General features: G+C 36.7%; 2 protein-coding genes across 16 annotated transcripts; one reads left to right on the top strand and one right to left on the bottom strand.

Moving 5' to 3' along the window:
• Nucleotides 1-14,581: 14,581 nt before the first annotated feature.
• LOC115220345 (U11/U12 small nuclear ribonucleoprotein 35 kDa protein-like) lies at nt 14,582-31,469 on the bottom strand. Of its 11 annotated transcripts, none has more exons than XM_036509849.1 (4): nt 31,356-31,469; nt 29,166-29,358; nt 20,034-20,111; nt 14,582-16,410 (listed from the first exon to the last, which is right to left on the bottom strand). In XM_036509849.1, exon 4 carries the CDS (start codon nt 16,404-16,406, stop codon nt 15,630-15,632), a length of 777 nt encoding a protein of 258 aa, XP_036365742.1. In that variant the 5' UTR covers nt 16,407-16,410; nt 20,034-20,111; nt 29,166-29,358; nt 31,356-31,469; the 3' UTR covers nt 14,582-15,629. The 11 variants fall into 11 exon arrangements, with proteins under 11 accessions (XP_036365742.1, XP_036365741.1, XP_029646311.1 ...); XM_036509848.1 differs by lacking the exon at nt 31,356-31,469 and adding an exon at nt 29,668-29,706; XM_029790451.2 differs by lacking the exon at nt 31,356-31,469 and adding an exon at nt 29,668-29,706 and having other exon boundaries at nt 29,171-29,358.
• LOC115220344 (peptidyl-prolyl cis-trans isomerase FKBP8) lies at nt 28,008-65,982 on the top strand. Of its 5 annotated transcripts, none has more exons than XM_036509846.1 (12): nt 28,008-28,159; nt 36,933-37,739; nt 43,197-43,344; nt 45,071-45,158; nt 46,190-46,300; nt 47,466-47,540; nt 49,607-49,718; nt 53,594-53,683; nt 55,657-55,734; nt 58,973-59,002; nt 64,100-64,225; nt 65,744-65,982. In XM_036509846.1, exons 2-12 carry the CDS (start codon nt 36,951-36,953, stop codon nt 65,816-65,818), a joined length of 1,722 nt encoding a protein of 573 aa, XP_036365739.1. In that variant the 5' UTR covers nt 28,008-28,159; nt 36,933-36,950; the 3' UTR covers nt 65,819-65,982. The 5 variants fall into 5 exon arrangements, with proteins under 5 accessions (XP_036365739.1, XP_036365738.1, XP_029646309.1 ...); XM_036509845.1 differs by lacking the exon at nt 28,008-28,159 and adding an exon at nt 29,706-29,844 and having other exon boundaries at nt 65,744-65,961; XM_036509844.1 differs by lacking the exon at nt 28,008-28,159 and adding an exon at nt 30,042-30,214.
• Nucleotides 65,983-72,089: the final 6,107 nt, after the last annotated feature.

The raw sequence follows: 72,089 nt of genomic DNA, 5'->3' as shown, positions 1-72,089 counted from the left end.
AGCTTGGGGTTCATAGTTTTGCAAGCTGCATAGCAACCTTACTGGTGCTGATGGTACAAAAAATAGCACCCAGTACATGATGTAAAGTGGTTGGCATTAGGAAGGGCATGAAGTCATAGAAACCATTCTAAAATGGACACTAGAGCTTGATGAAGTCCTTGGGCCAATCAGATCTTGTCAGACTGACCAGCCCACAAAAATATGGAAGGAATATGGACATTAAATGACAATGGTGACAACGACAACAACAACAACAATGATAATAATATGTATGTGCTGATTTCAGTCAATGGGCTACAGCCATTCTTGGGCACTGCCTGGAGGGGTTCAGTTGATAACATTAGTTCTAACATTTACTTCAATTGTGGAGATGTACTTGCATAGCAAGTGACTTGATCTGAGATCATGTACTGAAACAAAAGCAACTGCAGCAACGAAGGTGTTTATAAGATATTTAAAAACACATAAAAACCATTAGATTCACTTCAACATTTAAAACACGAAATTATGTCAGTGAACAGGTGGCGATTTCAAAGCGATGAAAATATTTTGACAAATTAAATTTAAATGTCGAAGTGAATCTAACAGTTTTTGTGTGTTTTTAAATGGCTTATAAACACCTTCCACACAGCAATTGTTTACTTCAGTTGGATATTATTTTATCCATCTATATTTACTGGACAGCTAAGTTATGCTTTTTAATGCAACACTAGTTTTAAACTTAATCAGATACACACACAAACACATGACCAGGTTACTTCTGAATTCCACTCACAAGGAACTGGTTAGTCTGACATTGCTGTAGAAGATAGCTGAACAGGATACTACAAAGCGAAACCAAACCCAGAATCTCATGCTTGCAAAGCAAACTTGTTAAAAGCATAACCATAATTCTGATCATGAATTCTTTCCAGTTTCTGCATTATCTATAAACATACTTTGGTGACTCATGAAGAATTCTTCATGCAACACATCTGGAGACAATAAGTCTGCCAGGTTACATCCTTCTCCAAGTTGTATCCGTATATGATGTAAAACTCAGCACTGTCAGTAAACATACAAACCTATCAGTTTCCCCGGCTCTGCCACTACTGCTACTGCTAACAGGACTGAGTTGGCCCTGTTCTATGTGACTTAGGTTTTTTATTGTATGGTAATTCAATGACTAAAAATTACACCCACCATCAGTGCTATCTTAAGGTCTTTAGTTGACCAAATTGACCCCAGGACTTATTCTTTGTAAGCCTAGTACTTATTCTATTGGTCTCTTTTGCCGAACCACTAAGTTACAGGGATGTAAACACAGCAGCATCGGTTGTCAAGCGATGGTGGGAGGGACAAACACAGGACGAGGTGGTCAAGCATGACCTTCGTACATTGAGCCTCACAGAGGCTATGACGAAAGAGCTTTCTTCAGCAAAACATAGTCTTTACCTGTATGTGCCAGTCTATAAGATGACTGGGGAACACTGATAAGGGAAATTTTTAAGAAGTAATATGTACTAGCTTTTAAATGATATCTCAATCTGCAAGAAATCCCAGCAAAATCTCCCTGAAAATTAAATCCTGACATCTTCAGAAATAATAAACAAAAGAAAGGACATCCTGGATAGTGTAGGTCCAGAACCTCGTAAAAGAAATGGAATGGTCATAGTTGGAATGTTTTGATCAAAAGTTTACCCAATCAAGGTTAACCTGAGGTTAAGTAACCACAACAAAAACTAGATTTTAGTGAACCATTTCTGAGTTGAGCAGTGTCTTGGTCTCAGACACACTGCAGTTCTAATGACATGGCAGTAACTGTACCCTCTTGTTTGGCTATTTCTACATCTTTGTCAATTCTCATTAACAGAATTTACAGTCAGAAACAGGCGGTGAGCTGGCAGAAACGTTAGCACACTGGGCGAAATGCTTAGCGGTATTTCGTCTGCCATTGCGTTCTGAGTTCAAATTCTGCCGAGGTCGACTTTGCCTTTCATCCTTTCAGGGTTGATAAATTAAGTACCAGTTACACACTGGGGTCGATGTAATCGACTTAATCCCTTTGTCTGTCCTTGTTTGTCCCCTCTATGTTTAGCCCCTTGTGGGCAATAAAGAAATAAGAATTTACAGTCAGATAATCAATCAAATAAACAGCAAATTGGCAAAGTTGTTAAAGTAATAGATTGGATGCCTTGCTGTTTATTCTGACCCCCTGTGCTCTGAGTTCAAATCTCACCAAGGTCAACTTTACCTTTCCTTCTCTTTCAGGATTGATAAATAAAGTAACAATCTAGGGCAATGGATTGGCAGAATAATTGAAGAAAATCCCTCACATGACATGTCTTGCAGCGCTGTTTCCAGCTCTTTGCTGTCCCCTGTGTATCTTTCTCCCACTCCCTACTATCTTTCATTCCTTCTCCTTTCTTCTCACTCCCTTTGTTTCTTTCCCTCATCTTATCTCTTGTCCTCCTTCTCCTGTTTCCACGTGACTACAGTTCAATTTTTATAAACTAGCATCAACCTCTTGATTTCAGGAAAGGAGCTTTCAGGACCCAATTAACTGTGATAGGCCTTTGATGTCCGATGGAGAGACATGTTGATTGGAGCACCACTGATGTGCATGAATGTAAAAACGAATGCCCCCTGCATTGAAGTGGTATACAAACTAGAACAGAAAAACTGTAGGAGACACATGACACCTAGTTTAACTTACTGCTCCCTACACACCCTTGTTGTTACAGTTGTTTAGTCTCAAATAATCCTTGATGAAACAGATCTGGAATCAAATGTAATTCAGTCAATGTTCAGCCTTTTTTTTCTGTATTGGTGCACAGAAATTCACTTTGTGTGCAAATTTTGTATTTTATTACAGAGTATGTGTGTATTCATGTGAGTAATTTCTGCTCAAATTTCTTCAATTAAAAATATATGATTTCATCATTAAAACCTTCTGTGCACACATTTTTTCCATTTCCTTGTCACAAAACATCTGTGTAAGCACATATGTGCACAGCTTAGAGGGAACACTGATTCTAACCATGGCTATCCTGTCTTCCTTTTTTTTTTTTTTTGCAGAGAGATTGTATGCTGGATTGCACACTCAAACATTATCAAGGAAACTTGGCTGTTGTCTTTGTGCTATAAGCACAAGGCCTGAAGGTGAGGGAGGGGAGGCAGTCGATTACATTGACCCCAGAGCTCAACTCTTCCGCCTTTTATCAACCCTGGAAAAATGAAAGGCAAAGCTTGACCTTGGTAGAATATGAATTGAGAATGTTAAGAGCCAGAGAAATATTACTGAGCATTTTGTTTGACATGCAAACTCTTCTGTCAGCTCACCACATTCTTGGCTGTTATTTCTAACAAGTTTAATAATAATATTGTGAAGGCACATGGCTTAGTGGTTAGGGCATTCAACTCATGATTGTAAGGTCATGAGTTCAATTCCCAGCGATGCGTTGTGTCCTTGAGCAAGACATTTTATTTCACGTTGCTCCAGTCCACTCAGCTGGCAAAAATGAATTGTACCTGTATTTCAAAGGGCCGGCCCTGTCACACTGTGTCACACTGATTCTCCCTGAGAACTACGTTTGTGGATTGCTCAGTCAATTGCACATTAATTTCACGAGCAAACTGTTCCGTTGATCATATCAGCTGGGACCCTTGTTGTCGTAACCGACGGAGTGCTCCTAAAAATATCATAAGTACTCTCTCGATGTTCCATGCTACTAAGTAGAGTATCCACACTATTTCCTATGCTTCTGTTTCTGTACCAGTGGTTCTTCATTGTTATTGCCTTCTCTTTGAGCTGATTGTAGGGGAAAGATCATGCTAAATGCAGTGCAGCTACAACCCCCACCACAACATATACATATGCACACAACACTAATCCTTATTCAGGATTGTAGCAAAGATTGTCCCTATAATCAAGGCAACATTTTTCATTATGTTTTACATTCGAAAGTCTTACAAATACATGAGACACGGTAGTTGTTGATAATCTAAAGCAGTGCTACTCAAAGTGGTGGTCCATGGACCGGTGCCACTCTGCAAGCCATCAGCTGCTGGTACGCAGTGAGCTTCCAGAAAAGAAAGAAACATTATAAAATACTTATAAAATGCTTATGTAATATTGTATTATTTGTTTACAAAATGAATACAAGATTTTAAAAATTATCAACTCTTATTATTATATTCATTATATATATATACATTGTTTCCAGTATAAATTAATATTACCAGTCCCTGGCACATTGGAAAACAAGAAAAAACTGCTGGTACACCACATCAGATAGTTTGAGAGGCACTGATCTAAAGAACATGTCTGTTCTACTGTGGTTAACACCATCCATTCATTAGACCAGTGGTTTTCAACCAGGATCCACATGGCTCTTGGGATCCATATGGCCCTTGGGATCCACATGGCTCTTGGGATCCACATGGCTCTTGGGATCCACATGGCTCTTGGGATCCACATGGCTCTTGCGATCCACATGGCCCTTGGGATCCACATGGCTCTTGGGATCCACATGGCTCTTGGGATCCACATGGCTCTTGGGATCCACATGGCTCTTGGGATCCACATGGCTCTTGGGATCCACATGGCTCTTGGGATCCACATGGCTCTTGGGATCCACATGGCTCTTGGGATCCATATGGCCCTTGGGATCCACATGGCTCTTGGGATCCATATGGCCCTTGGGATCCACATGGCTCTTGGGATCCACATGGCCCTTGGGGGTTCATGCCAGATTTTATTGTTAAAATTTATGTGCAGCAAATTGGTCATACTTCTACAATACACAAAATATCTTAATTCTTCTTTTTTTGATACAATTTCTAATAATATTTAATTATAAAAATATAACTCTTTTTTGCTTTTTTACTTGTTTCAGTCATTTGACTGTGGCCATGCTGGAGCACCGCCTTTAGTCGAGCAACTTGACCCCGGGACTTATTCTTTTTGTAAGCCCAGTACTTATTCTATCGGTCTCTTTTTGCCGAACCGCTAAGTGACGGGGACGTAAACACACCAGCATCGGTTGTCAAGCAATGCTAGGGGAACAAACACAGACACACAAACACATACATATATATATATACATATATACGACAGGCTTCTTTCAGTTTCCGTCTACCAAATCCACTCACAAGGCATTGGTCGGCCCGGGGCTATAGCAGAAGACACTTGCCCAAGATGCCACGCAGTGGGACTGAACCCGGAACCATGTGATTGGTAAGCAAGCTACTTACCACACAGCTTGTTAAAATTTATGGGCAGTAAATTGGTCATACTTCTACAATACCCAAAATATTTAAATTCTTTTTTTTTTATACAATTTCTAATAATATTTAATTATAAAAATATAACTCTTTACTCTTTTACTTGTTTCAGTCATTTGACTGTGGCTATGCTGGAGCACTGCCTTTAGTCGAGCAAATCGACCCCAGGACTTATTCTTTGTAAGCCTAGTACTTATTCTATCAATCACTTTTGCCGAACCGCTAAGTTATGGGGATGTAAACACACCAGCATCGGTCATCAAGCGATATTGAGGGGACAAACATACATACACACACACACATACATATATATATATATATATATATATATATATGTATATATGTGTATACACATATATACGACAGGCTTCTTTCAGTTTCCATCTACTGTAGTAATGAAAAAAGAATTAATCAATTAAAGTTATTATCATTATTATCATCATCATTCTCATCATCATCATCATCATCATGTAAAGATAAGAAAAATCGTTATTCTGTTAACCCTTGTGATACCAAACCGTCTGAGATCATTCTTTGTTCTTTGATATAAACTTCAACTTAAAATGGTTTCTCTTAAAATCTTCCACCAAAATTTCGCAGTAATGTTCCAAATGCCAGCTTATTAATGATATAGTTTCTATCTTTCTTTCTTTTCAAAATTTTCAAAACTGATTCCAACAAAAGCTGTATTTTTCAAAAGAAATATGATAACAAAAGGTGCAAGAATAATTCTTGTCAAGAAATACAAGAGGAACAACTCTGAAATCCAAACTGATTAAAAATTTAAATGTGGACCTACTATTAGAACTGAATCTACATTGATTTTCTTTTCTTCTCAAAGGTGTGACTGTGTGGTAAGATGTTTGCTTCCCAATGACATGGTCCCAAGTTCAGTCCCACTGCATGAAATACAATTTGAAATTAATTTTAGATTAATTTCATTCCAAAGTTGTCTGCCTTCCCTTCTTTTTCAAGAGTTATCATTGACACAAATGATTTTTTTTCCTTTTTCTTTTCACCACTGGTATATATATTTGATAAATTTTGAAAAATGTTTCTATTACTCACTGCGTTATGCATCTTAGTAACCACACGTAACTATATTACCTAAGAAAGACATCTTAATAAACAGCAGACACCACAGCTCTAGCAGCAGCAATAGTGGCAATGGTAGTGGTGGTGGTTGTGGTAGATAGGGTGTATGTGTTTGAAATGCTCTGGGCATTGGTCAGCTGCTCAATCACTGCTGACCAGAGAGCTAAATTTCAATCAGATAACAGAAGCACATTCACACACACACACATACACTCACAAATATATTCTGTACACAGACATCATGCCACACATTTCTTTCATTGTCAATTTTATGTTATGATATTGCATGCGTTTTAATCATTTTATTTTGATACCTTTCACACTTACGGGGGGGGGGGCAGTGGTAGAAAAGAGGATGATAGTACAGTGGATAATAATGATAGTATCAGTGGTGATTATGATAGTGATGATGATGATGATGATGGCAACGATGACAGCGGCGGTGGTGGCAGTGGTGGTGATGATGATGATGATAATGATGTTGATGAATATGATGATGATGATTATGATGATGTGATGATGATGATTATGAAGATGATGATGATGATGATGTAATTTCTACCAGGAACTAATAAGTTGTTCCCAGGTATTTTCCTTCCTTTTTCTTCTTACATCTTATCTTTCTTTTTCCATTTTTTTGTCCCCACCATCACCACCACCACCACCACCATTACTACCTCTAAGTTGACTCAGCTGTTCATTACAACTCATTAATTAGTGAATATCTTTAAACTTTTGTTAATTCCAATTTACTTGGAATAATATATCAGTTATTCGAGAAACCATTGTGTTAGCTAATTAATCAAGGTGAAAAACATCTATTAATTTATTTATTTGTCTATTTCTTTCTGTTTTTACTCTTACCTTACATTCAACGGAATCTAAGTAAAACACCACTAACTGTCTCACTCTTGGTATTACTTAAATATAAAGGAGAAAGATTAATTTTTTATTAAGCAATCTCTGATATACAATGGTAGATGAAGCCGTGAAGGTAAGAATTTAACATAGATTTTGAGTGACAAATTGTAGGCATTAACACTGGGGAACAAGGTTTTTGTTGTCTGATGTTGGAGACATGTCTCCTACTAATTCTGGGTGCCAATTTCAAAAATGAAATCCATTCTGCTCTATCATGTCAAGATTTTCCACAAACTGAGATGTCCATTTTTCAACATTTCTGGTATTGTCACTATTTCTAAGGATAGATTTGACTCCATCAAATGCAAACCCATGTCTGGAGCTTGACATAACTTTGAAAACAGTTTTTTCAATGTCATTTAAAGTAAATACAAAAGTGAAAACAAAAGTTCTCATTTAAGAATGTAAATAAAAGAATAAAAGAATAAAAGAATAAAAATAAAAGAATAAAAGAATGTAAATAAAAAGTATCAAACTTGAGCAACTTTCAGTATTTTCAACTTAACCAGTTTCAAAAGTCATGATGATGATAGAAATGTCCTTTATACAATTAGATGTTAAGAAACAACATATTTTTGTGGCCTTTGATACCATACGTCTCATATTTGCAGAATTTATCTGCAGATATGTCCACGCTTTGCTTAATTTAGTGTGACTATCATTACATGTAACAATATGCATGAGAACACATACATAAAACATACAAATCTGCACATACATACATACATACCCTGTTGTTGATGTTAAAATTCCAATGAAGGAACCTTGGATCTAGGTTAGAAACCGGTTCGTTGTCTATTGGCAAGAAATCTTGAAATAAACTGAATAATGACATACACACTCATATCATTTAATAATATACACAATTACAAAATAATTACTAACAGTTTCATGCTTTAAGATACACTAAATTGGCAGATTCATATAACATGCCATATACTTCCAGCCTGAAAGACTTCTTGGAGATACATGACATGTTATTTAAATCTACCAATTTAATGTATCTTAAAGCATGAAACTGTTAGTAGTTATTTTGCAATTGTGTATATTAAAAGATATTTACCTCTCACTGGAGTACTTTTTTGTTGATACATTGGAACTATAAACTACATTATCTGCAGTGAATTTTTTCATCCAGTTTTTCATCAAAACATGTGTAGAACAGTCAACCTATGTATTGAAAATGAAGGACGACACCTTCAACACCTCTTATAAAGTTTTTCTAAAGTCTTGTAAAGTCTAATATATTCTTTTGTAGTCTTATAACCATCTTATAGATATATATTTTGCAAAAAAATACTTACTCTTTTACTTGTTTCAGTCATTTGACTGTGGCCATGCTGGAGCACCGCCTTTAGTCGAGCAAATCGACCCCGGGACTTATTCTTTGTAAGCCCAGTACTTATTCTATCGGTCTCTTTTGCCAAACCGCTAAGTGACGGGGATGTAAACACACCAGCATCAGTTGTCAAGCAATGCTAGGGGGACAAACACACACACACACATACATACATATATATATATATATACACATATATACGACAGGCTTCTTTCAGTTTCCGTCTACCAAATCCACTCACAAGGCATTGGTCGGGCCGGGGCTATAGCAGAAGACACTTGCCCAAGATGCCACGCAGTGGGACTGAACCCGGAACCATGTGGTTGGTTAGCAAGCTACTTACCACACAGCCACTCCTGCGCCTACAGAGAGACTTTTTGAACACCCTGTATGTAACTCAAGCTTGTATCATCTTATCTGTTATGTGCAACATTCTCAGTACTGCCTTAAAGACTCTTTCTCTCTTTCTCTATGTATATATATGTGTGTGTATGTGTGTGTGTGTGTGGAGGCGCAATGGCCCAGTGGTTAGGGCAGCAGACTCGTGGTCGTCGTAGGATCGCAGTTTCAATTCCCAGACCGGGCGTTGTGAGTGTTTATTGAGCAAAAACACCTAAAGCACCACGAGGCTCTGGCAGGGGGGGGGGGCGCGATCCCTGCTGTACTCTTTCGCCACAACTTTCTCTCACTCTTTCTTCTGTTGGCCTGCTCACTTAACCAGCGAGGTGGCGTCATTTGAAGGTTAAAACAATGTGAAGCGCATTGTGACCAGCGATGTGTAGCAACATCTGATAGCCTGGTCAATCCACAGTGCTTGATACATTATTAAGGAAAATAAATAAATGAAATGTTTATGATATAAATATCATAAGAACAAGTAAATATAAAAAATAAAAGAAAATAAATAAAACCCAACATAAATAAAGACTTGTGTTTATTTTAGCCCAGAGCAGAGATTTTATTTTAAGGTGCTCAAATAATTTATCTTCAGCCCTTCAGCTCAGTTAATCCCCTAACAACAATGAATTCTATAAAATAATCGTGTTTAGTAATCCCTACAGATCCCCTTATTTTCTAAAACAAGATAAAGATATGCAAAATCAACAACAACAGCAACAAAAACTATCAGTGGTGTTATTAACAATTAGTTGCATTTTTATATACTTTTACAGGTCTTGTTTTTTGAGGGTTTTTTTTTTATTTACTGCTAATAATTTAAGGAGATAACAAAATTAATTTATACACACACACACACACACACATTACACTCAAGGTTGGGAAACCCAGCAGTGAGCAATGTTCTAAATAGCTTACTAGGATTAAAATGGCCAGTCTTCTCGATAACCATTTTGTGTGAATATATGTATATATATATGATGATGATGATGATGATGATGTATAAACACACACACATACATACTCACATGCATACATACATACATAATACACACATACATGTATGTTCCTGATGGTTCTCTGAAATGAGATGAAACTGCTAAATTAATACTTTTCCGAATATATATATGTGCATACATATACATATACACACACACACACACACACATATATTATATATATATATAATATTTATATATATATATAACATACATATATATATATATATATATATAATACATATATATATATATATATATATAATATATATATATATTATATATATATATAATATAATATATATATATATATACATAACATATTTTTATGTATATGTATATATAATAATTGAAATTTACAGAAAAACAAAAGACAAAGATAGCTGAATTAGTTTAACACTCAGGAAAGTGGGAAAGTCTTTTACATTTCAAGCCTATGCTCTTCAACAGAAAGGAACACAAGGAAATAAACAGAGAGAGAATACAAAAAACTTTTGGAGTTAGGGGGCAATCATGGCGACATATATACATCATCATCGTTTAGTGTCCGTTTTCCATGCTAGCATGGGCTGGACATATATATATATATATATATATACACATCTATCTACATATATACGTGTACATATACACACACACACACACACACACACATATATATATATAATATGTTGTGTGTGTGTGTGTTTGTGCGTGCATGTATGAGTGAATGTATCTTTGGATAGACAAGCAAGAAAAACAAGTACTTGATATTAGTGGTAGACGCCTTTATCAATTTATTTAAATCTGACACTTCACTTCATTGCAACTTAAGAGTTTCTTGTTGCTATCATATTCCTGAAGATGATTTATGGGGACATGATAGCAACAGAAAACTCAGCGCAGTAATGGTATAAAGATTTGGCTTGCAAAAAAATGTGTGAATATGTACATGTGTGTGATATAAAGAGGTGGGGAGCGCAAAGAGAGATAAAGAGAGCTTAACATCAAACATGGAAGATATGTGCACCTACTAGGCTTGATGAGAGTGAGGGAGTATAACTCCTAATTGGTGCCTCACCACATATTTTTCTGACCCCCCCCCCTGCTTTTTTCTTTCCTTTTCTTAAATGAAATTTTGCAAAGATGGAGTTGAATACAATTATGTTGATAAAATTTAGAAAAATAATAACATATATTTATTGCAAATATACAAATGAGAAATTTGTTCCATTTATTTTTATTTGAAGAATATTTTTCTTTTGAAAATTAGCATTCATCATTTTGTATTTGCACTACGAAATTTGGTAAAAATTAAACTATAATTACTATATGTATGCCCTATTTTCTGATATTAGCCACTGTGACAAAAATATACTCCCAAAGTTACTTGTTATACAATGGGCAACACTCTTGTATGTCACATAAATACTATGGTGGTGAGCTGGCAGAAATGTTAGCACGCCAAGCGAAATGCTTAGCGGTATTTCGTCTGGGTTACGTTGTGAGTTCAAAATCCGCCGAGGTCGACTTTGCCTTTCATCCTTTCGGGGTCGATAAATTAAGTACCAGTTATGCACTGGGGTCGATGTAATCGACTTAATACCTATGTCTGTCCTTGTTTGTCCCCTCTGTGTTTAGCCCCTTGTGGGTAATAAAGAAATAGGTATTTCATCAGTCTTTACATTCTGAGTTCAAATTCGCTGAGGTTGACTTTGCCTTTCATCCTTTCGGTTTCGATAAATTAAGTACTAGTTGTATACTGGGGTTGATCTAATTGACTGGACCCCTCCCCCAAAATTTTGATCACATAAATATTACATTTGATAGCATAAAAGACACACAGTAACATAAGATACACTCCAATTTCAGCAATGCATATTCAAGGGAAATAAGTTTTCGGTGCTTTAAAACTTTTGAGTGACCCAATTTCACATACAGGGCCTGGAGTAATTTTTTAAAACTTTTTATTGTCAACATTGTGTCTACCCCTCAAGATCAAGAATGGTGGAAGACAACAATAAAATATCTAAAAAAATTTCCAAGTGAGACAGGTGGTTCCAAATGAAGGGTCTCTTCTAGGCTGTTCCTTTCTATCTTTTCTGTGCCTCCTCTTGTTCAGCAATCCCACTGGTCTCATAAGTTGTTAGTTCCTCTTTGATGATGGGTCTCCAGTGTTCTCAATGAATACCAACCAAATGTTGGTGCAAACCTCACTCAAGCCAACTGTCACCTCCTTGATGTCATGTCCACAAGCTCAAAGTTAGGAGGACCAAAAGGACATCAATGTTTTCTAACAACTACATAGACACCAAAATCAATTAGCAAAAACATAATGCACAAGCTACCAAGTCATACAAGCTTGCAAATGATGGCTTTGCTTGCATGTATCTCAGACATTATCTGGTGTATGTGACCCTCCTTTGAAACAGAAGAGTGTGATTTGATGGAGATTTACCTGCTATTTCTTGGCAGAGTCATACCTTGTGATATTTCTTCCAGCTCTTTGCATTCTGATTTCAAACCTTACTGACGTCAACTTTGCCTTTCGTTTTCCAGGGGTAAAGAAAATTAAATAGCAGCTCAGGGTGGTGGATTGGCAGAAATGTTCATGCATCAGGCAAGATACTTTGCAGTATTTGTTCTGGAACTTTAAATTCTGTATTCAGATCCCACAGTGGTAGACTTATTCCACCACCTTCTTCCAACATATCAGTCTCAGAGGCCCAGAAAAAGGTCATAAGCACTGCCTTCTCTCTGAAAGGCAGGTTGTATGATGCTTGTGTATGGACAGTAATGCTACATGGTAATGAAATGTGGACTCTTTGAGGAAAGGACATGCAAAAACTAGAGGAACAAAGCTAGTATGCTCTACTGGATGTGCCATGTATGACAGAGTGGTAAGGTATTGAGAGAAAAATTAGGCAAAAAGGGAATCAGCTGGAGTATGCAAGAGAGACAGCTGTAATGTTTTGGTCATGTAATGTGTATGAGAAAGGGCAGATGAGGTTATTTTTTCATTGACACTGAGGTCATCATCATCATCATCATCATCATCGTTTAATGTCCACTTTCCCTGCTAGCATGGGTAGGATGATTTGACTGAGGTTTGGTGAACCAGATGGCTGCACCAGACTCCAATCTGATCTGGCAGAGTTTCTACAGCTGGATGCCCTTCCTAACGCCAACCACTCCAAGAGTGTAGTGGGTGCTTTTACGTGCCACCAGCATAAGGGCCAGTCAGGCAGTACTGGCAACGGCCACGCTCATGGTGTTTTTTTATGTGCCACCTGCACAGGAATGGAAAAAGGATGCTAATGATTATGATGATGCACTTTCATACAATGTTGTTTTGTTTTATTATCATTATTATTTTGTAAGTCAGAAATCTGCATAAGAATCACTAATAATCTTCCACTGTAAAAGTATCTTATGACCAGACATAGTGTATCTAGAACTACATTATACAATGTCTTTCACTTTTCAAGATGATACGATGTGATGTGAATGAAATTTTGCCGTGAAGTGCTACTCCCAAACAGTTGAAGGAATCCGAGGTAGAGATAGACCCAGGAAGACATGGGATGAGGTGGTCTAGCATGACCTTCGGATGTTGGGCCTCACAGAAACAATGACAAAAGACCGAGACCTCTGAAGATATGCTGTGACTGCAAAGACCTGACAAATAATGTGAGTTCATGGCTGTTTCCTGCACCAGCTTCACACAACCAGCCCCAGCTCATCCAAAGTACCTTTGATCGCAGGATTGCCTGCTGTGCTTACCTTGGCTCATAGGGCAACCTACTGTGCTTGAGGAGACCTATTGAGTCAAGTACATCAACATCAAAATAAAAATCAAATGGAAATTGTAGTTGTGATACCCAAGCCAGTGACATGTAAAAAGTACCATCTGAACATGGCTGATGCCAGCGCTGCCTTGACTGGCTTCCGTGCTGGTGGCACATAAAAAGCACCAACCGATCGTGGCCGTTTCCAGCCTCCCCTGGCACACTTACAATTTGGCCCCTGGTAAAAAAGAAATTGTTCCTCCAACACATATGCAGAGGTTTCCTTATAGAATTATTTTCTTTATAGATTGACACTTGTAAGGAAAGAAGGATGAAATGTGAAACATTAGTAAAAGGTAATAAAAATAATAAACTTTATTTTCAACTGAATTATTTGGTAGCATTTAATTTAAATCACAGTCATTTCATCATTTTTTACATTTGACGGATATTTGTCCTCATCTTGTTTGTTGCTAATACAACGTTGGGCATATGGCGCAGTGGTTAAGAGTGCAGGCTACTAACCCCAAGATTCCGAGTTCAATTTCAGACAGTGACCTGAATATAATAACAACATCAAAAAATACCTTAGGAGTGAGAACCAAGGTTCCAAATTTCCCCAAGACACCTGAAGAAGGCTGGAGGGTATATCAGCCGAAACGTGTTAACAACAAACAAGATGAGGACAAATATCCGTCAAATGTAAATAATGTACATAATTCCTCATCTCTTAAATATAGAACTGTAGTGTTATTTCATCATGTTGATATTTGTCTGATAGAGAGTATTTGAGTCATGCAGTAAAGCCATTAGCATTTAGCAGGTACTTTCTTTCAAGCTATCACTGCAGAAGGTTTTTTTTTCTGTTAGTTAATAGTTGTGGTTTAACTTCAGGTCAGGCCTAATTCAGCAGAGCTATATTTACTAAAACATTTGCTACCACAAACACCCAGTTTATTTTTATCTTTTTTTATTCAAATGAAGTATACCTAGTGTACCTTTATCAGACGGGTAGTCATGATGGGTATACTGGGCTTCGTATATTTTACCCCAGTGTCACTTTGATGGCATACACTGCTCTCTCACTCAATAATAATAATAATGTCATTCACCCCTTCATTAGTGCTGACTGAACAGAACTTTAGTCAAAGGAGTCTCAGCTGTCATTATCCAATTGTGTTGTATAAATGGGATTACATTATTCTTTTACTTGTTTCAGTCATTGGACTGTGGCCATGCTGCGACACCACATTGAAGGATTTAGCCAATCAAACTGACCTTAAGACTTATTTTTTAAAATTGGGTGCATAGTATATCAGCCTCTTAAGACGAACTGCAAAGTTATGTGGGTATAAACAAATCAATGTCAGTTGTCCAAAAGTGAAGGGACAAACACAGATACGCACATGCACAAATATGTATATGTATGTAAGTGTATGATGGGCTTCTACAAAGTTTCTGTCAACCAAATTCACTCACAGGGCATATGTCAGCCTGGGGCTATAGTAGCAGACACTTGCTTGAGGTGCTGTTTAGTGGGACTGAACCTGAAACCACATGGTTGTGAAGTGAACTGCTTAACCACAAAGCTATACCAGCACCAATGCCCAATGAATCCTTTTTTTAAGGAGATTTGGGTGCTACTTCAATTGGACAGAGCAACCCCAGGAGGTTCTCTAGTTGGTACGTACCTAATATTTATTTTATTGGTCAGTCAATATTGATTTCAGTGTGATTTGAACTCAGAACATAGAGGGATGAAATTAAATACTGCCAGGTGTTTAATCTGGTACTCTCTCATTTCTTATGCTCCATCGTCTTGAAAATAATAAATCAAATAATTTATTTTCATCTATTTCTTCTCTCCTCATTTCTATAACCTCTGTCTCTGTATTTAGACTCTAAACTCTCTCTCCCTCTTTCTCTACTTCTGTAGCTCCTCTCAGAATTCCCACCTCTGTCCCCTCTATCTCTAAATTCTCTGCTATCACTCCGAGAATAATTCCCTCCCCTTTCAGAGCCAAACCTGCCATCTTTGTGTTGAAAATCCCTGTTCTTTTGGTGGGAGCTATCTTTGTAGTCCCATTTTTTATATCCACTGTTACTATCTGAATTGACAATAATTGGCTTCTTAAATGGCCGGTCCCTACCGCCAAAACGCAATTGCCCTGATTCTTTATTTCCACCAAAGCCTCCCCCAAGTCTACGAGGAACCCAGTTTTTCAAAATTCGTTCCCGTTCAAAGTCAACGAATATTTCAGAGCCATCCAGCAGAGATTTATTCGCTTGAACGAAGGCCTTTCGTGCAGAATACTCCTCTTCATACTCTATAAAACCATAACCTCGTGTAAATCCTGTAACAATATCCCGGACAAGACGTAACTGCTTAATTTGGCCGTATTCACTGAAACATTTACGGAGGCTGTTTTCATCAGTTTTGGGGTTCAGTCTGGAAGCAAAAATTGTCCTACTAGGATCTCCAGCAACCTGTTTGTTAGTTTTATATTTACAACTGAGTGCTCGCACTATGCCATGGTCGTGGGCAACATCGTCTGTTCCATCGATACTCCCTGCCATAAGGGGGTCATACACGTGAGCTATAGGGGACCAAAGATCCTCTGCCATTTTTCTGAAATAAAAACAAAAGAAAATATAAAAGCAAAGGAGTAAAACTAACCCAACATAATGAATGACAAAATTTTCTAAATTTTTAAGGCCATTGTCTCAGATTTTATTAACAATAGGTCTCTATGCAGTCACTCGACCTGTTAAAAAAAGCAACTAAATCTCCTTCAAATATCACCCTAGCAAAGAGAAGGGTTATGCACTGAGAATAAGAGATGGAATTTCACAGAGATTTTGAGGAACAAACATATAGTTTTGTTTATTTAAGTTTCAAAATAGATCCCAATGCTCCAGGAAAGTTATTTTCTTTTCATGACAGTCAGAGGAGGAAGGACATCGCTGAAAACTCTTAAATTAGGGTTTTGAACATATCAATAAATATTTTAAAACAGACAGATTTGTATAAAGGAACCAGAAGTAGTCTCAGATGTGTTGCTATCAAAAGGCTTTAATATTAATTCGATTGGCTGTGTGGTATGTAGCCTGCTTACCAACCACATGGTTCTGAGTTCAGTCCCACTGCGTGGCACCTTGGGCAAGTGTATTCTACTATAGCCTCGGACTGACCAAAGCCATTTGATTAGATTTGGTAGGCGGAAACTGAAAGAAGCCCGTCGTATACATGTATATGCATATATGTATGTGTGTGTATATGTTTGTCTCCCCAACATCGCTTGACAACCGATGCTGGTGTGTTTACATCCCCTTCGGCAAAAGAGACCGATAGAATAAGTACTAGGCTTACAAAGAATAAGTCCTGGGTCGATTTGCTCGACTAAAGGCGGTGCTCCAGCATGGCCACAGTCAAATGACTGAAAAGAGTAAAAGAGCATAGAGCTGGTGTTTATATTTTGAAATTGGCGATATTTTCATTTCGTCACAGTTAGATCCAAAGTTATGTCCCTTTAACACAAAGTTTTCCAATTTCGCACTCAAATTAATGGTGAACTGATGCTGAGACCAAAGTTTAACTTCCATTTTAAAGTCGTTTCACTTTATTTACGTCTTTAACGCTTTCCATAAAGCATTAATGATATCAAATTTACTGTCTAAAAATTTGAAGCATTGAGCCAAAATTATTCAGTGAGAAGGTATGGATTTAAAACATTAGTGACTCAGTAAGGTGATGATATTAATACATTAATTCTACCTCACAACAATAGGAAAGGTAGCATGGTCACACCAGTACATTAACTATAAGCCACACAAAAGTTACAGTGCATCATCAGTATCGTTTCCAATGCTTGTGTTGAATGAAAAAAATCTTCAACACTGTCACACAATCTGTTGTGGTCCTTCGTCATCTCTTTCATAAGGTTCACCCTTCACTACTTTATCTCATGTTGTCTACAGTTTTCTTCTTGGATTGCTTGGTAATATGTTTTTTATCCAACTACCATCCTCAGTACTCAACGCATGTCCATACAAGTGCAGTCTTGTTTCTTGCACATGACATCTGATTCCTCCCATACATAGTTTTTCTCTCAGCTCATTCGTGCTGTCTTCCATACACCCAAACATTACACATCTAAAAGAACATATTTGCTTCTTCCATAGGCAACTGGTCTGAAATCTGTTATAGCCTGGGGAACTATAATAAACAGGAGTAAGGCTGAGAACTGACTCTCGAGGCATAAATTTCTCATTGAAAACTTTTATCCTGCAGGCAGTATACAGGGTGCGATGGGTAGATTGTTGCCATTTTATGCTTTTAATTTCATGCACATGCATTGTTTGTTTTTGATTTTGTCAACCTCACAGCATAGTAGGGTCAGTTGGGTACTGTCTGTGAGACAACCAACACCATCACACAAATCACTCTGCCAGAAATTTGAAAACAACATGCTGTACTGCTTGGCATTCATGCTGGAAGCTCCAATACCAACAGATGGTGAACACACAGAACAACTGTTGGCTTGCCATGTCCCCAAAACATGTATCAAGAGTTGATAGAAATTAAACATCCAGTGAACATCATGGTATTTGGAGTGATCACTAGTGATGGCAATATTGTGCCTTCAATTCATCTTCCCACACGGTCTCAGACACAACACAGAGGCTTACATCAAGTGCCTGGAGGAGGTAGTGCTGCCCTAGGTCAAGAGGGAGGCTGCTGGAAGACCCTGTCTGGCAACAGGATTCTGCACACAAGCAGCAGAACCCAGTGATGGCTGTCAGACAATTTTTGTATCACATCACCCTTGACATCTGGCCACCTAATTCCCAGACTTCAACCCCGCTAAATTATTATGTGTGGGGCACAGTTGAGCTGACCAACAAAACTCCTTGTAACATCAAAGATGAACTGAAGGCAAGGATTATGGCAGTATTCACTAACTTAAACAAGGAGACCATCCAGAAGAATGGCAGGAGATTCTGAAGTCTGCAGGCTGTGGTTGAAGCGAATGGTGATTTAATTCCATAAATTTACTCTTTAGTATTTCAAGATACCTTTATGTAAATTTGGTAAATAAATCTGTTAAAATGAGATGTCAGAGTTATTTTCATTTTTGCATAATTTAGACAAAAATATATTCACTGCACCCTGTACATGACTTGCACAACTCTTGCAAGCTGTTCATCTTTACCTAGTTTTATAAGTTACCACTAAACTACAGTCCAAGGTACACTGTCAAAAGTTTTCTTTAGCTCAATGAGTGTAGTTGTTTCATTGAGAAGAGGACATCAAGTCTATCCTGTTATGGTACAACACTAAACTGCATTAGAAAAGGGTGGAAGTCTGCTCTGATCTGATAGAAGCATTTTGAAACCAGTGAAGATACATTTTTCTCCGGTATACTGAGAAGAGATGAAACATGGGCTTATCTTCATGATCTAGAAACAAAGGCTCAGTCCAATGAATGGCATCACATTATCAGCATTTTGCATTGGTTTTTCCATTCTTACATATATTATATTATATTATTGTTTTGAGACCATTTTTTTCATGCTGACATGATTTAGACAAGACATCTTGATGTAGTGTTCTACAACCAAATGCCCTTCTAGATGTCAACCTTTACATGTCTTTTCAACTAGTCTTTGCACATTAAATTGTCATGCTATAAAATATATTGTTCACGTGGGACATAAACAAACATTACTGAGGCCAAAGCAGCCTCAGTATGAAAACAAATGGAAACAGTCACAGAAGGACACAGGTGCATGCGTGTGTGTGTGTGAGAGAGGGAGGCTTCTGTATAGTTTCTGTCTATCAACTTTCAGCCGCAAAGCATTTGTTAATCTGAATTTGAGGAAGACACTTGCCCATGATACCATGCAGTTGGATCAAACTAGGAACCATATGGTTGTGAAACAAACTTCTTAACAACACAACCATACCTCATCCATCATCATCATCAACATTTAACATTTGTTTTCCATATCGACATGGGTCAGATGGCTGGACAGGAACTGGCAAGGCCAGGGGTCACACCAGGTTCCATACTGTTTTTGGCTTGCTTTCTACAGCTGGTGCCCTTCCTAATGCCAACCACTTTACAGAGTACTGGGTGCTTTTTATGTGACACCAGCACCCACACCAATGCTTTTTGTGTGACACCTTGGTTTTAGGATCTCTAAACAGTAAAATTTGCAAGAAAACTAGATACTAAATTCTTAGCTTACCAACTGGTTTTGTATTTTTCTTTGTTGCTAGATTTTTCAATCCAATTGACACAAACAGAAATGTGTGAATGCCTTTGTCTAAAAAAAGAGAAAAGAAAAATGAAATGAAATCACTACATATGTGTACACCAGACTGTCTCCTATCTCTGCCTTTTCTACCACTACTGTAGAGACTTCTGCTCTTTTGAGATGGCTGGTCTTGTGCAACCTCTGCCCAGGTGATCTCAACACATGCAACTCTCTTCCTCTTGCCACCTGTATTGTGCTTCCATCAGCCTAACCCCTTACTCAACTACTATACCCAGTCCTTCCTCCTCAGGACATTGGCTCTCTACAAAAACCATGCGCACAGCCTCTTCCTACACACCAAACCAATAGTAGAGAAAAAAATATAAACAGGAAGGCCCATATTTGTATTGCAAGAAGTTAACTTTACAATCATTAAGTCTCAGGTTCAATCCCACAGCAAGGCATCTTCAGCAAGTGTCTTTCACTATAATTCCAGGCTGACCCAAGCCTTGCGAGTGAAAATGAGTAACTGGAAGTTGTGTGGAAGCATGTTGGATAAATTGTACCTGTGATTTGACCTGTTTGGTATCATATTTCTCTTGAAATATGCCAACTTTGTTTTCATTGGTTCTGAAAATAACGAAGAATTAAGTAAAATAACTTTGTCATTATCAAACTGATATTTGGAACAAAAATTAGGAAATTTTGATGGAAGGTTTGAATTCAGACCACTTTAACTCTTTTAGCATTCAGATTACTCTATGACTGGCACCCGGCAGATGCCAGGACCCCTGGACTGGTGGTACGTAAAATGCACTATCCGACTGTGGCCGTTGCCAGCCTCGCCTGGCACCTGTGCGGGTGGCACGTAAAAAGCACCCACTACACTCACGGAGTGGTTGGCATTAGGAAGGGCATCCAGCTGTAGAAACATTGCCAGATAAGACTGGAGCCTGGTGCAGCCTTCTGGCTTCCCAGATCCCCGGTCGAACCGTCCAACCTATGCTAGCATGGAGAACGGACATTAAACGATGATGATGATGATTACTCTATCAAATGCAATGCTTACCTATTCACATTATTTTGAATTGATCATGCATTACTTCATAGACTGGAGATTCCAATGAAGTGATTGTTTATTTTTACAATGACATTGGAAGGAAGGTGTAAGAGGCCAGATCTGGCCCGTTTCAATATAAACCTGGTACAAAATCTGGGTCTGATATGGCCAGTTTAAATGCTAAAGTGTTAAAATAGGAAGTTTGTAATATAGAACCAGGTGCTGTTTCAGGTGGGTTGGTACCAAAAGGGTTAATGATGCAACCATGTATCATACCTATTCTACCTGAGAATCACATTAAGGGTACATATGTCTGTGGAATGTTCAACCATTTACAATTATTCAGTTGAATATTCAGCATCGAAACTAATGAAAACCCAAGAATTGTTCAGAATAGGTGGCAGATTTTCCCAGAGAGTTCAATCTGATAGGTGAGTGTTCTAAGAATATTACCACCCTGTGACATTGCATATTCAAATGAGATGACACCTGCTCTAAAAAGTCAGTTTACATTGCTCTAAAACATTAGTTTTTTAAAAATTATATTTTGTTCTTTTATGTCCTTTAACTTAGCAGTTCAACAAATAGAATGGGATAAAATATATACTAGACTGAAATAAATACTGGGGATCAATATGATAAGTTAAAACAAGCCTTGAAGACATTGCCCCAGTGTAACTGCAGCCCGAAAGCTGAAACTAGTGAAGGAATAAGTTATTTTATACAAAGTAGATGTTGCAAGCTTAAATGATAGCACATTAAGTATATGTTCATCATCATCATCATCGTTTAACGTCCACTTTCCATGCTAGCATGGGTTGGACGATTTCACTGAGGACTGGTGAACTAGATGGCTGCACCAGGCTCCAATCTGATCTGGCAGAGTTTCTACAGCTGAATGCCCTTCCTAATGCAAACCACTCCAAGAGTGTAGCAGGTGCTTTTACATGCCACCAACACGAGGGCCAGTCAGGCAGTACTGGCAATGGCCACGCTCAGGTGGTGTTTTTTATGTGCCACCTGCACTGTGGCCAGTCCAGCAGCACTGGCAACGACCTCGAATGTTTTTTCACATGCCACCAGCACACGTGCCAGTAAGGTGATGCAGGTAACGATCACGTTCGAATGGTGCTTTTTACGTGCCACCAGCACGGAAGCCAGTTTGTTCCTCTGGCAGTGATCATGCTCAGAGGGTGCTCTTCGCGCTCCACTGGCACGGGTACCAGTCATCGAATTTGCATAAAGGTGGACTGACTCAGTGTTATAAAGTAAGAACTGTGAGCGATTGGCAGTTCAGGTTGGTAAGCAGTACACTGCAAGCTGCTGATAAAGAACATTGAGTCTCATGTAATATTATTTGTAGTGTAACATGTATATACTTTCTTCCTCACTGCTTTGTTAAATTCTATATCCAACATACAAGGATATAAAAGTGGTAAGGAGGATGAGATACAACTGGCAGTTCAGGTTGGTAAACAGTTCACTGTGAGCTGTTGATATAGAGCATGGAGTCTCATGTAATATTAATAGTAGTGCAACGTGTATATATTTTCTCCCCAATAGCTTTGTTAAATTATACAGCCAACATACAAGGATATAAAACTATACTTAAAAATAGAACGGGATAAGTGAAATAGATACAAGTAGTGTTGAAAGGGTGTTAGTGACATACCCTGAATACATTACTTTGAAACCATGTATTTATCAGCATTAGAAATCAAAGGAAGAGGAAAAGAAAAAAATGCTTCAAAAGATAATCATTACATTTTCAACTAGAAAATTCTGTTTTGTTGAACTAAATTGACTTCAGTATTAACTAGAAAGGCAGATAAAATATAATCAGATCCAGAGGTCAATTACAAAACACAAAATTCGTTTATTGATAGCCACTGCAATTGTGGCTTTCAATAAAGGTCTCTTTTAGTTCATCTAGCCACTCCTAAGAAATTAATCAGGGAAAATTATACACACACACACACACAACTTTCTATTTGTTTCAATCATTTGACTATGGCCATGCTAGAGCATTTCCTTTGAAGGCTTTCAGTAGAACAAATCAACTTAGTACTTAATTTTTCTACTTTTTTTAAAAATCTGGCACTTACTCTATCAGTCTCTTTTGCTGAACCACTAAGTTATGGAGGACATAAACAAACTAATACCAGCTGTTAAGCCGGGCACACATACACACAGAGTTTCTGCTTACCAAACTCTCTCATAAGGTATTGGTTGGCCCAGCGCTATAACCGATGATGCTTGCCCAAAGTGTTGCACAGTGGGACTGAACCTAGAACCATGTGATTGCAAAACAAGCCCCTTAACCACACAGCCTGTTTGCAGCATATATTTGTTTCAGTAATTTTACTGCAGCCATGCTGGAGCACCGCCTTGAAGGGTTTTAGTCAAACAAATCACACTCAGGACTTAATTTTTTAAAGCCTAGTACTTATTCTATTGGGTCTCTTCTGTTGAACCACTAAGTTACGGACCAACACCAGTTGTCAAGTGGTGATGGGTGGGGGACAAATATAGACACAAAAATACACACATGTAGAGATATATATATGACAGGCTTCTTTCAGTTTCGGTCCACGATATTCATTCACAAGACTTTGGTCAGCCTGAAGCTATAGAAGATACTTAAGCAAGGTGTCACACAGTGGGACTGAGCCCAGAACCATGTGGATGGGAAGCAAACTTCTTACCACATAACCATGTCAGGACCTATATAATATATATATATATTGGGTCATCCTATAAATGCATTTTTTTAATACTTCTTTTACTTTTCAAAATTAAGATAAACAGAGTTCTTTTTTAATCTAAAATATACTCTCCTTCATTTTCTACAATGCTCTTCCATCTATCTGATAGACGTACAAAGACCCTCATCCAAAATTCACTTGTCTGTGACAAAAAATACTCCTCCAGTACTGTTCTGACTTTGTCTACAGAATTCATATCTTTTCTGTCCAAATGATTTTGAAGACTGTGGAATAAATGATAATCAGATGAGGCAATGTCCAGTGAATATGGTGAGTGGGGTATCGTTTCCTATTCAAACTGCTCCAGCCTTTGGAATGTCATCCTCGCTGTATGTGGCCAAGCATTATCCTGATGGAAGAATACCTTTCCTCTTGAAAGCAAAGATGGTCGTTTTTCTTCTAGCGCTGACTTAAGCCACTCAAGCTGCTTGCAGTAGATCTCCTTTGTTATTATTTGGTTTGAGTTTAAAAGTTCAAAGTGGACTAAACCTTTCATATCCCACCAAACAGATAACAACAACTTAGTGGGTGAAGACCTTTAGCCTGGGGTGCCAGTGTTTCTCCTTTCCCTACCCACTGTCTTCGGTGCTTGACATTTTTATAGAGAACCCACTTCTCATCACCAGTCACTATTTGGTTGAACAAAGATTCATTCGTGAGATGTGACAGGAAAGAAGAGCACACATTCACTTTCAGTCTGCAATTAGACTCAGAAAGTTTGTGAGGAACCCATTGACCCAATTTGCTGATTTTTCCAATGACGTGTAGGTGTCAATGAATGGTTGAATGACCAAATGCAAGCTTCTCTGCTAGTTCCTCAACAGCTACAATGGAATTTTGTCCTACCTCGAAACAACCCAAGAACTTCACAGGAACTTATTTTATTGGCTTTCCAGATGGCTAACTCAGAAGGTAAAGTGACATACCCAGTATAATGCAAACCATTTTATAGTCTGGCACTCTACTGGTTCTAGAGTTTACATTCCACGAAATAAGTTCTGTAAATGTCGGTATGAGATTCTCAAAAATATTTTATTTGATCATTTATATTATGGCTGCTTTTGCATGCTAGCATTGTTTTACAACTGGATGCCTTTCTTGTAGCTAATTAAACCTTTCTGTCTTTTCAGGTAAGAAATGTTTTTTATTCCACTTATCTTCAAAAACACAAACTAGTAGATAAGTTATTGACAGGGAATGAGAATGAGATGTGAACTTCACTGCTTATACCTCAACAATTTTTCATGAGTGCAGAATGTAAACAGTCACGCTGACACACAGACAGAGAGATAGATTGATGGATGGATGGATAAAAATAACATGAGTAAGATTATGGAGTACAGAAGAGACAAGCAGACTAATAATAGAGTCAGACAAGTGCATGACTGAAAATGTATAGAAATATAAAGTAAAAAAACAACAATCAAAGAAGTGTACAATGAAGATAAATGCTCCAAAGAAAGAAACAGAAAAGAATTCAGTGCTTTGGGAAATAATCTTTATCAAAGACAAAAAAGAGAATTAAAAGTGCAAGAGAAAGAAAGAAAATAATGTATGTTATCCGACCGAAGAAATCTGTTTATATGGCAGATCTGAAATAGAATAAAAGTTAGAAAGTGGAATAGAATGACCAAAAATGGAGGTACAAATAGGGTCACAGTGAGATTAAGTGAAATAAAGGGAATGGAGTGGGAGGAAGAATAAATAAGAAGAATGAGGGGAAGAAGCAGAGTGGAATAAATGAACTTTGTACTGTTTTAATCAACCAAATCCACTTACAAGGTAATGGTTAGCTAGAGGCTACAGTGGAATTACTTGCTCAAGGTTCTGTGTAGTAAGACTGAACCTAAATTAACACAACCATGTCTGCACTTATTTGTGATGTAAGCAAGAAAACTCTTGATGTATCTGTCAACTCTTAAATAATAAACATGTCAAGCATAGGCAGAATATAAATCCTTGGAGGAAGGTATATCCAATTACATTAACCCCCAGAAGAATGAGGAGTTGACTTCAATGCTCTACCAATTGGTGATATTCACTGCAATTATTCTATAATAATAATAATAATTTATTGAATTAACGTTAGTCATTGAGGGGGAGGGGATATAGTAGACTGGATCAATCCAAATATGTGACCAGTGCTTATTTAGCCAATTAAGGGCCCACTAAATAGTAGCTCATCCTGTCAGAAATAACAGCCAAATCTTATTCAAATTATACACCAGTATATATGTATATATATATATATATATATATATATATGTGTGTGTGTATATGTTTGTGAGTCTGTGTTTGTCCCCCTAGCATTGCTTGACAACTGATGCTGGTGTGTTTACGTCCCCGTCACTTAGCGATTTGGCAAAAGAGACCGATAGAATAAGTACTGGGCTTACAAAGAATAAGTCCTGGGGTCGATTTGCTCGACTAAAGGCGGTGCTCCAGCATGGCCGCAGTCAAATGACTGAAACAAGTAAGAGTAAAAAGAGAGTATCTTAAAAAGAAATAGTACCCGAGAAAAAGATGAAAGCACTGACTGTAAAAGTAATGGATCAAATCTGACCAGAGAGTAATCAACAACAAGCAGTAATACAATTCTGTTTTTCTGAGACAAGGAATTTTATTATGTTACACTAGTTGGAGTGTTGTCCTCATCTTGATTGTGGCTTTTACTACAACGAATGTAACAAAATAAAATTCCCTCACCTCAGAAATATAGAACTGTATTAGCCATTGGATACAGAGCTGACATAAGACATCAATGGAAGTTTATAAGCCTCAAAAATTCACTCGGTCACTGCCCACAAGCATAATATAGTGGATAAAGACATTGGTAATGCAGTACAGTCATTTAGAGGTTCTGAGTTCAATCCAAGGCAAGACAATAAGGTGAATTACAAGACACCTGAGGAAGGCTGGAGTGTACGTAATCAAAACATAGAGAAAGCAATAATCAAAATGAAGACACCATTCTGACTACTGTAACATAACCTGTAACTATCATATTTTACCAAATCCAAAAGGACAAAAAGCAAAGGCAGGTTCAATCCCAGCACGTCTTCATCATCACCTGGAGAAATGAATGGTAAAGTTGAAACCTGTACAATTTGAACTCAGAATGCAGGTCAAGATGTTAGAAATTAGCGGCCAAGAAACCAGGTGAAGGTACGCATTGGTAAAAGTTATACTGTGAAGGGAGAAGAGGAATTTGTCATTTCAGAGTTATCTAATTATTTGGGAGAGAGAGAGCGAAAGAGAGCAAGAGAAAGATAGAGAGACAGACAGACAGAAAGAACTGACAAATTTCTCATTTCCTTAGAATAAACAGTCCCAAAGCATTAGATTCCTCTGCTATTCACAACATAGAAATTCATCCAAACACATAAACTTCACTGTAAGACATAGCTGAACACCACTGATTCTTCTACAACAAAGGCTTCTGCTGATCAGGCTTGCCATGTATTTGCATTCATTTACACAGGCTTGTGTAAAGGATTTTTGTAAAAACTAACAGTTGACTGTGAAAGCAAGCTTCCCCTTCACACATCACTGATGCTGTTGCCCCAAAGGCTGATACAGCTGGGCATCAGTGTTGTCATGGAAACTGCTGATAGAATCCAAAGTTCCTGAACATATATCACAAGGCTTTAACTGTTCCATCAGTCCACTGCGCTGAATTGAGATCATTTTTTTCTTTTTCTTTTATCAACCTCCAAAATGATGTAAAACAAAGTTGGCCTCAATGAGATTTGAACTCAGAATGCTGAGAAGTACTCTGTAAAGCATTCTATCCAATGCTCTAACAATTCTAAAATAACAGAAATAACAATATTGATGATTTCTTTTCATGAGGCAAAGCAGTTATTTTAGATGAAGATGAGGGGGAGGGAGAGGATAGAAGGAGGAGGAGGTAATAAAGTACAATGAAAGAATGAGAGATAGGTTTGACTTCCTGTGGTGCAGTATAGAATGGCTTGAAGTATATAAATCAAGTAGAGAGAAGGGAAAGAAATACGCGCTACAGACCATCTTGGTAGCTGAATAAATTTGTAGGGGGAAGGGCATTGTTCTCATTTCAGCAGAAGCACACATTTATCATATCTAGTCTGTCCAGTGGCAAACAAACAGAAATAGCATCAAATCAATGCTGTTAGCTCAAACAGCGCAGTGTGTGCACGCCTGTGTGTATCAGTATTCATATCATTAAACTATAACGATCAAGTTTAAAGGAAGGAAGAAAGAAAAACTCACATGCTGATCCACAGCATCAAATTCCAGAATATACAAGAGATGTATGTATTCAACCTGACCTAAACATTAACTGAAAAATCGTAATCGTTTCATACATGGTCACAAAGCTATACATGTTGAGAGGGGTGAATTGGGGGAAATCAATTAAATCGACCCTTGTACTTCACAGGTACTTGGTTTATTAATCATAGTGCCAAGTGAAACTTGACTTGGTGGAAATAACAGCCAAATCTTATCCAAATCCCTGCTATCTTAAAAAAAAAAAAGAAGGAAGAATACACTGAATAATGTAGTCCTAGAAACAGCTGGACTACATCTTATTTTCAGGTATTTCTGTGTCTGAAAATACGATGGGAGGGTCATGGCTGAAACACCTTTAACCAAAGGTCTGCTAGATCGTAGCTGAGCTGGGTCTAAAACGATGTTAGTGTCATTTGACTGAATAAAGAACATTTTATATTTTATCATTTCATCACTATACATACACACAACTGTAATTTCGATTCACTGATCTTTAAGCAACATCTTTGCTGTTTGCGTAGCTAAATTTACAAGTTTATTGGGTCAAGTTAGATTTATTGATTCTCTGAATAACTTAACCTATTGATTTTTTTTTTTAATGTAAAAGTATATATGTAATATGCAGAATGCTCGGAAAGTCACCGTGCAATTGTATGTATATATAGCATTTATATATAATAACAAAGGGTAAAATTAATTAATTAAGAAGTAATCAATAATTTCACCAAGTAGAATTCGGTATGAAAAAAGGACCGTTTCACGGTAAACTTAAGTAATACTAATTGGCTAAACTGGCAAGATGACCACCATTCCTAAATACAACATATATATATATATATATATATATATATATATATATATACACACACGGGTTCTGTGCCTACAGTAGGTAAGCGCGAAGTAAACATTGTGGAGATAACATGTAGATGACAGGCAGAAACGAAAGTGGAAAAAAGAGGAATTGTTTTGGCGAAAAGCGAAACTGTTACATGTGGAACGAAACTGCGAAAGCGTTCGTAGGCCTACCACACCGTCTGGTTAAAAACTTCGCTATTTGTGCCTTGGGTACCTTTCGCAGGATTTACTATTTTCGCAAGTATTCAAACTAAACGCTTCCTGGTTCCCCTTTCCGCGTTCTTCCTTCAAACATCGACCGGCAGGTATTCGAGCTGGGCATCGTAACAGTTTGGTAGGGTTTGATCTTTTCTTCGTGTGTTAACTTATTAAAATTAAAAAAAAAAAAAAAAAATCAATTGCGGTGATAATTGGAATATTAGAAATATTTAATCCAGAAGAAAACTTCATAAAGTGATTCTTAAATTACTGACTAATGCTATAAACCAACAAAAGTATTTGAAAAAAATACTTTCCTACCGAAAACAACCGTTAAAAGATTATAATAGTACAAAGCAGTAATATTAATTGTTAAAGAAATGACAGTAAAATACAGGAAATATTTTAAAATCCTTTATGATCTTAGATACAGGATTTCGTCAAGTGTTGTTGATAGAGTAAAATATTGACTTACTTCGATGTGATTGCGCCGTTGTTGAAGCTAAATAACCGGTCTCTTGTCAGAAAGTGTCCTTATTGAAATTTTATTCCTGCTGAGTTTTAATCTTGTAAAATTAACTATATTCTCCTCATAGAAATATGAACTTTACCGATCCATTAATCAATTAAGATATTTAACTTTACAAACAAGGTAAGTGTAATAGAAATCACGAATAATCCTCAAGCATTTCTGAATGATATAGATTCACAATCTGAAAGAATATTCCGGAATGTTATTCTTCGAATTGAATGTTACTTACTTTGTAATCAAGACAATTTACTTAATGACGTTGATTAATAGTATTTCCTGGTCCATTTTAATGTCTTTTGAAATTTCTTTTTAAATAAAAACCTAGTAAGTAATCTGAAAATCTCGTATTATCCAAAGATTTATTCGGTTAAGCGGGGGCGACTGTTTCACCCTTTCACCGTTTTGCACTAATGTATATCTTACTTCGATCTCTGCGGCCTGCTAGATATATATTTATATACACACGGTAAATTATCGCTACTGGAGAGAAGTAAGTAACAAGATATCACTCACATTGCTTAACTTTATTTCTTCTAAAGTAGACATTATCAATCATTCGTTTTTATTGTTTGATCTGTCCATTTGCAGCTGTAAAATGTTATTTCTTCAGTGATTTCATCTTGGCTTTTTTTTCATGTATAAAAAAAAAAAACTGTTTTATTACCAATCAATAAATATTTACTTCCTATCCTTTATAAATTTTTGATTGCTTTCTGTTAAAATACATCTTATTATACTACAATTTTTTAAAGAGATAACTATCTTACTATTTCCAGTATATTATAAATTCAACAGATTGCATTAGCTATCATCCGTGTTGTTAGTTTATTCATTGGATGTTTGACCTCGCACCCTACATATTTTACTTAATTTGTCGTTGAATAAAACTGTAATTATGTAGATTTTGTTTATATCTAAAACATAATTATCATACAGTAGATTATGAACATTAGTGCGGTTCATCACTGTGTTTTTCGTTTGCTTTGTTTTTTATATTTTATCTACAACGGTCACCTTGGTAGAATTCGTCGAGTTGTTCTAGTCCCCATTTGGTAACCTATTTTCATTTCATTTATTAGTTTCTACATTATTAAAATCCTCTTCATAATTAATCCACTTAGTGTTTCCCTCTTTAGATTTATTTCCTTAAAAACGTTATTAAATCATGTCCTATAATATTGTTTAATTCAATGCCTCATTTAATTCACAATTTATTTTCTTCCATATCTATTTATTTTCTCTTTCAATTATTTTTCACTATTTAAATATAAATTATATTCTGGCTCGCCTATATTCTTTTTTATTATAAGTAGATTTATGTTGATTAACTATCATACTCTGTTACGAAAGGAGTAAGTATTGTGAAGATACGATTTTTTTTTTTTTACTATTAAATGAAAGGCGAAAGAAAACTTTACTCATTCACTAAAGAGAAGGATTTTACATTAGACTCATTATTGATTTATTCCTGTATAATAAATAGCTATATAATTCAGTTAGTTACATCCAGGAAATAACCAAATCTTCACGCCGGATATGGAAATGCGCTTTCACTTTTACCCTTAACCATTGATTCCTCTCATATACCACTGTACCGATAAAATATGATAAAGTTTTTATTTCATGCATACATTTAAAGCAAACGGAGCCAAATATCAAACATTTACTAATCCTCTGCAGTGTTTATTAATGGGTTGTTTTCTCTTTAGATGTCAGGGTATTACTTGAGGGTCAACATTTCCTCCAGAAATGACAATGAAAAGAAGTAGGTGTGACCGGAAATCGAAACAGCTACGCAAAGTCTATTTGAAAGATTACATTTATTCGAAGACGCTCGCTACTCCATTCTAAACATGTTGTTTGCGAGCCAACGAATAAACTTCTGCTTTAAATAACTGCTAGATATCACCTAATCACTCCCTCTGTTCTTATAAAAAGGCGAACACGTAGATGATGTAGTCCTAAATGTACTATATCTGAATTGATGTCTGGATGTCAGGGTTGGAATGTCTTAGATCAAACCCGATCGCACAGATCTACGATGAAATGCGTTCCAGCAGTGATCATTCCTTCCTTATATACCTCAGCTATATAGTGCCCAGTATGTTCCTGTTTATTAGAAAATATAGGGTGTTATTTGGGGGAAATTTGGTTGCTATCTTTACCAGTAATGCGATCAGAAAATGCTCCCTCGCTAGCTCGATTCTATGTAACATGATACAATTATTCTGTGAAATTTGCTATTAAAAAGGTCATAGTGACAAGTATCTTAGCGCTTCATTCGCTGAAACTGTTGATAGCAGCAATAAAGCTTACTTGGTTAACACCATGTCCCTCTTTTTAGTTTCTCTTATCAATGATATCTACGATCTTATTTATCTGTTTACCTCGGTATTTAATCTGCAGTTGGGAGATTTCCCACTCGTCTTTTCGCTGGGCAAACTTTTTTTTTATTTCGATTTTCGTCTATTTACACCACCAAGTGAATGCAAGAGAGCTTCTACTCCGTCTCTTGATTTTCTAAAAAAGATTTATTGTCAAATCTCTCAAAAATCATATCCTTCTGATTCAAATAACAAAAGACATTGGATAACGTTGACCAGGATATACAAAATCGATGGGATGGTAGTGGTTGGAATGCCTTTTATCATAGACCACAGTCAGGGCTGACCAAGAGTTAAATATTAAAAAGAGGGCCCTGCATGCCATATATAACAACCATATCTCCTTCAATTTCGTCATACCGTTTTCAAAAAAACGAAGGATTCATTCAACAGTGTATTAATGTGACAAGATGGTCATCTTTGGAAAACCTTTGATCATAAGCTTCCTCAGAGTTGATCTGGGGCTAAACGACAACTTTGGTTTAGCTTCAAATTTTGTAAACTTTATATTTTTTGTTGTTAATGTAGATCATGCTCTCAAGTTGATCGATTAACTCTAAAAGACAACAAACAACTTTAGACATATAAGTGTTTTAACTTTTCCGGCATTAAATGTGTTAGCACTTAACTATTGACGTTTAAGAATAATTTTTTTTTTTTTTTAATATTTGAATGCTTCTACATTAACAAGAATTCATTCTTGTGCATTTATTTATTGACCCTCTCAACACTATATAAGCTAATACAGTAAAGTAAGTCTAATAAAACTGAAACATGTCTAAAATTATCTCCCCATACTTGCTGAAAGCGTACAGTAATATTAAGCAATGGCTAATATTGCTTTTCTTTGCTGTATAATTTATTCCAGTTAGCATTTTGATGCTCTCTGCATTTAACATAGGTAACTTAATGTTTTGAAGACAGATTTTGAAGAGTTTATTGGTATTTTTCTGGATAAAATGATTAAAAACTTTTAAGAAAGACAGGTAACTAGCTCATTGAGTGAATGTTTCTGTTGACATTAAAAAAGGAAGTTGAAGTGTAACAAAATGAACAATGTAGTTGCTGTTTCACCCTGGTGTCATTTCTTTCTTTTCTTTTTTTTTTTTCGGAAAGGCATTAAACCAAAACACATTTTTTGTTTTGTCTTATTTCTTTCTTTTTCTTTCAAACAGAGTGTATCCATAAATAAATTATCCTGAATACACACATCTCTTCCCTTGTTTTTGAAATGGTTGGGCATGGTTTGAGGGAGTTTTGGCTGCCATTTTCTCTTAGCAAGTTGAGCAGCCACATTGAGGCATGTTCTTTGCCTTGAAGTTCTTAGTGTTTGGCAAACAATCTCAAACCCTCACCAGTCTACTGAAGTATATATGTGTCGAACTGATTTGGAGATTTCACATGGATATAAAATAAATACCCCCTTCATGCACAGTGTTTGATAGGGTGGGATTTTGTTGTTGATACTATTTAACTCTTTATTCATGTTCTGAGTAGCTGTGATCATCCTATTCGTTTTCCCGGTTATGTTATGCATATGGTCAGGGCCACCAATGGGAATTTGACTAAGTGGATCAAGGCTGCTTTTGGATTTGTTGTTGTTGTCCAAAATTTAAATGGGTTTATGAGGAAGTTATTTTCGTTTTTGAGAGCAAGAGAGCCTCATCAGATACTCAAGGGATTTTATTTTGCTTTCTGTGTCCCGAAGCACTGTACCCAGCACATGGTGGCATATTGGCAGAGTTGTTAGGGCATTAGATAACAATGTTTTGTATATTTATTCTAACTCTGTGTAATCTGAGTCCACTTTTTGCCTTTTCAATCTTTCAAGGTCATAAAGTAAATTTCCAGTCCGTGGTAGTGGATTGGTGGGATTGCTAGAATGTTGAATAGGATGCCTCATGGACTCTGTTCCAATGCCGTACATTATAAAATCAAATCTTGCAAGCTGTTACCAGATGGGGTTATAAAATAAAATGTGATACTTTTAGGAGTTGTGACTGACAGATAATACCAGCAAATGGAAACCAATGTGAGCATAGCTTCCTTAGTTCAATGTGAAGATTGTCTGCAAACAGTATTCAATGTGTACATTCATTTTTATTGATATTGAGGGGTCTTGTCTTGTAAACCATTTGGTAACTTCACTGCTGTTGGTGTGATATAAAAAACACCAAGCACACACTGTAAAGTGATTGGTGTTAGGAAGGGCATCCAGCTGTAGCCCCTATACCAAAGCGGACTGGAGCTTGGTGCAGTCTTCTGACTTGCCAGCTCTTGTCAAACTGTCCAGCCCATGCCAGCATGGAAAACAGATGTTAAATGTTGATGATGATGAATAGGGTGTGATTAGAGGAACATTTAGCTGCTATCTCTAGTGACTCGAGTAATCACATGGAGGCTCCTTGATTGACTTGTTGAAATTTGTGCTAATATGTTTGGTGAGAAATTACTTCACCCCTGAATAGAAAGCCAGTCTATTATTGATGGTAGCATTTTCAAAAAAGATTCAATAACTATTATTTAGAGCTACATAAAACTGAATCATATAGTTATATTATATTTCTTGTTCTGAGAAAAAAAATAATAAATGAACAAGAAAACAGACATCATAAGCTGATAGTCTAGTTACTAGACTATACCAGCCATATTACTAAACGTTAGTATATTATCCACATGACTTATTTTTTTGTTTTGTTTTTTTCCACTTTTGGCTTCTTACTTGAAGATAAGTCTTGTTATTTAGGTGACCTAATTAACAGCTACAAGTATAGCCGTGTAGTTAAGGTGTTTGCTTTGCAACTACGTAGTTTGGGTTTCAATTTCACTGCACTGCATTTTGTGCGAATGTCTTCTACCATGGCCCCTGGTCAAGCAAGGCATTGTGAGTGAAATTTAGTCAGTGGAAACTGAATGGAAGTCCTACAGAGGGAGAATTCCTGTTCTTGCATTGTACACTTAATCCTTCACCTCATTTAAGATCAACACCTGGCCCTTGGGGCTCTTAGCAGATTCTGCCCTGTTACAAGCATACTGTGTGTATAAGTTTCTTCTACCAGTCACTGATCCCTGAAAAAGACTAACTTCTGTCCTTCCTTATCTGTCAAAGCCATTAAAAAGAAAAAGAAAACAGTTTCTCTCGGGGGTGGGGTGGGGTGCAATATTTTTTTTTTAACCCTTTAGTATTTAAACCGGCCATATCCGGCCAAAATATTTAATCTGTTTTATGTTCAAACTGACCAGATTCAGGCCCTCACATCTACCCTACAATGTTATTCTACATTAAGTAATTACACCATCAAGATCTTGAAGATATGAGATAATGCATGATCAATTCAAATCAATGGGAATCAATAAGCATTATGTTTGATAGAATAATCTGAACACTAAAGGGTTAAAGTCTAAGAGTTTTAATTCCCTTGTACTCATTCCAGGTCTTCTCTTCAGAACAAAGGCTTTCTAGATCTGACAATCTTGGCACTTTTTCAGGAATATTGTATCAAATGGACCCTTTCTTTAAATTGTAGAGTGTAATTTGAGGGAGATTTGACTGCTTTTTCTAGTTGTTCAAAAGACTACCTAAAGGTTCAGAATTCAGTGTGCCTGGCAAAAAATGAATATTGTGACAAAGATAAAGAAAGAAAGAAAGAATTAACATTGGCAGAGAAGATAAGATTAATAGATGAACCATTCCGAATGAAACGGAAGAAAAATACCAATTTTAGAAACCTATCACCCATGCGACAGGGAAGATGTTTCTGATGACAGTGGAAGGTTATAAATAAAATTAAAATGTTGTTGCTATTGTTTATCTGGAGGTTGGTCCACATTGAGCAGAAATATTCTGAAAGAGATTTCAGCTATGACTATTCACTATTCTGGACTATATTATCAGAAATGTCCGTTTTTAAATCATTAAGGGTCTGGCTTGTTGGGAATTTGTTTGATATTTGTGGCAGGTCAAGAAACTTTGTTATTTCTCTAATACTTTAGGAAAGCTGCAAATGTCTCAATTTCTCGTTTTTCACTTATGAGAATCTCTGGTTTTGTAATTGAGTGAGGAACAGTCACACGGGAAAAAATGAAGGTGCACTCTTGCAGCTTTAACTGATGCATGGAGTCTCTGTGTGGTTACTTGCCCTGCTAGAAATAGTGACTGAATCACCCTCATATCACACACTATTGTTTTAGGGGGGGAAAAACTCACCTCAGATAATTCAGCACTAAATGCATACTGTCTGAAATAAAAGATGGTATGGTCATAGCTGGAATAACTTTAATCGTAGCTCTGTTCTATCAAGGTTAACGTGGGGCTAAACAGCAACAACCAAAATGGATTTCAATTGCAACTACAACAAGCAATAAAAAAAAGTATTTTAAAAAATGGCATTTTTAGCCTGCAATCTCATCATCTTCATCATTGTTTTAATGTCCGCTTTTCCATGTTTGCATGGGTCAGACAGGATATGTTTAGGCAGATTTTCTATAGCTTGATGCCTTTCCTGTCACCATTTCTCACCTGTTTCCAAGCAAGATGATATTTTCCAAAGTGGCTGGACATATTTCCTTGGAAGACTGGAAGCAAAAGACTCTGCTTGTATGAATGTTGTTTTACATCTGTATTTCATAGTTTTCTATAAAATGCCAATAATCGTATCATTTTCAAAATACTATGAAATTTGTATGAGTGTTGCTTGTTTAAATTCATTTTAGTACAAGTAAATCTCAGGTGGTTTCATATATTAACTACTTCTTGTTGTTATTTAATATTCTGTATACATTTTGGCATATTTCTGAAATTTGTACTGTTCTTATGTTTTGCAGAATATTCTTTAGTTCATCATGCCCTCAACACCCACTGAAGTTCCTGAAGCTCATGTGCCAAACAGTGCCAGTAACAGTCTGGACCAAGCAAGTGTGAATGAACATGAGGGCAGTAGTTTCCAAATAGATAAGAAGGAAAAACATTTATCATTAAACAAAGACATTTGGAATGGAGATACCCCTGACAAACCTGATGATTCAGGAGGACATCAAGCAGAAGCTAGCAGTGGTCACTTAAATTATACTAGTAATGCTACTGTAGTAATAGGTAATGGTGCACAAGAACTTACAGCTGTACTGGAACCTTCGGAAATGTTAATCAGAGCTCCAGACAGTGTACAGAATTCCCTTAAAGTAGCTAGCAACGATGAAAAGACTGAGCAACCAGTACTGACATTAAACAAACCAGAAGCGGAATTAGAAGTAAGAGAAGAACAACTGCAGAGTAAGGACATTGAAAGTGAAGCGAAATGCTTGCAAACTGCTACATCTGATCAAGCTGAGAAGTGCTCGCAAGAAGTTACATTTGATCAAGCTGAAAAGTGCTCACAGGAAGCTACGTCTGATCAAGGTGAAATAAATGTTTCACAAGCAGAAGGGCTTTCAGATGAAACTGCTAAAGATAGACTGTCCCAAAATGAGGACAAAATTTTGAACAAAAGTGAAAATATTGATTCGCTTGCACAAGCTGTGGGTGAAAATATTAATGATTCAAAAGCTGATAAAAAAGATATTTCAGAGACTGTTGAAGAAAATGTTTCAAATGAACCAATGGATATTTTAGGCAATGGATTGCTTACGAAATCGGTAAGGAATTGTTTACTTGGAACTCTGAGTCCATTCATTGTTTGTTTTCTTTTTATGATGCTTTTTTTAAAAAATTTTAATGCAACATCAAGTTAAAAATGAAATTACATAATTTCTAATAATAATTGCCATCTGTTTTAATGTGCATCTTCAACTACGAGCCAACAATAGAACCTATGTGTGGTTATTTTGTTTTATAGAAATAGTAGTCAAATCTTCCTTAACTTGAATCCTACCCTGTTAAATTAGGAGGATACATTAGATGATGTAGTAGTTCTAGATATCCTTAAACAAATGGGATGGTCACTGCTGGAATTCCATTGATCATAGGTCTATTTGATGGATATTACCTAGGACTAAACAACAACCATATATATTTTCAAACTTGAGACAAGTTTTACAAACTTTTCAAAAAAAAACAAACTAATTTTTATCCTCTGAGTTCCAAGATTTTCTAAACTCTTGGAGAAACCTCGGAAGCCAGTATGGGTTGAGAACTTTTCCTGCAGACGGGAAATGGTTGCAAAGGTAGAAATATAATGGCTAGAACTCAAAAGAATATGGTTGGGTGGTTTCTCAGATCTGATCTTGATATATTATTCATGCAGCATATGGACTAAATATTGTCTTGTTCACACATGGACTAGATATTGTCTATTCCAGAAAAGAAAACTATTTCAACACCAACTGTCAAGTGGGTGGTGGGAACACACACACACACACACACATGTATATGAGCTCCTTTCAGTTTATGCTTTCCAAATCCACTCACAAGGTTTTGATTGGCCCACTCAGATTCATACACGTATTGCAGCGGTCTTTCGGTTTTTCTAAGCCCTGTATATCTCTTAAGAAAGCAAAAATGAACCATCAAAAGCTGATTTCTCATTTGATTCTTCAGAAGGCTGGACCTCCAACCAGATCTTTCGCAATACCCTTAAAGCTCAAATCTTTACAGCACCCCCTTGTATATATGTATATATATATATTGGTAGCATAGTGGCTGAATTTCTTTTGTGTGTTGGGCCTCACGGAGGCAAGGTGGCTGAGTTCCTTTCAAGTATTGGGCCCCGTGGAGGCAAAGTGGCCAAGTTCCTTTCAAGGGTTGGGCCTCTTGGAGGCGTTATGTTGCACTTGAGAAGAAAATTCATCAAGCCAAGCAAAATTGCATGGCAGATACTGGTGTCATGCAAATAGCACATAAAAAGCACCCATTACACTCTCAGAGTGGTTGGCCTTAGGAAGGGCATCCAGCCATAGAAAACCATGCCAAATCAGACTGGAGCCTGGCACAGCCTTCCAGCATGCAGGCCCAGTCAAACCATCCAACCCATGCCAGCATGGATAACAGACGTAAAATCATGATGATGTGTGTATATATATAAGAGGCTTCTTTCAGTTTTCATCTACTAAATTCACCCAGAAGGCATTGGTTGGTCTGAGGCTGTTGTAGAAGACACTTGCCTAAGATTCCGTGCAGTGAGATTGAACCTGGAACCTTTGCCTGTATATTTATATATTTCCGTGTTAGTTAACAATAAATATTCAGTTTGTGCAATTAAAGATTTACTTATAACAGGGGCTCAAGGGAAGGGCATAGTTAATTATATCAACCTCAGATCTTGACTGGTACTTATTTTCTATGACCTACTGTTTTGAAGAGTGAACTTTTAAATAATCAGAATACACAGGTGTGTTATTAAATTTAGCCTGGTTGATAACTAATTTTGTCATCATTACACAGTTTCTTTGTATCTTACATTTTCTGCTCTAGTTATAAACATACATACCATTGAGACGTTACAAACAAAATTTATTGGAGTATAATGTGATCTTGAATACAATGCAATTAGCACTAATATAGTCTATCCTCTTGTATTATGCAGTCCTTTAAATACTGCCATAGTTATTTATATTTTTTAAGAAACCAACATATCATTGCAAATTTTAAAACACATAAAAAAACTGACACTCTGTCATTTACAACAACTAGTGTTCCAGTCTATGAAACAGCCTGCTCATGAAATTAATGTGCAAGTGGCTGAACACTCTGTAAATATGCATTAAGAGTTCTCTTAACATTGTTCTCAGGGAGAGTCAATGTAACACAGAATGTGATAAGGCTGGCTCTTTGAATTACTGGTACAACAAATTTTTGCCTGCTGAGTGGACTGGAGCAACATGAAATAAAGTGTCTTGCTTAAGGACACAAAGCACTCCCAGGAATTGAGTTCATGACCTGAGGCTCATGAGCCAAATAGCCTAATCCAGGCCTGGCCAACTCCAATTACATTGCAGGCCACTTTAATCACAGAAAGTTTTTTGAGGGCTGCTTGTATACTTTATGCACTAATTCTCATGCTATTGTTACAATAATGAACGAATGATCGTTGATTCGACATGAAATATTATCGTTGCAAAAACAGTAGTATTTTTCTTTTTTACTTTTCATTACAATCTTCAATTTTTGATAAAATTTTTGAAATGTTTGTTTAAATGAACCCATTTCAAGAAAGTATCAAGCGGGCCTCAGGTTGGCCAGCTCTGCCTTAACCACTAAGCTGCACACCTTTACAAAGAAAAAAACAAAACAACACATAAAGCACAAACATTAAAACTTGCTTAATTGCTGCTTTTTTCTGTACCTTTTGCTTAAAAGCTATTAAGTAAAGACTGTAGCACAGGTAAAAAGAAAAAAAAAGTCATTATTCATAAAATGAGTTCGTCTCTTAAAAAAAGAACCATTAAAAGCTGCTTCCACATTAGATTCTTCAAATAACTCCAGCCATTTTTATAGCTTTAGCTTTTCTTTGCTTGTAGCTTTATACCCAATGTTGTTACAATACATTTCATCATCATCATCATCGTTTAACGTCCGCTTTCCATGCTGGCATGGGTTGGACGATTTGACTGAGGTCTGGCGAACCAGATGGCTGCGCCAGGCTCCAATCTTGATCTGGCAGAGTTTCTACAGCTGGATGCCCTTCCTAATGTCAACCACTCCGGGAGTGTAGTGGGTGCTTTTATGTGCCACCGGCACAGATGCCAGTAAGGCGACGCTGGTAGCGATCACGCTCGAATGGTGCTTTTTGCGTGCCACCGGCATGGAAGCCAGTTTGCCGCTCTGGTAACGATCATGCTCGGATGGTGCTTTTGGCACCCTACTAGCACGGGGCACAAGTGCCAGTAAGGCAACGCTGGTAACGGTCACACTCAAATGGTGCCTTTTATGTGCCACTGGCATGGTTATTTTTTCTTATTTCTTCTAACCCAGGGGTGGGGAAACTTTTTAGTGCAGCAGGCAGAAAATTCCAACAAAAAAGGTCTGCGGGCAGATCAAAAGTTCTAATTCTTATAACTGTGTAAATCTTGTATATATCTTTGTATAATTCAAGATACATTAAAAGAGATAAGTTTAAGACATTAAATTAATGTGTAACATCTTCAGTAATGCCACCACTGAATTTAGGACGTTTATATTACTTATGAGGTAGTCTAGCAATATGTGTTTTATAGAGAAGACAAAATTTCCATTCAAATGGCAATCACTGGATGATTTTCTGTTCAAGCCTAACCGTTTTAAGTCGTAGTGGAAACGCGACCTATGTCACAAATAGGCATACAAATATTATCTGAATTTTATAATTGAAAATTTACTATATTTTGTACATACAAGTATACCAGCCTGTGGGCACAATAAAATAGGCATATGAGCGCAATTGCACCCTGTTCTAACCCATTCAGCTAATTCTGGATTGTGAAGATGCTTTCTTTTCATAGACGGTTTGCTGTTTGGCATATTCTGCTGTTGGGCTTTGTTCTTTCTTAGTAGACTAACATTGCTCTCTTCTACACCAAATTTCCTACTAGCAACACAATTATTGTTCTTTTTGGCAAATTCTATGTCTAAGTTTAAATTTTGTACTGTAAACAATATACCTCTTTCTCCACATCCATACTTTTATTATAAAGGTGCATACCAAAGGTCTGTTTTGTTTCCTAGCATATGTCTCTAATATAACTTAAGCATTTAATAATTCCATGTGGGTTCTAAACATCTTCCACGCTGCAATTGTTTTCGTTCCAGCACATGATCTCAGATCAGGTCACTTGCTATGCAAGTACATCTCCGCAATTTAATAATTCAAATTAGATAACCGCTTTTAAATAGTATAATTCATAACCACACATCACCATCATGCTAAAAGAATTAACACTTGCAATTAATGTCTTTGCTATACATGGTATTTCATAGCCACAGGTAATGAAGTTTTTGTATTAGTTTTTACATCTTTCAAAGCTACTGCTTTGTTTCAACAGTTATTTTAATTTATTTATTCTAAAATACGAAATTTTGTCAGAAATGTTCAAAGTAAACTGTGTTCTGGGTGAAAAATTCCACCAGTATACAAAGTTTCAAACTGTTTAGTTTAAAAAAAATTAATTAAAGGCGCAATGGCCTAGTGGTTAGGGCAGCGGACTTGCGGTCAGAGGATCGCGGTTTCGATTCCCAGACTGGGCGTTGTGTGTGTTTATTGAGCGAAAACACCTAAAAGCTCCACGAGGCTCCGGCAGGAGGTGGTGATCCCTGCTGTACTCTTTCACCACTCTAAAAGGCGGTGCTCCAGCATGGCCGCAGTCAAATGACTGAAACAAGTACAGAAAAAAAAAAAAAAAAAAAAAAATCTGTGTGCCAAATTGAACAGATCCCACAAATGTAATGCTACCTCACTAATTTTGCTTCTGATTATTTTTGATATTAAATTTCTAAATTTATATACAGGCATGACCGTGTGGTAAGAAGCTTGCTTCCCAGCCATAAGGTTTCAGGTTCAATCTTACTTGGGGAAATGTCTTCTACTATAGCCTCAGGCTGACCAAAGCCTTGGGGGTGGTTTTGGTAGATGGAAACCAGAAGAAGCCTGTCATATGTACATACATTCATACATACATATATATGTATCTGTTTGTGTGACTTTGTGTCTGTGTTTGTCCCTCACTACCACTTGACAATTGTAGTTGGTGTCTTTACGTTTTCGTAACCTAGCAGTTTGGCAAGAGTGACTGATAGAATAAGTACCAGGCTTGAAAAAAAGAAAGTACTAAGGTCAATGCATTCATCTAAAAATTCTTCAAGGCGGTGCTCCAGCATGGCCACTGTCTACTGATTGAAACAAGTAAGAGATGGATTGGGTACATTTTATGGCATTTTTTTCTCTTTATGTTTGTAAAAGACAGGATGGTCATGGCAAGAACACGCTTTTTGATTATAAATCCCTTCTGTCAGGGTTGACCTAGAACTAAACAAAACATTTTTTGAGCACCCAACCAGAAAAAAAAAATAATAATTTTGCTTATAAATTTATGAAACATGAAAAATAAATGTTTCTTTTTATGTATTTGTTTTTTAAATTATGTTCTTTTTTCTAATTTTAAAAATATTTTCCATTAATTTAGATTGTTAAAAAAGGAGATGGAGTGTTGACTCGACCTTTACAGGGTCAAAAGGTTACTTTAAAGACAGAAGGTTTGCTACCTGATGGAACAGTAATTGACAAAAATGAAAGTATTTCATTTATATTAGGTGACGGTGATGTGATCTCAGGTAATTTGGTTTCTTTTCTCAATTTTGTTTTCATAAATGTAAATTACAAATCATCGTCATCATCATCATTTAACATCTGTTTTCCTGCTACCATGGGTTGGATGGTTTGACAGGATCTGGCGAGCTGTAGGGCTGCACCAGGCTCCAGTTGTTTTCTTTGGTATGGCTTCTACAGCTGGATACCCTTCTTAATGCCAACCATTTTGCAGAGTGTTCTGGGTGCTTTGCATGTGATCCCAGCACAGGTGCTTTTTATATGGTACCAGCACAGGTGCTTTTATGGGATCAAATTATAGGTATTTAATATGATGAAGAGCTCCGCTCGAAACGTGAAATCCTCCTTCTTTCTTTCCTTTCCTGAGCGTCCAATGACACTATACTTATTCCACGTCCTCGCATTGTTGTGTTTTCTCTTTGTTCATGTTTGGATTAATTATATATATATCATCATCATCGTTTAACGTCCGCTTTCCATGCTAGCATGGGTTGGACGATTTTGACTGAGGGCTGGCAAACCAGATGGCTGCACCGGGCTCAAGTCATGATCTGGCAGAGTTTCTACAGCTGGATGCCCTTTCTAACGCCAACCACTCTGAGAGTGTAGTGGGTGCTTTTTACGTGCCACCGGCACGGGGGCCAGTCAGGCAGTACTGGCAATCACCTCACTCGAATCTTTTTACACGTGCCAGTGAAGTGACGTTGGTAATGATCACGCTCGAATGGTGCCCTTTCACGTGTGTGTGTGTGTATATATATATATACACACGCACAAACATCATCATCATTTAATGTCTGTCTTTCATGCTGCCATGGGCTGGATGGTTTCACAGAAGGTAGCAAGCTGGAGAGCTGTATCAGGTTCCATTGTCTACTTTGGTGTGGTTTCTACAGCTGAATGTCCTTCCTAACACTAACCACTTTATAGCATGTACCTGGTGCTTTTTTTATGTGGCACCAGCACTGGTGCTTTTTACATGGCTCCCAATTCCAGTAGGGTCACCAAGTAACTTGTGAGACAAAGACCTTTCAGCTGGGAGAAGGAGTGAAACCACAGGAAGTGGCTTTGTGCCAGGTGATATGTCTTATTTGTGTGTGTGTGTATGTATAATGAATATGTATTTATGTATTGCTTACCTATGCTTTATTTCTTACACAACATAGAATGGAAAAAAGCTTCACTTCTGATATTATTTGATTCAAGAAATGTTTGCATTATTTACATTATTTACAATTGACGGATATTTGTCCTCATCTTGTTTGTTGTTAACACTACGTTTCAGCTGATATACCCTCCAGCCTTCATCAGGTGTCTTGGGGAAATTTCGAACCTGGGTTCTCATTCCTAAGGTATTTTTCGATGGTGGTGGTGATGGCGGTGGCGGTGGTGATGATGATGTTGTTGTTGTTGTTGTTCAGGTCACTGTCTGGAATCGAACACTACGCCATATGCCCGTGGGCATATGGCGTAGTGGTTAAGAGCACGGGCTACTAACCCCAAGATTCCGGGTTCAATTCCAGGCAGTGACCTGAATAATAATATCGAAAAATACCTTAGGAATGAGAACCCAGGTTCGAAATTTCTCCAAGACATCTGATGAAGGCTGGAGTGTGTATCAGCCAAAATGTTAACAACAAACAAGATTAGGACAAATATCTGTCAAATGTAAATAATGTTTGTTTTTTTTCTCTTTTTTAAAATTTCTGTTGTTTAAACGCTGTATTTTAGGTTGGGATATCGCTGTTGCCTTGATGGAAATAAATGAAGTTGCTGAATTAAAATGTGATGCTAAATATGCTTATGGAAGCCAAGGCAGGTAAGTTTAACATAAATTGGTTCAGGTATTATTTTGTAACTCATTGATTCAGCAGTGTGGCACTTTAACTACCCTACTAGGGCTGAGTAATTTAAGTTCTAGACCTCTGATCTGAAATTTATGCTTGAAATAGCTTCCATATCTCCTTCAGATCTCATTGTATTGTCTTAAAAATAGCACAACAGGATAGGTTTCTTGCTGTAGAGGAATTACATTGTGACTCACATTATAGAAGAGTGGGTGGGAGTAACTGGGGGTGGGGCTGGAAAGAGATTTAAAATAGCAATGAAGCATTGGTGGACCCTGGAGGTACAAGACGGTCACTAGATGTGAGTGGGGACAGAACAAGAAGTTAAGGTAAGTAGAGTTTGCAAGAGTATATGGGGAGAGTGAGGGATGGTTGGAGTTGGGGAATATTTGAAGGGGAAAATATAATGAAGAACAAGGGTTGAGGAGTGTTTGACGATGTATATATGGTTTGATTGATAGCATTGATGAAAGACGTTAAAAGAAGTACCATGGTATGGTACATCTTTCAAAGAAGAAGTATGCTGAGGATTATATTAAATGGTAGAAACTATTAATCTAAAGGAGTTTGTTAAGACTAAATTAAGGAGACGGTTACTTTGTAATCCAAGAAATAAATGTCTCCCTGATCTTCAAGGAGTCATAAGAGGCAGTATGTTAATTGAATGAGAAATAAATCCCATTTGCCTTGAATTGAATGTTGGTTTATCTTAAGTAATATCAGGTTCTTAGTCTGAACAGCTGTGATAAGATAAGGTACATTGAGTTTAGTGTACTGTCTTAGTAACACAACAAGTTACTTGCTATAGACTTGAATTCACAAAGCTGTTATCTGATAGTCCAATACTTGATCCATTGGTATAGTTACTATATCATCTTTACTCTATCTACACAGTAGTCTACAATAGGATATTGTGTGTAAATGATGGAGGAATTGAGGATTCATTTTTTTGTTGTGTATTTTCTGATTTGTATTACCAACTGTCTTTTGTGATATATTTTAGATTTCCTGATGTACCAAGTAATACAGCCATTGTTTACACCCTGGAACTACTCGACAAAGAACCAGGACCAAATTACAGTTTCATACCACTAGATGAAAGGCTTCTCCATGCGTGAGTATGGCATTGGTGCCATTTGATTGCTGCTTCTTAGTTTATTAGCTACTCCCTACATCAAAATATGGCCCTCCCAAATTCTCCTGTCCCATGCAGTCTTGCCTGACAGCTTCCAGTTCTTTTGCATGTTGCCTGTTTAGAAAATTATTGAGATGATTCTTGGTTGTATTGATTCCCAGGAAATTGAGGTTCCTTTGCATCCTTGGACAGCATGAATACTCACAAGAGTATTGTGTTGCGGCCCTTTGTGTGTGAATGTGTGAGTGGGTGTGTTTGCATTTGTCTGTCTTTGAAAAAAGGTGGTGTCTGTTTATACCGTGTAACCTAGTGAGGCAACAAACAGCAATGGTTAAAATAAATACCAAACTTAAAAACGAATACTGGAGGTCAATGTGACCAATAAAGACCTTTCAAACGAAGTGCCCCAGCATGGCCATGGTCCAGTGACCAAAACAGCTAAAAGAGTAGAAGAATCCCACCAAGATGAATAGTGACATCATTAATGAGATTACTTAGCTATGAAATCCTGCCTGTATCTTACATGCCACAGTGTCACTATATTTTGGTTGACTTTGCCTTTCATCCTTTCAGGGTTGATAAATTAAGTACCAGTTGCATACTGGGGTCAATCTAACCGACTGGCCTCCTCTCCCAAAATTTTGGGCCTTGTGCCTAGAGTAGAAAAGGATATATTTTGGTTGCTAGCAGTCTTAAGGCTCCTTCAGTGAATCTGATCATCATAATTCCTCTGATATCATCTCAACAACATTTCATGTTTATATCTTTCTGAGATGATTTTTTTTTTTTTATTCTGATCTTTATTTCTTCACATGACATTTCAATTACTATTCTACCCAGCCACCTTCAGCTGATCCTTCTGAGCTACTTTACCTCATGCTGGACGGTGCTGATGCAGTGTTTAGATCGATATTCTATCACATTGTCTTCAGATGTTACTCTTGAGCTGTGCTAACATCTATCACCTGAAGACCAGGACAAAGAATATCAAATGTGATGTTGTGTTAGCAACAGATTCAAGATGCAGAAAAAAAAGCCAAAAAAAAAAAGCAGTACATTTCATGTCATTCATACAATATTTATATGTTTTTTTAAATTTTTTTTATTCTCCCATTTTTTAATTTTCATCTTTTTCATTTTATAGATCTGTCAAAAAAGAACGAGGAAATTATCTATTCGCTCGAAATGATTTTCACGGTGCTATCAACTCTTATATAAAGTGAGTATTCTTGTTTCTTTTCATTTCCAGCAGTTGTTGTTGTTGTTGTTCTTCTTCTTCCTTTCTTTCTAATTTTGGTACAAGGCCAACAATTTTGAGGAGAGGGTGCAACCCTGGGAAAATGTAAAACAAAGTTGACCTCTGCAGAATTTGAATGACAAAGAGTTGGAAATAATACCGCTAAACCTCTTGACTTAAGCTCTAATGCTTCTGCCGGTTGCCAACATTTCTTCACCACATCCATTTTTCCATGCTTACACAGGTTGGATGGATCTACTCCAGCACAGTTATTTGCCATTTGTTTTAGGTTATTTGTCATCTCTTTTGTGAGATTTGTCATCCAGGGATCAGCTTTCATTATTTCTGCCTGTACCTTCTTTGGCCTTTCTCTTCTACGAGTTTCTTCCACTTGGATCCCTTGGCATTTCTTTTCACAACTGTCTTCCTTCTTATGTATCACATGTCCATACCAGTGTAGTCTCCTTTTTCACAAACCACATCTGATTCCTCTTATACACAGAAATCAGATGTAGTGTGTAAGAGAAGAGCTCATTCATGCTCTGTTATTCATTCACTCTTACATTGCACATCCTGCAAAGTATGTTCAACTTGTTTCTTTTCAGCCTTCATACATAAACATTTAATTCTTTTGTTACCATATTTCTGCTGAGATGCTCTGTGTTTATTTCAATTAATTTTAAATATAACAAAGAATTTAGTAAAATAACTTGGTTATCATTAAGCCAGTGTTAGGAACATAAATTGTGACTAAAGTTTGGTGGAAGATTTTAATTCAAAATTTATGAAAACAAGACATTTGTACTACAGAGCCAGAGACGGTTTCAGCCAGGTTGGTATCAAAAGGGTTAATGCATGTACAGAGAGAAGAAAGAAAAGTTTCTTCCCTTCTGAAAATTTTCTCTACTGTTCTTGATGTTGGACTATTTTCTGCTTCTTTCCAGTTGGCTCCCTGTTTTTTTTTTGCCCCTCTTCTGACTCCCTTGTGGGTTCATATGTTTCTCTGAAAGAAGACCTGCCTCCCCCAGATCTTGTTAGTTTCGAATTGTCATCAATGCTTCTGTAACTGTTTTTTTTCTAGTAGGGATGTTGGTCCTGTGTTAACCCATTTTTACTTCTGGGAAGTGTCGATCCATATTAGTTTGGCATCTATCCTTTGACCTGTCCAGCATGGGAGGTCCTTACAAGGAGCTTGTACTCCACTGGCATAGCTCTCAGGGTTATTGAGGTATATAACCCACCACATGGAAATAAGAACCAGACCTTATGATGGTCCTACATCAATTGGTGAACAGTTTTTTTAATGTCCAGTCCCTAACTGTAGTCACTGTCTACCTTTCATACTGCTTAATGTTATTCGTGCTTGGATATTACGCACACAAGGCTGTGTGTGAATGATGTAACAGCACCAAACAAACATTTAATAATAACTTTTATTTTACCGCATAAGTAATATTAAGGTAAGTCATGAATTATAAAGTTCCACTGTAAGTGAGCACAATTGAAGGAATAATTCAGTAGTGTTCATAAATAGTTGATTACAAAAGCTCTGTACTAAAGTTTGTCAAGACTGAAGAAAATATATACACTAGCTTCATATCGGTCAAGTATGTTGAACAGAAAGTCATTAAAATGTCTATTATAAACGGCAAGAGTGTGTGTGGAGCTGGACTGCAGGTTACTAAGCACTCTGAAAGATGGTGCTAAAAACAACCTTTATATAATAACCCTTGTATTGAGACGTTCCAGAAAGATCTAGAAAAACCTGTCAGGTGAAATCTGGCTGCTGATTGGTCAACTCGACCTTTCATGTGAACAAGGTTGTTTCTTGTTGTAACTTAAGCTTCATAATTTAACAACTCAGTTTCGAGTTTTGTCACATTATATATCCAACAGATCGTACTTAACTCATCTCTCTCTCTCTCTCTCTCTCTCTCTCTCTCTCTCCTACTTCTTCAAATGTTTCCTCATTCAGTGACCACCACACCTCCCTACTCTACAGCAGCGACATATTTCTTACACATGTATTATTGTTATCTCTGAAACAGGGCCATTAGTATTATTGATCAAGAGGATAATTTGGATATAACGGAGAAATCAGACCAGATTCCTGGGGAAAAAATTAAATGTTTTAACAACTTGGCAGCTGCTCAAATAAAGGTAAATATAACTTCTTTAGTATTTCCAACATTTGTTCTATTTATATCTGTTTTGTTACTGTTGTCATGGTTACTTTTTTTAATGTTGCAATGTTACTATGGTCATTTTCATGATGCTGCTCTGGTCTGCTTCGTTATCTCATTGTTGATATGGTCATTCTTTTTTTTTTTAATGTTACCATGATCATGTTTGTATCCCTTTAAGCAGACTAAACCAACCTATCAGGTTTCCATTTTATTTCGAGAAGGAAGAAAATGTTGATTTCTTCATGAAAATATAAAATGTAGGAAATATACATACATACATATATGCATACACACACACACATATACATATATAGAAATACTAATACACATGTTTACATACATACACATATTTACATACATACACATATATTGGCTTTGAATTTTGCCACAAGGCCGGCCAAATACAGAGAGGAGTTAAGTCAATAACATCGACCTCAGTATTCAACTGGTACTTATTTTATAGACCCCAAAAGATGAAAGGCTCAGTTGACCTTGGAAGAATTTGAATTCAGAACATGAAGATAGACAACACACTGCTAAGCATTTTGTTTGGCATGCTAACAATTTGGCCAGCTGACCGTCTTAATACACACACACATACATATATTAGTATGGAAAATATAGTATATCCAAAAATACAGTTACTTTTTTTACATAATTATAATTAAGACAGTGTGTGTGTCTGTGTATCATCATCATCATCGTTTAACGTCCGTTTTCCATGCTAGCATGGGTTGGACGGTTCAACTGGGGTCTGGGAAGCCAGAAGGCTGCGCCAGGCCCAGTCTGATGGCAATGTTTCTATGGCTGGATGCCCTTCCTAACGCCAACCACTCCATGTGTGTAGTGGGTGCTTTTTACGTGCCACCTGCACAGGTGCCAGACGAGGCTGACAAACGGCCATGGTTGGATGGTGCTTTTTACGTGCCACCGGCACGGGGGCCAGTCGAGGCTGACAAACGGCTACGATCGGATGGTGCTTTTTACGTGCCACCGGCATGGGGGCCAGTCAAGGCTGGCAACGGCCACAATCGGATGGTGCATTTTATGTGCCACCGGCACGGAGGCCAGTCAGGGCGGTGCTGGCAACGGCCACATTCGGATGGTTCTCTTACGTGCCATTGGCACTGGTATCACAGCTACAATTTCCATTGATGTTGATCGATTTTGATTTTGATTTTCATTTTTTCATTTTCACTTGCCTCAACAGGTCTTCATAAGTAGGGTTTGTGTCACAAGAAGGAAAGGTATGCATAAGTGGGCTGGCTACGTCCCAGGTAGAGGCCATGGGTTATGGTCTCACTTGTCCTGGTGGGTCTTCTGTATATATATATATAAATATATATATATATTGGTATGGTCATGTACTACTGATGAATGAGGAGCGATGTGTGAAGAAGTGCCACTCTTAAACAGTTGAAGGAATCTGGGATAGAGGTAGACCCAGGAAGACATGGAATGAGGTGCTCAGGCATGACCATCGAACGTTGGGCCTCACAGAGGCAATGACAAAAGACCGAGACCTCTGGGGATATTCTGTGACTGCGAAGACCCGACAAATGAAGTGAGTTCACAGCTCGCAGGGCAGCCTGCTGTGCTTACCTTGGATCGTAGGGTGACCTGCTGTGCTTGAGGAGACCTATTGAGTCAAGTACATCAACATAAAAATCAAATGGAAATTGTAGTTGTGATACCTGTGCCGGTGGTACGTAAAAAGCACCATCCAATTGTGGCCATTGCCAGCCGCCTCTGGCCCCTGTGCTGGTGGCACGTAAAAAGCACCCTCTACACTCACAGAGTGGTTGGGGTTAGGAAGGGTTTCCAACTGTAGAAACACTGCCAGATCAGACTGGAGCCTGGTGCAGCCTCCTGGCTTCCCAGACCCGGTCGAACTGTTCAACCCATGCTAGCATGGAAAATGGACGTTAAACAATGATGATGATGATATATGATTATATGATTATGGTACCTCAGTTGAGACACCAGAATTTAGTACGTTATTATCCATACAATTCTAATCACCTTATATATATATATAAAAGATGGAGGTAGAAATAGCACAGAAGTAAGTCTAAGACCTTTCAATTTAAGAGGGAATTTAATAAAAGATTATATGAATAAAAATATTACCGGTTTCAATATATTTCATCTTATGAAATAACAGTAAAAATTTATAAAAATTTGAAGTAAAAACAGTTTATCTTCTGTCTGGTGGTCATATATATATAACAGTTACTTTTTTTTACATAATTATAATTAAAACAATCTGTATATGTGTGTGTATGTGTTATATAACATCATCATCATTTACCATCTGCTTTCCATGCTGGCATGGATTGGAGCTGGATGCCCTTCTGGTTGCATTCTTACTACCTAGAGAACCATCTGTGTCTTGTGTGGAAAGTGAATATTTACTGCAAAGAGTCGAGTGATTTTGGAAGTAAGGGTGGAAGGGTATGAGGAATGCTAGTTTGGTTCAGTTGATGGTGGAATGTAGTCAAGTAGTTGCGGGGATTAGCAGCAGTTTGTGTGTGTGTGGAGGAGGACAAAGGGACAACTTGGGCTATCCTAATAGCCTTTTTGTAATGAAATACATATTGGATGATTACCACTCTTGCTCTTAAAGGCTCTCTCTGGACAAGTTAACCCCCTGATGCTAGTGGTCATTTTCACCTGAGTGGATTTGTACAATGTAAAATGAAGTGCCTTGCTCAAGGAAATGATGCACTGCCCAGTCCCAGAACTGAACTCACAACTTCACTGTCATGAGACTAATACCCTAATCACTGGGCCACACACTTTCAGTGACAGTGATACTAGTACTTTTTTATTAGCTTCAGTCAATTAACTGTGGCCATACTGGAGTGCCATCTTGTTAATTAGGGAGTGGGGAAATGAATGTAAAGGAGGAGATAACTCAGTGGAAAAAATTTGTGTTTCGATTTAAATTGGTAAATCAACCAACCATGCCCATCCTGTCTGTCTTTAAGAGATACTGTGTCCTTTTAAACCAGTAGGGTGTGTGTAATTTGAGGGAGATTTGGCTGCTATTTCTAACAAATCAAGTGACCATGTGGAGGGTCTCTTGTTGGTTTAGTGTAATCTAGTGGTTGTAGGGTGTATGTGGGAGCAAGGTATTGTAATTACCAATCAGCATTGGTCTCAAAATAACAATATTGGTGAATTGTTTGTGTAAATTGTTGTATTGATTTTCCATACAATTTATTTCCCTTACTGAACTTTCCTGTATACAAGTTGAATTTTTCAGACAAAAATTTACACCCCACCCACCACAAAAGATGGCTCTCTTTTTCTCTGTATGTATACATATGTACATACATGCATACATACATACATACACTCCATGAAGGCACATGGCTCAGTGGTTAGAGCATCAGACTCACAATCATGAGGTAGTGAGTTTGATTCCTGAACCAGGCTGAGTTGTGTTCTTGAGCAAGACACTTTATTTCACATTACTCCAGTTCACTCAGCTGTAGAAATGAGTTGCAACATCACCGGTGCCAACCTGTACCAGCCTTTGCCTTTCCCGTGGATGACATTGGTGGTGTGGAGAGGGGAGGCTGGTATGCATGGGCAGCTGCTAGTCTTCCATAAACAACCTTGCCCAGACTTGTGCCTTGGAAGGTAACTTTGTCGGTGTAATTCCATGGTCATTCATGACCAAAGGGGATTTTTTACCCTATATGTACCAAAATGACTTTGAAGGACCAAAAATTCCATGTGAAATGCAGTAGGTTTTGGCGAGATTGTGATGATTGTCTCGGAGTCTATTTTATCTTTTTATCCTTTAATAAACATCAAAATGTCTTTCTTCTGTTTTTGTAGATTGAAAGATACTGTGAAGCTATCAAATCTTGTGAAGAAGTGTTAAAACATGACCCAAATAATGTCAAAGCCCTGTTTAGAATGGGAAGAGTAAGTATACAATAGGAATGACTACTTTATTTTTTTATTTCGTTTATTTGTTCCAGTTATTGGACTGTGGCCATGCTGGGGCGCTGCCTTGAAGTTTTTAGTTGAGCAAATCGACCCCAGTACTTTTTTTTTTTTTTTAAGTCTGGCACTTGCTATATCAGTCTCATTTACTGAACAGCTAAGTTACAAGGACATTGACTAGCAAACACTGATTGTGAAGTGGTAGAGACACAAATATAAACACAAAGGCAGATGCACACACACACACACACACACACACACATGACAGGCTTCCACACAGTCTCTGTCTACTGAATCCACTCACAAGTTATTGGTCAGCTTGAGACTGCAGTAGAAGACACTTGCCCAAGGTGCCACACAGTGGGACTGAACCCAAAACCATGTAGTTTAAATTCCTTTTAATTCATTCCTATTTGCTAAAACCTCTCTTACACTCAAGTACGCTGGGTTTGACTGTTTTACAAATTTAGACGTATGTATTTTCGACTTTTCTTTTTTATTTGATGTCCTTCCTGCTAATAACCAATCAAGCATGAAGAATCTGTTTTTTAATCAAGTGAGTTGAGTAATCTAGCACTGCACAAGATAATGATGACTGCTTAGCTAATGATGACCTCATAACCTTAACAATCAGTAATCTAACTTGTACTTACTACATCTCAGATTAACAAAATGCCAGTGATTAAGCTGTTAAAATGAAGTCAAAGCACAGCAGCTATTATGTTTTTTTTGTCTTCATTAATCTAAGTAGCACAGTGTCCATAATCCCATTTACTTTCAGTGCCATTAATGTTAAGTTTGAATTATTGCAGACTCTTATATTGGGTGAATGTAGATTTGGCAAATAATAAAAAAAAAAATGACTTGGTTACAGTTAATTCTTTTGATACCAACCTTCTCAAGATTGTCTCTGGTTCTGTGATACAAACTCCTTGTTTAAAATTGATCTAACTGAAAACTTTTTGTCAAAATTTCATGTTAGCTTTTTGTTCCAAACACCTGCTTAATACTAAGAAAGTTATTTTACTAAATTCATCGTTGTCGTCGCCTTCCATGCTAGCATGGGTAATTTCAAAGCTTAATATGCTATCCTACAACATTTTGTATTGCTAGTCTGTGGAATTATCACACTCAGACTTAGAATCCAGAACAATTTTTCTCCAAAATAGTTTGCAATCAAAATTTAGGATGGCTGCAGATTTAATACCCTACTTTTACCATGAACAAGATAATTTAATGCAATATTGATCTGACATTTGATATATCACCATCCACAGTGAGCCAGGCCCCCGGTTCACTTAGCTTTTTCTTATTGTGTCTATTTCACATTCAGCAAAAACTTGTTCAACCAAAGCTGAAATTATTTCTCTGCATCTTTATTGTACATTGCAAATCCAGCAGATATCCATGATGCATCCATCCTGTTGTTATAGAGTAGTTCTTAAGAGTTATCATAGTTAAATAGGGAAGGTGATACCTCCCTGTGAGTTTATATCAGAAGTATTATGTGGGTGTGGCCTCATCAACATTTTAGGTTTGGGGTAAGATTATTTATTCTACTTTTCTTTAGTCATTTCATGAACATATTTTTCATGAATAACACTAAGCTTCAATTAATTTTTAAAAGTAATCAAGAATTTGGAGTGATTTTGTGAAATAATTAAATTTGTAATTATTAATGATGAATACTATAATTTATGTAGAAATACTTTAAAGTAGAGAATTTTGTATCATAGAACCTGGAACAGTCACAGGTGGTTTAATGTCAGAAAGTTCACCCATTTAAAAGAGAGAACCTAAAATTAGACTCAAGCTGATTGTAGACTATGATAGTAGTTTCAGAAATTTAATGTTGAATAACAGAGATGACAGAGGATATAGTGTTGGCTCTTGTTGACCAGTTTGACTACTGTGATTTCTTGTCTATGCTTAATTGTCATTCTTTCTTCTAGGCTTATGCTGCAGAAGGTGAAACAAAAGAGGCTATTGCACAGATGAAGAAAGCACTCAAATTAGAACCAGAAACAAAGGTGAGGGAACGGATTTTTTTTTTTTTTCTTTTTTTTCTTTTTTTTTCATAATTAAGTTTGTGTTAGCTATTGAATGCTCTCTGAATAAAATATGTGAATTAGGAATAATTAAATTGTTTAGAGTTAAAAAAGAGAAACAAAAAAAAACATGTTGGTTGTAAGTTAATATTGTTTGGAGTGTCTCTACAAATATGAGAGTTAACTCCAAACCTGTTTTAGTCTTATTGTCACCATCCATAGCAAAAAATATATAAGTCATTGTTAACATACTTCCTGAAGTAGTGATGAATCACAGAGAAAATGTACACTAGCGAGCTTTGAAAAACCAGAATAACTTTACAGAACCAACTATACAAAGTTTTCAATAGCTTTGAGGAATTTCAGTGACTGTGTGGAGATGGTGCTGATCCATTTATTGGTCATGTGTTATTACTTCAGTAAAGTACAGAAGTCTTCAGTTAACCTACACACCTGGCAGTGGAGCAGATAAGGGATGAGATGAGAGAGAGTGTGCGTTGTTGTTGGTTAATCTTGATCAAGCAGACATAGCCAAAGACATTCCAGTAGTGATCATTCCATCCTTTTTCATAGGAATTTCATTATCCTTCATCATCTCAGATTGTAGGCTGTAATATGAGGGAGATTTGACTATGATTTCTTGCAGGTCAAGCATTCTTGTAGAAGCTCCTTATTGGTGGAGAATTAACTAGCTGGAAAAACTAGTAAATTAGTTTGTTGTTTCATTGAGCCCCTATTAAATCTTTTTCATCTCCCTTGCTGGAGCCTAGCTAAGATAGTATTTTCTGCCTCAGTTATCTGCAAATGGCAGAAGATAGAGAATGCCATGAACTACTAAACTACCAAACTATTGGAATCTCTTTTTTTATGGGTTTGGAGTAGGAGGAGCAGTCACCATTTTAATTTTTATAGAGTTGCAGAGATTTCGTGGTAGAAACAAACCAAGACCCGGACAGAATGTCTGTAACTGAGTCAACTCTGCTAAAGACACTTTAAAGGAGCAGGTGGTATAGTGTTAAATTAGAAGACACATTAACCCTTTAGCATTTAAACCATCCATATCCAGCCAAAATACTCTATCTGTTTTTTTGTTCAAACCAGCCAGATCAGGTCTCTCATACCTACTCTACAATATCATTTAAAAAATAAACAATCAAGTCATCGAAATCTCAAAGCTATGAAATAGTACATGATCAATTCAAAACAATGCGAATAAATAAGCATTTTATTTAACAGAATAATCTGAATGCTAAAGGATTAAATCTACTATCCCAGAACTGGCAGAGTCCATTTGAGAGACTTCTGCTCAGTTTTTGATGACCCGATTACATTTTACAGGGCTTTTGTTGACTTTAGGCTATGGTAGAAAACATTTGTCCAAGGTGTTGCTCAGTGAGATTGATCCTGGGCCCAAATGATTGCAATCTACTATAATAATACTTTTGTGTTTTTCTCCGTCACAACATATGAATGAGAAAGGAAGAGGTGATGGCAGTCTTAGTAGTGGGAGCATTTCAACTCTGTGTGTGTATGTAAAAGGGAGATATGTGAATGTTTGTGTGTGTGTATGTGTGAGTGTGTGCAATGGAAGTGGGATGGTGAACATTCAATGCTGAAAAGAAAAATCAAACAGCGTTTCAACTCTGTGTGTGTATGTAAAAGTGAGGTCTGTGAATGTCTGTTTGTGCGTGTATGTGTAGAATGGAAGTGGGATGGTGAACATTCAACACTGAAAAGAAAAATCAAACAGCGTTTCAACTCTGTGAGTAAATGTGTGTATGTGTGTGCATGTACAAGGGAAGTATGTGAATGTATGTGTGAACCAGTGTTCTTTCAGTAACAAATGATGATCGATGTCACATCCCAAAAGACATCCACTCTCTGCAATGGGTGTGGGGGATGACCTTTTTAACTGGTTGAAATCCTTCATCCTCAGCCGAAAGGAGGTAGTCACAGTTCTAGGACAGCACTCTACACCATATGAGATGTCATCGGGTGTACCACAGGGATCTGTCCTTGGTCCCCTCTTGTTTGTGGCATACATTAACGACATAGATGCCAATTTAAAGAATGCCACAGTATTGAAATATGCAGACGACATCAAGCTGTACCTTGAAATCAAGAGGACAGATCCTGATGTCTACAACTCTTTCCTGCAATCAGACCTAGACACAATGCAGCAATGGATCACAGACTGGCAACTGAAACTGGCTGTGGACAAGTGTACCACCATGCATTTTGGGAGATAAAACCCTGCGTTCACTTACTCCCTCCACAACAATGATATCAAGAAATCCTCTTGCGAGCGTGACCTAGGCATCACTGTCAGCAGTGATTTGCGTTGGTCAAAGCATATCTCTAAGATTGTCAGGAAGGCCGAGGGTGTCTTGGCATCACTCAGCAGGTCTTTTGTTAGCCGCTCTCCAGCCATCTATTTAAAACTGTATACAGCTATGGTACGACCACACTTGGAATTCGCATCATCAGTTTGGAACCCCTATCTTGCACAGAACATTGACCTCCTGGAATCTGTCCAGAGACGTGCAACCAAACGCATACCCTCCATCAGACACCTACCATATTCTGAGCGCCTTGTTTCCCTGGGCATGGATTCACTGAAGCTCCGGCGTTTGGCGACGGACTTGGTAAACACCCACAAAGTTATCAACCACCTCACCAACAACAACACTGAACACCTTTTTGATCTCCATGTGTCTAACACACGTGGACATGCCTACAAAGTCAGAAAACAATACAGCTCCCATGACTTTCGGAAACATTTTTTCACGCTCAGAGTTGCTGAAGCATGGAATAAACTGCCTGCGTCAGTTGTTGACTGCCATGACACTGCATCTTTTAAGGCCCTCATGCTTTCCGAAATCCGCCGAAACTACACCTGATTATATATACACTTTAGATGAGTTGTAGTGCACCTGAGCACTGTACACAATTATTATTATTATTATTATTATTATTATTATTATTATTATATAACATTTACAAGTGTATTAATTTGATTTACCATCTATATTTATATATAAAATACTACAATTAGCCATCATTTTTGACAGCACGGTGCCCAGCTAGTGTTTAAAATAAAGGCTAAGGAAGTTACATCTTCTGCAACATTATTGTAAACTTTGTCTCAATTTTATAACCACTTCCCTTTGAAAAACTAAACCTGACAAAATCCCATTTCTTCTTTCCTTCTAAACCAAAGGATTTGAACGTGACAAAAAGAAAAAAAAGAGTATGTTAACCTTTTTGTTGCCACATTTCTGTTGAAATATTCTGCTTTTGTTTCAATTGATTCTGAAAATAATTAAGAATTTAATGAAATAACATTGTTATTATTTAATTAGTTTGGCACATAACATGAAAATTTGTTGGAAGGTTTTAATTTAAATCACTTTAACACTGGAAGTTTTTCTCATAGAACAGGAGTGGTCAGGCAGGTTGATATCAAAAGGGTTAATTAAGTTTTCATTGACTTTGAGTAATTATGAAGAGATTCATTAACCCAGCATAGGCACCATATTTTTTATGAAATATTCTGCCTCTGTTTCAATTGCAAGAATAAACAAGAATTTCAGAGGAATTTAGTAAAGTAATTTTTTTTATTCTATAAGAAGTTTTGTATCCCAGAATCAGAGACAGTTCCATGTATCGAAATGGTTAAATAAGAAAAATTGGAAATAGTGAGGTTGTATACTTTTAGGAAATATCCATCTAAGAGTTATCTCCAACTGTAGATATGTAACATTAATTACTTAATTATTTTTCATATGCAACATCATTCATCATCATCAGCAGCAGTAGCAGCATCATCATTCAATATCAATTTTTCCATGCTTTCATGGGCCAGATAGAATTTGTTGAGGGAGATTTTCTATGGCTGAATGCCTCTCCTGCTTCCAAGGAATGTTATATTTCCCATAGTCAAACATGTTTTTATGGAGGACTGAAAACAAGGTACCGCATGAGTGAAAATATATATAGGGAAGAGGATTTGAAAATGCTGAGGTCTTTTAAAGATGTTTATTGACTTGACCAGTTTCACTTTTTTAAATAAAGATTTTCAAATGTAAAATGTAAGGCTTTGTGTAGCCTTTGTTGTGTTAAAAAACGGTTATCATAGTTGTATTAAAATACAGTTATACAGTCTTTGATAATGATAAGAAAATTTTAAGAAATAGAATCTTTGACAATGATAAGAAAATGTTAAGAGGGGCTTTTTGTTTAAACAGTTTGCATAAAAGTGTTCAAAATAGGTAGTAAAATAAATTCAGAATTATTTATAAGTTCATAAAAAAATATGATTGTATAGAAGCATATATACAGAAAGAATTTGTAGACAGCATTTGATAAGAGAAAGCATGTATTGCTTAGTCAAAAACTTCATCAGAAATCATATTTAAGTATTTATACAGAATTTTAGGGGAATGACCAACCTTTTTTTCCTTCATCTCCAGTCTTGTATGTGTGTTGCAGGGTTGGTTGCTATTTTTAGAAATAACCATTTTTTTAACATAACAAAGGCTACACAAAGCCTTACATTTTACTTTAAAAAATCTTTTTTTAAAAAAGTGAAACCGGTCAAGTCAATAAGCATCTTTAAAAGATCGCTGCATTTTCAAATCCTCTTTCCTATATATATATATATATATATATATATATATATTACTTGCAAGTACTTAGTGACCCTGTCAGTACAAGTGCCACTTAAAAGCACCCAGTCCACATTGTAAAGTGGTTGGCATTTGGAAGGGCATCCAGCTGTAAAAAATCCTGTCAAAACAGTTACAGATGTCTGGTGTAGGCTTCTGCCTAACCGAATCTTGTCAAACCATCCCACCCATGACAGCATGGAAGGCAGATGTTAAACAATGATGATGATGATGATATATTATTCAATTAACACAATATATATTTGTATGAGCTACAATTAGTTTCATGTGATGAAGACAACTCAGACAGCATTTTTTAACACATCTGGTACTTTCACACAATCCTCAGGCTATGTATGCCCACAAACATGTTAAAAGATACTGTCTGAGCTCTTTTCATCTCATGAAACTAATAGTAGCTCATAAAAATATATATTGTGGTTATTAAATAATATTTATCTCACAACAGAGGGAGCACTTTTTTTGTTGGTTTTACCATCACAGAGCAGTACAGTATACAGGGTTGGCCAAAAATCACCCGACAGTAAATCAAAATCCCATAAATACTTAATATTATTCAATGTTATCTATTCATTCCAATTATAAATGCTTAATAATTAAATCCTGTGAGTTAAAAATCACTGTTTTTTCAACATTTGTCTATTTATTAGTGAAGTTTCACATAAAATAATTTTTTGTTTTAATCTTAGAATTAAATGGGTTTTGAGTTAGTCAGGTGACTTTTGGCCAACCCTGTATATATATATATATATATATATATATAGTCTTAAATGACAGAGAAATAGTTTGATGAAATTTTATTTTAACAATAAGAAAATTCAAATATCATGACAAATTATTTTGTAACTTAAAAATTTGTAAATAATTCTTATTGTTATATTTAATAATAAATAAATGACTTACATGCCTGCTTTAACCCTTTCATTACCAACCCGGCTGAAACTGGCTCTGGCTCTGAGTACAAATGTCTTGTTTTCATAACTTTTGAATTAAAATCTTCCGCCAAATCTTAGTCACAATTTATGTTCCTAACCTTAGCTGAGTGATAACTGAGTTATTTTACTAAATTCTTTGTTATATTTAGAGTAATTGAAAGAAAAACAAAGCATCTTAAGATAAATACAGTAATGAAAGGGTTAAGGCAAAATGCAAAAAAGCTTTCAAAATAATGCGGAATTTAAGCTACATCTTCAGGTGAAGGAAAGTCTTTCAATTTCTGTCTTCCAAATTACAAGCCTTTGGTTGGCTGAGGTTATAATAGAAAACACTTCCCCAAAGTGCCACACCATGGAACTGAACCAAGACCTTGTGGATGGAAAGCGGACTTCTTGACCACACAGCTATGCCTGTTCCTGTGAGGGCATGACATCTCACCTCTTACTATTCAGATTTGAATATCGATCTCAGATCTCACTTCCCTCATTCACAGATTGTTTGATGCTATTCTTTCATCACTGTTTCTGCTTCTCCCCCACACACCCAACCCCCTGCCTCAGTTATACCCATACTCGTCATTAAATTCTCTCCTGCATCAATACTAATGTAACCCTATTGAAGATGGTCACGCACATGATGAAAAGTTGCTAATGTTTAAAACGGTGATACATAATAAAGCTATTTATTGGTATGAGTAACTGAATAGAAAATTGATGCTGACAATGATGACAGTCATCATCATCATCATCATCATCATCATCATTAATGTCTCTTTTTGGAGATTTTTACCTGGCACACATGAATGAAAATCTAAACTTGTGTCATATTTGCTTTAAAAAAAATCATTTAAGATGGTCAAGGCACCTCTGTAATTCTTGTACAACCTTTCATTGTCATTCTATTATTGTTTCTTGATATTTTGTTTTTATCATTTTCATACTGCTTGTTATTATCCATGCATAACAACATGTCCAGCAAAGCTAAGTGAACCTTTCTCTTGCCTCAATTGTACATCATTCATCTATTTTGTGTTTCTACCTCATAAAATGCCAGTAATTTAATTTAAGTTAAATTTCATAATCATAATTTTTGATGCCCCTTGCTTGCTTTAATTTTTATAATCTTTCGTCCCTGATTTCTACAAACCCCATATCTTTCCTTATTTTGTGGTGATTTCTACTGCTTTTAGCATAGCTGTCCTTGATCTTTTGTATTGGCTGCCATTTCCGACAGTCAAGTCTTTGTCCCCTGGCCTTCTTGCATCTCTGTCTTGGCTGCTATTTCTGGTGGTCAAGTCATCCTCTTCTTGTTGCTGACTTACATAAACCCTTTCATCCATATACAAGCTATGACTGAGGAATTTAAGCCTGGCTGCCTTTGGGAGCTCCTCTATGCCTATGACCTTGTTCTTATTGCTAAATCACTACCAGAACTAGAGAAGAAATTTCAGGTCTGGAATCAAAGGGCCTTAGAGCTAACTTAGCAAAGACCCAAGTATTGATAAGTAGGAAAACAGACAAATTGCAGATCCCTTCAGGGAGATGGTCCTGCTCAATATGTAGAAAAAGTGTCAGGGGAAACTCCCTAATGTGTACCCAGTGCAAGCTATGGACACATAAAAGGTGCAGCAGTTTCACTAGATGACTAACGGAGAAAGTAGTCTTTACTTGTGGCAGATGTGCAGATGCATTAAACATCAGAAATGTACAAAAAAAAAGTCCCTCATATGCCAGGGGAGATCCCTAGAAGTAGCAGACAGTTACTTAGTTGACCTAATTCATAGTTGGGGTGGGGGTTGTTCTGAAAGTGTAGCTGCTAGAATAAGAATAGGCTGGTTGAAGTTCAGAGAGCTACTACCTCTGTTAGTAATGAAGGGCTTCTCTCTCAGAGTGAAAAGTGTATTGTATGATGCCTGTGTAAGAACAGCTATGCTACATGGCAGTGAGGCATGGGCTGTGACTACTAAGAATATGCAAAGACTTGAAAGAAATAAAGCCAGTGTGATTCACTGGATGGGAAACACCAGTGTGCATATACAACAAAGTGTAAGTGATCTGAGAGAAAAACTGGGTATGCATAGCATCAGATTTAGTGTGCAAGAGAGAAGACTGTGCTGGTATGGCCATGTAATGTGTATGAAAGAAGACAGTTGCATCAAGAGGTGCCAATCTCTAATTGTAAACCCTGGAAGATGTGGGACTAAGTGATAAGAAAGGATCTACAAATGTTGGGATTCACAGAGGGGATGACAGGGGGCTGAGATTCCAGGCAGTTTGCTGTGCTTAAAAAGACACATCAGGCTAAGTAAAAGCGTGGTTGCCCTTGCATTCAGGCTCATCTCCTGCAACCCCCTTCCAGCTGAGCATCCCTAATCTTACAGTCTCATTAGTGCTGGTGCCACATAAAAAAAAGCACCCATGCTAGTACTGGATTGGAGCACCCAGTATACTCTGTAGAGTGGTTGGCGTTAGAAAGAGCATTCAACCATAGAAACCAATGCCATGCCATGCCAAAACAGACATGGGGCCTGAACAGCCCACTCAGCTGGTCAACTCCTGTCAAACCGTCCAACCCATGCCAGCATGGAAAACAGACGTTAAATGATGATGATGATGATTCTCATATTTTGTCTTTGTGATTCTCTTGCTGTCTTTCTCTCTAGCTAGGAATTTACTTGTAGGTTATAAGATTGCTGTTATGTAACGTCTTGGGTTTCATTTCAGATTATTCATCAGGAATTATCGAAACTTACCAAAAAGTTATCGAAAGAGACACAGTCTGAGCGCAATATGTGTAAGAAAATGTTCCGAACTGATAAACCCCCTTCTAAACCCTCATCAGATTATTCGGTAAATTTCTACATTTTATTTTTATTCCCAAACCCCTTGACTTACCTGTATTTCATTATCTTATTTTCAATTCCATTATTTTTATGAATTTGTTTTGCAAAATTCCTTATGAGAAATCATGTGTTGATACAGACATTGTTATATTTTGAGAGGGTAATCTTTTCTTTTTTTTCTTGCCAAATAAACACACAAGCTGTATATTCATTCTTCACTCATTTATTAATGTTATTATTTTATCTTATGTCCATTGTCTGGAAATCTTTTGTCACACACCTGTGACCTCTTCAGCAACTCTTCCATTCCATGTGTATCCTCCTGGTTTGTTTAGTCTACTCTGTCTTTCTATATTCTGTTTAGTCCATTCTGTCTTTTTAGAAATACAGAATGGACTAAACAGAACAGGAGGATACACATGGGATAGAAGAGTCTCTGAAGGGGTCACAGATGTGTGATGAAATATTTCCAGATAATGGACATAAGATAAAATAAGAACTATAATAAATGAGTGAAGAACGAATATATGGAGCATGTGTTTATTTGGCAAGAAAAAAATGACCGTCCCAAAATATAACAATTCAATTATTATATATCATTTTTATCATTGTCATCATTTTACACCTACTTTCCATGCTAATATGGGTTGGATGAAGTCTCTTCTTATTCGGAGTTACTGCCCACCTAAACAGTTTGCGGAGACCACATCATGCTCACATGTTCCAATTTTTGGCACAGTTTCTTCAACTGGATGCCCTTCCTAACACCAACCACTTTACAGAGTGTACTGGGTCCATTTTAGTCTGACACCAACATCAGAGAGGTGGTCATGTTCTTGACAAGAAGACTAAAGGGTCCCCTCAACCCTGCAGTAAATCCATTTACTTAAGTCTGTGTGGCTAAAAAGGAATGAATAGAGAGCAATGACACAATACTGGGTGAATTGGTAAGCAAGATGAGCAAAAGTGTGAAGAGAGTAAAATGTGATTGAGGCGCGAAGGTGATAGAAGAGAGGTGGTGATAATGCTCAGGGTGAGTAATAGAATAGAGAAAGTAATGGCAGTCACATGCTTGCTTCTGAGAGAGAGGAGGGAGTGTGAGAGAGATTGAGTGATGAATGGTGATCAAAATGGGCTATGGATGTCACCCACAAATAAATAAAAAGAGGAGTTATGGCTGGTGACACGAAAGGGGTAACACTCTGGTATATTGTTTATAAACAGATTTAGTGCTACCCCTCACACATAAGTGTCTCTGGTGGTAGAGTGTGTACGGGTCCAAGACCCCACTCAAGGACTCGATGCAATGACCCTATCCAGGATCTGAACCTCTGATCTGACAATCGTGTGCCAAACACCCTAACCACAAAACCATTGCACCTTCAAAATGTGGAGATGTAAATATTTCAAATCTAAAGATGAGGTTAATAGTCTGAAAATTATAATTTAATTAGTAATGTCTTATTACAATCATTTAAATATTTTGTGTTCAATTAATTTTTTTCTTTTCATTTTGTCTTTTCAGTCTTGGAAATGGTCGATCATTGCTGGCAGTTTGGTTGTGGTATTACTTTCTTTAGGTGTTGCCTACTTCCGTTAATCAGCCATCATCTCCTAACTGCCACAATTCTCATGGGACCACTGAAAATTGATTTCAAATATAGAGCATTTAATATTTACAACTGAAAACTTAAAATAAAAAACAAAAACAAAAAGACCTATGCATTCTTATTGAAAAGCAAACAAGCAAAAAACAAAAAAAAATGATCTATAAAAATCTTCTCTTGCTCCTCTTGTCTTTAAACTTTGACCTTTGACCGTGATGAGCACAATTTTCTTTGTTGAAATTTTTTTTTAGGTGAAAGCGGAATCTTACTTTCATGATTCTTGTAGCAAGCACTATCATGTTTTCATAAAGTCTTTGTATTCATTTTGAAAGCTAAAATATCTTCTCAGGAACTTTGAAATTCTTTTGTTTTGTTTCTGTTCTGTTACCTTTTTGTTTTCTCTTTGCTTTATTTGCTTTTTTTTTCCTTTTAATTTTTACATATTTTTCAAAACACCTTTTTTTTTTTATATATATATATATATATATGTATATATATATATATATAATCACAGTAACTTAAATTCAGCAGAAAGAATGAGAAAATAACACTCAGAAATTTCTTGATATTTTACCTTTCTAAATAAATTGAGCTTATTGAGGTTAGGCAGAAGTGAGTGGGGAAAAGATATGTGCCAGCTTCTAAATAGTACCTAGTTGTGTGTTAATATTTGGTTGGTTTCTTTTTGAGTGGGAGAAGTTGCAACTGATGATTGTTGTTGTTATATGGCTCCAAGTCAAAGTTCTTCAGAGCCACAACTATGCCCCTCTTTTCAGAAATATGTAATATGTTGAAAACTTCATTATCCAATGCGTCCTTCCCTCCTTCAAGACAACAAGGTGTAATTTGATGGAAATTTGGCAGCTATTTTGAGCAGATTGCAGGACTACATATAGACCCCAATCATTGGCTCCAGCCAACAAGGGTGCCTGACTGACAGTTGTTGACTAAGCAATTGTGATACATTGTCAGATGAAGTTCTATGCAAGTTGAAACAATGTACAAACTACCAAGAACTATATCAAGTCCTGTCACACATTGATCCATTTAACATCCTTTTTCTTTCTTTTTAACACTAATGGACATATGGCTTTTTGGTTAAGAAGGCCCACTTAGCAAACACCTGGTTTTGGATTTGATCTCACTGCATAGCACCTTGGGCAAGTATCTTCTACCATAGCCTCAGGTTCATCAATGCATTGTGACTGAAATTTGGTAAAACAGAGACTGTATGGAAATGTATTATGTGTGTGTGTATGTATGTGTTTTCGCAGTCTTCACACTGATAGAATTTGAGTAGCAGTGATGTTTATATCCTCCATAAGCAAAATGTCCTGCTCAGTATTTTCGCATGTGAAGACCACTGGAATAAATTATCCTACTTGAAAAACAAGTATTAGTGACAGGAATGACATTGAGCAATAGAATACTGTCTCAATAAGTTTTGTCCAAACCATGCTGGCCTGGAAAAAGCAGATATAAAAATTGTGATGATCATGATGATGAATGTGTGTGTGTGTTTTAAGATTTGGAGATTTTGTTTTATTTTTATTTAAAAACTAATTAATCTAAGACTAAACGAAGAACAAATATTTAAACAAAATATGAACGATAGATATAATAGTTACATGAAAAGAAAACTCCGATGTGAGGTATTTTAAATCTTGTTAAAATAGACTTTAAAATTTCCATTAATAAATTATTGAACTGTTTAAAATATATATATTGTATGATAATTATGTATTGATGTTATACATGTGATCAAAAAAAAAAATACCCTCTCCTTCTGTTATCCTTTCTAGGTCATTTAATACTCACACCATCTCTAAAGGCAACCACTTTGTTGAAGTGGATTAACTTGTAACTTGCATGTTAGTCCAGTCACCTACTCTGAAGATATGAAACAAAGTGAAAAAACAAAGGGGAGAGAAGATGAGATAAATATTGTTCATTGGCAACTTTATTCAAGAGGCAGCTGATACATGAATACTCAACCTGCTAAAATTCACAAATCACATCCTATTGTCTTAAATTAAGGTTATGTTGAACAATGTAATTCCTGATATAGTAACAAAGTGTTTATCATAAATAGAATACTTTTTACCATAGTTTTGTTCAATTATGACTGATATGGGAATGCACAAGCACAACAAAGTTTATTTTGAGCCAAAGTCATATGATCAGCTAGATATAGCTGCCAAATTTCACTCAGATTATAATCTACTATCTTTTATTTGGAAACAGTACACTGGAAAATGTAGTTCCAAATAGACAAACAGATACCTGCAGCCACACACGTGTGTGTGCGTGGAATACATATATCCATATTGTATTATTCCCAACTAAAGACCACTCAGAAGGCAGCAATTCTGATATGCCATATACAAGCAACTATTAATATACTATACATCTTGTAGTTATTAACCACTGGGCAGTTGCTGTTAAGTCTGGTTTGGTGTATCCCTGATTAAATAAATACTTTGGTCAATGTCCAACCATAACCTGCCCACCAAACATTTTTTCTCATATCAGGGGCTTTATTGTACAGTGTGCCATTTTTTAAGACAGTAGAGTAAAATTTGTAGATGGTATGGCTGCTATTTCTAGCAGGTCAAACAACCATATATAGGCTCTTTGTAGCCTTGTCCATCTTGTTTTCATTGGGCATGTTGTCCTCAACAAAATAGTCATTAAAGTACATGATGCCTATTCTTAAGTTGTTAAGGGGATGGTTGGAAGGTTGTTGCTACATCTCTGATGGTTGTTGTCGCTTTACTTGTTTAGCCCCAGGTGAGCTCTGAGGGTGCAGTTAATGATTAAAGAAGTATCTGTCATGATCATCTAGTCTTTATTTCAAGGCAGAATGACATATATCTAGGGCCATGTTATTCAATGTGTCCTTCCATTTTTTAAGACAACAGAGTATGATCTGAAGAAGATTTGACTGCTATTTGGAGCACATTAGTCAATTATATATATATATATATATAGGGTCCCTTGTTGGCTCAACATCTGAGATGGTTGAATAATTAACTTAGAAGATTATCCTGTTTTATTAGCTCTTGAGGTGTCAAGATAGAGAAGGTTGCTTGATGCTGGGTTATGTATTTAGTTTTGTAATTCACAAATCTGATTTTTAAAGTCATTGTTGCCAACTTTGTCATTCCACTTAGTCAAATAATTACCTTTGATAAATTTCAAATAGATTCCTTTATTATGATGCCTTCCATTGCAAAACTGGCTATGCACCTTGTCTAAAAAACATACTCTTATAAGGCAAACCAAGAAGGAAGTTCTCTAAACCAGTGGGTGTCAAACGTATGGCTCACGGGCCAGATCTAGTTTGCAACTTAGTCTGTCTCTCAGCTCAATTTTACAAAAATGAAATTTTTTTTCTTCAAATATTCTGTAAAATATCACTACTATGCATTTAGATTCAGAGCCTGACTAGAGTTTTGATTAACACTAAATGAGTGCATCTTAGGGAATCTTTTGTTATCTCAACCAATAAAAAAGAAGCTTATGAATCATATAGTAAAAGATGTGACTTTCTTCATTAGTTTGACTATAAATACTGAGCCAAACGGAAGTATTTTCTTTTTCAAATTTACGCACATTTGTCCAAATGGATTCTGGTCATATGAGTGACATTGAAATAGTATATGCTTTCTGTCCATCATTGGTCTTCTCAAGAACTGTATGCATTCATTTGGAAAATTTCTATCTCATTCTCGCTACGAGGACTCTTAACAGAACTACACACACACACACATATATATATATAAGTGGATGAGTTTTTCCCACACATCTCTGCACACAAACTTTACGCTAACATCTCATGTTCTTTCCTTTCTATGTTGTTAATAAAGTTGTTATAATATTTATTGACCCCTTTCTCCATTTACTTTGGCCTATATTATTGATAGGGATTAAAGGGATAACTGTCCAGACCTAGCTTTTGAGATTTTTATTTATGCTTCAATCTGGTTGACAAAGCCAAACAAGTTTGACACCCTTGTTCTACTTGATCGTTCGATCTACTAGAAATAACAGCCAAATCTCGCACAAATTCCACCCAACTGTCTTGAAATGAGAAAAGAAAAAAAAAAAAGGCACATGGGATAACAAAGTTCCAGATATAGAATACCTGAGAAAGAAACAGAATGAACAGTCATGGTTAGAACACCTTTGATTATAGGTCTGTTCAGTCAGGAATAATGAATTAGCATTTTGCCGTTTTTAATTATGCTACACAAAACACATTTCTAATCATTTGGCTATATTTAACATGTCTTGGACGTTAAACGATGATGATGACATTGACACCGATTTGAATAAATTACTCAATACACATATCGCAGTGATAGTAGTCGATCCATTTCACTATAACCCCTGGTGTCACTTTGTACCCATAGTCATCTCATACAGCCAATAATGCATGAAATCGATGACTTGCACAATCGATAGTTTACCTGGGGAAATTATGTCTGGTTATAAATGAAAATTTATTTCGGCAAGGTTGCTTTTATTTATTTTTTTATACACATCCAAGGGTATCTGTTCTATAAGACACAGGTCTTCATTATAACTAAGACAAAAATCGAATACGATGAAGATCACGAGTTTGAAGAGTAATAGTTTGTTGTTAATTGCTCTAACTCTCTTGTATTAACACCGGATACCGTTTATTAACGTTAATTATGAGTGCAATTGCAAAATATTTCGCATATTTGATAAGAGATAATGAAAATACGAAAGAAATACAGAAATGACAAAGCATCGTTTTTTTTTTTGCGTTTTCCTTTTTTTAACCGATAGAGTTCTCTCCCTTACACATATAACATCGTAGTGGAAAAGTCGAAATTGAAACCAGTCATGTGCGTTGCTTTCAAGCAACCGAAACTCCAAAATGATTTCGAGGCATTCACCAGAAATCAATGAATTATTGAATAATATCATAGACAAAATTAGAAATTCTATTTTAAAAGAAAAGCTGCTTAAATAATGAGCATGACAAAAACACACTAAAGATAAATATCCCGTTACTGAGATCTACTTGATCTTTTGCTTTCTGTGGTCGATATAAGTTTTATCTTTTGTGCCTATATTCTTTTAATAGTTTGAGTTGTTCAGATTCAAGTCAAGCAGAACTATAACTAAGCGGCGACAATCGACTTTTTTTTTCCTTTCGTTTTCTGGCATACCTTCACATATATACCCCAACTTTCTTTCATCGTAACTTTCAGAAATGTGGTAATTTTCTTTATAAAATCTTCTGCAAATACGCTTCATCTAGTGTAGATTCCAATTACGTTAGAATTTGTTTGCAAAAAAGTTTTCTGAGGAGTGGAAGGGGAGTTTCGGAAAATTCACACGAGTCGACTTTGTTTCCTCATAACTTTCCAGAAAATGGATTTTTTTAAATGAAAATTTCTACAAATACCTTTCAGATGGTGTAGATAACGATTATATCGGAATTTGATACAATAAAATGGTGGGGCACGCACACATACACACTAACATACCAATCTTTTTTCATAATTTCAAGTTTCATTTTGTAGATAGATGCGATGTGTGATAGCATGTATGTGTCCCACCATTTCTTTTTCTATTAAATTTTGCTTTAATCGGAATCTACACCATCTAGAATATCCCTTTTGTAAAAGTTATGAAGAAACAAAGCCGGTTCGTGTGGATTTTCCGAGGCTCTTCTCCTCACCCTCGGAAATGCCGTTATAATCTGAATCTGCACCACCTGAAAGGTATTTGTAGAAGATCTCATCGAAAAATATCTATTTTTCCGAAAGTTTTGTGGAAACAAAGTTGTGGGAAGCACACTTGTGTAGGTGTGCCTTTCTAGAAAATGTCTTCCAGTTACAAAAGCTACCTGTTCGCGATTTGAGAGTGCTATTACATCGTATGTATTTCATATATTGTTGAACCACTAGTAAAGACAAACTGCGCTAGGCTTATTGAGTTATGATCTGAATATAGTTATTAATTTGTACCTGAGTTTCGTACATCAGAGTTGGCACTTTTTTTTATTTCCCATTTCTAGAATTTAAGTCTTTGATCGATAAAAAATTTGTCGAATGGAAATCTACTAACCAGACATATATAGGTGTGCGCCTGCACACATACCCACAGTACCAATGGTCAGTTGGCTTACGAACGTCCAACATGCTAGAAATAGCTGCAATAATTATAACCACACTACTCTATTATATACATATGTTTGTAGTATATAATACAGTATTTCTCTCG

This window comes from Octopus sinensis, linkage group LG16 (assembly GCF_006345805.1).
Source record: "Octopus sinensis linkage group LG16, ASM634580v1, whole genome shotgun sequence".
NCBI lineage: Eukaryota > Metazoa > Mollusca > Cephalopoda > Octopoda > Octopodidae > Octopus > Octopus sinensis.
Note: the sequence above shows the minus strand (reverse complement) of the source record. Positions and strands in the feature narration are given on the sequence as shown.

Coding starts and splice junctions, on each gene's coding strand:
- LOC115220344 (XM_036509846.1), top strand. CDS start 36,951: ATGCCCTCAACACCCACTGAAGTTCCTGAAGCTCATGTGCCAAACAGT. Junction 49,719..53,593: donor TGGCAGCTGCTCAAATAAAG/GTAAATATAACT, acceptor CTGTTTTTGTAG/ATTGAAAGATACTGTGAAGC. Junction 59,003..64,099: donor TGACAAAAAGAAAAAAAAGA/GTATGTTAACCT, acceptor GTTTCATTTCAG/ATTATTCATCAGGAATTATC.